The sequence below is a fragment of the Triturus cristatus genome, chromosome 10 (genome assembly GCF_964204655.1).
Source record: "Triturus cristatus chromosome 10, aTriCri1.1, whole genome shotgun sequence".
Classification (NCBI taxonomy): Eukaryota; Metazoa; Chordata; class Amphibia; order Caudata; family Salamandridae; genus Triturus; species Triturus cristatus.
This window is the reverse complement of record NC_140593.1, coordinates 1,039,715,559-1,039,787,647: the sequence shown is the minus strand read 5'-3', so window position 1 is coordinate 1,039,787,647 and position 72,089 is coordinate 1,039,715,559.

Below are 72,089 nucleotides of genomic sequence, written 5' to 3'. Positions count from 1 at the left end.
GTTTGATATAATTGTTCCAGCAGACTTATGGGCTGAGTGTAAAATAGTTGTAGATTGGCCTGCAAAGGAGTATCCAAGAGATCCGAAAACAGGAGCACCAGATCCAGAGGTTATGAAAAAGTATGATCAGGTTATTGTGTTCCTGAAAAATAAAGTACCACCAAAGGAGACAGACTGGGTTAAGATAGATCGAACACATCAGGAAGCAAAAGAATCAGTTCATGCTTTTTACGAAAGGCTAATACTGGCTTTCAAACAGTTTAGTGGAGATGAACACCTGGGTGATAAGGATTTGAGTCATTTTGTATACAGATTTGTATATGGCCTGAGACCTGAAATCAGTGAAAGGATTCGTGAACATACAGTTGATTGGCAGAGTAAAAAGATTGATGAGATCCTGAGACATGCAAAGTACTTCAGTGATGAGATTGAAGCAAAACAGAGAAAGCTGAAAGAAAAGGCAATGTGGGCACAGGTGAAGGTTGCTGAAAGACAAGAAGCACAGTTGATGGAACAGGCAAATAATCCAGGAATTAGACCCAGATATGCGGGAAAAGGAAAGGGGAATTTAGAAGAGGCCAAAAAGAAATTCCCTTGTCACAACTGTGTACAATTGGGGCATTGGAGATCCGAGTGTACCAATCCACCATTAGTGAGTAATGAGAATAAAAACTTAAATCAACAGGTGCAGAACGATCAGCCAGACTAACTTGATTCCAGTGGTATAGTGAGCACGGGATCCAAGTCTAGGCCTACCCTTTCCCCTTAGGGGAACAAAAGCAAAAAGAACAAATGATGGACGAAATGCTGAACAAATCAAACATTCACTCCCAGTCACAGATCTGGGTTGAATCCATCTTTTTTTGCATGCCACGCCACCCCAGTTTGGACCCGGCCACATGCAAATCAGTCTTGACCCTGCTCCCCATGGGAACAGTCCAGACCAAACTGCCAGGCCAGGTCCTCTGTGGACCAGAAACAAGCATCCTGGGACTGGTTTTGTGGTTTCAGCCCTCATCAGCCACGCTAGCCTAAATCTGGTGGCTCCCATGGAGTTTTCTGGTAAGCTTGTTGGGCAGACTCAAATATAGTGAATTCTAGTAACCCACTCTGAAGATTATATGAACTGGGATTTTTAAGTTAAGGGTAGGAAAAACAAGGATTTTATGAAGAGTTTTTAGCAAGCTCAAACAGGCAGAAGCTTCTGCAAGAATTCAATGTTTAAAAAAAGTTGTACATTACAGTTAGCACCAACGTTTCCGAGCACTTCTGCTGAAGAAGGTGGTGGGGCTGGGTTCAGTCGGCCACCCATGGTCAGTCTAAGATTGTCGGTTGTTTCCCAATATCAGCAGTTCCATCTTATCTGAATTGATGTGTAAATGATTCTCATTCATCTAGGAGGCTACAAATATTAGTAGTGCGGTTTTGGACATTGTTGGAGCACTTCTTCATTTCCTGCTGGGCAGGACGCGGACATTGTTGGAGGGACTTCTAGTCCCAGAATCCTGTGCCAGCAGTGAGGGGGCAGTGGAGGAGGTGGGCCTCTTACGATGCAGTGTGCTATAAAGCACTTCTTCATTTCCTGCTGTGCGGATTAGGAGTGCACTATAAACATACATGAAAACATTTTGGAGGAGGAAAGTGGGAGATTTCTAAAAAATAATTGGGAGAATGTATTTCTCCCATTGACTTCTTTTACGGCCTGCATCTTTATCAGCGTGCATGGAACGTACAAGTGGGCTGCTGCAGGATCGGAAACCAGAAATTCATATATACGCTGTTTACATACCTGTCAGGAGCCCAGAGAAAGCCCTGTGACAGCCAGAGAAAGCATGACAAACATGTTGTACACTTGCTTGCAGGAGCAGATTACTGGCAGTGCATAATCCGAGTCGCACAAGTCTGGTCCCTGCCATCTGAAGACCGCTGAGGAATTAGGTTTTTGGATGCAGGAATAGGGAGGTGGGAGACTAGCCTTGACATTGGTAGTCTCCCACCTGAATTGGGAGGGTTGGCTTGTATGTGTTGGCATGTTGTGGTGTTCTGTAACCAGGTGATGATGCGAAATTCTGTAACTGTCGCATCATCTTTGGAATGATATGTGGTGATTCTGATGGGGCGATTGTGTAAGGTGGAGCTGTCCATGGCTGCCGGTCTGATTTGGGCCTTTGATGCTGTTATCTTAATAAAGGGACATTTCTATCATCCTTCCTTGTGTGAAACACCCTTTATTGGACTTTTACAATTGGCAATGAGTGACATGCTTCAGGGTCTCCAGAGACATTCTCAGGCCTCAACACAACCAGCGCAACAGCACTCCCGATGGATACTTGCAGAAACAAAAGATGAAAGCCCGAAGTATCCTTACTTTTATTAGTGGCCTTAAAGGAGTTTGTCGGAAACAGCCAGTGGCTCCGGAGAGCTCGAGACAAGTAGGTGTGGCAGGCAGTGTGCACGAGCATAAGCACGAAGTAGGAACGTCACAAGCCTCGCTTGAGTCTGGCTGTAGCGTCACAAGCCTCGCTGTGGACCCACATTGGTATGTATTGTAGTGAGCCACCCGGCCACTGCAATACACTGTTGCACATGCAACTTCCTGGGCCGGGCTCGGACCAGGGAGTATAAATAAACGGTGACGTCAGCCCACGTGGCTGACGGCACGAACTAAGTAACATTGCAGACCTATCCTTATTTCCTCTGCCGTAAAGTTAGGCCTCCCCCTTGCCCGCGTTCCTAGCCGTTGGCTGTAGCCCCCCGCCGCAACCCCGGGGACCTGCCCCCCTGACCCGTGAGGTGCCCCATTACACTGGCGACAAGAGGTGTGAGGAGCCCATGCACGCACACACGCCCCCCGATCGCGACGCAGGCAGGTGTCGGTGGCAGGCTTGATGGCGCGAGGCTCGGTGTGGCGATTGCTGCTACCGTTTTGCGGTAACTGATTCCCGGAGATGGTGGAAGCCTGGAGAACATGGCAAGGTGGCCGCGTGCATGTGTAGCGGGCGGCAGAGGCATCTGGGGACATGTCTGCTGCTCCACGGCGGTGCAGCCCAGACGGGGAGTGTGTGTGGTCCGATCGTCAGCGCGCAGGAGCGGCTGACAGAAGACTGCCCCGGAGCGCTCTGCGAGCGCGTGGCTGCTCCGGTGAGAGTGGCGGTCCCAGTGGGGGGCCAGGAAAACACCTGAGGCCTCATTTTACAAAGAAGGCGGCCGGTCTGGGGGGCGGTGTGCCATTTCTGCATACATCAAAGGGGTGCACGGCCCAAACAGCAGACACAGGCAATTGTGATAGCAGTGGGGCAGGAGCAAAAGCAGAGGGCCCAGAAAGAAGCAGATTGCGAGTGCAGAAGCAGAGGACAGCAGGGCGCGGTCAGGCGGGCCAGGCATCCGGTGCTGATGTGAGGCAGGGGCACCATGACCATGCCACAAGCGGCGGCTGCGGCCCAAGATGCGGGAGCAGCAGGGGTGAGAATAGGGCGCAAGGCTGTGAAGGCCCTCCCGGAATTTAGCCAGCTGGCAGACCCGGCGACAGCAGCGCCGCGGTGGCGGATATGGATAGACCAACTAGAAAACTACTTTGTGGCCACCAGGGAAACGGACAATACCGTGAAGCGCTCCACCATGCTCTTGATGGGGGAGATGAGCTGTACGACCTCTTCCAGGACCTCCCAGACACAGGGGACGGCAATGACTACGAGAAGGCCGTCAGGGCCCTCAACCGGCATTTTGATCCACAGGTCAATCTGGACTTTGAACATTTCAAACTTCGGCAGGCCAAACAGAGGGAAGACGAGCCAGTAGACATGTTCTTTGCAAGGCTGAGGAAGTTGACGAGCTCCTGCATGGGGATTGACCGGCAGTTCGAGACTAGAGCACAACTCATAGTGGGGTGTAAATCTCTAGAACTGCGGAAACTGATATTAAGACAGCCGGGAATATCTCTAGACGACATCTTGGTCCTTGGAAGATCCCACGAGCTGGCTGATGTAAGGGCTGGTGAGATGGCTTCGGCATTGGCCACGAAGTCCATGAACCCTCAACTGCTATATCCCAAACCGATCAAGGAGGAAAGAGCGGATGCTATCTGGAAAACATTCAATAGAGGAACGAGCTCCACGTCAGGCACTGAGTAGCGCCAGAATAAGCAAGGATGCAGGAACTGTGGACTAGCAAATCACTACCAATGGGGATGTCCGGCCCAGGGGCGACATTGTCTCAAGTGCAACAAGTATGGACATTTCGCGAAAATGTGCCAGAGCGCGGCGAGAGCGGGAACGAGTCGACCAAAAGGCCAGAGGTTCCAACGCAGCGCTAAAGCAGTCCAGGAGGTGGAGGAGCTGGACAGCAGGTGCCAGAAGTTAGCGGTGGCTGATGACGACGACGACAACAACATATTTGTAGTGTCAAACATTCGAGGGGTCAACGCCACAAGAAGGCCGCCTCCACTATGTCAGATATGGATAGTAGACAACTGCATTCAAACGCTCATTGACACAGGGGAGTCAGTGACTATCCTAGATGCGGCACAGTATGATTGACTACGACCCAAGCCCCGGTTAGTGCCCACCACGGCCAAAATACTCACATATGGGGGACACACACCAATTTTGCTCTAAGGAGTAATTGATGTGGAGGTAAAGCATCGGGACAGATCAACGCCTACGAGGTTCTATGTTACCTGTGACTGGGCTGGGTCATTACTGAGTTGTCACACCGCCGAGGATCTAGGGCTCGTAATGTTTGCAAGGCACATACATCAGTCGCAGGCAGAGGTGGTGCTAGCGGAGTTCCCCGAGCTATTACGAGAACTGGGATGTTTGAAAGGCGTAGAGGTCCAGCTGCACATCAAGCCGGTAGCCCTCCGACATTGTCGTTTGCCGTTTCATCTTTGTCCACTGGTGGAGGCCGAACTGGAACGCCTAGCGAAGGATGGAGTAATTGAAAAAGTATCGGGGCCAACACCGTGGGTGTCACCGTGGGTCATAGCACTGAAGCCCAAACAACCTGGTGCAATCAGACTATGTGTAGACATGAGGTTACCGAACAAGGCGATCCGCAGAGAAAGGCACATTACGCCCACCATCGATGAGATTGTGTCGGACATCAACGAGGAGGCAATGGTTTTCCAAGGTAAACCTGAACTCGGGCTATCACCAGCCGGTGTTGGCAGAGAAGAGTCGCTATATAACAACCTTCTCGACGCATGTGGGGCTCCGTCGCTTCAAACGCCTGAGCTTTGGAGTCTCTTCAGCGGCAGAAGTTTTCCAGGAGGCGGTGAGAGAGGCGCTGTCAGGACTGGTGGGCGTAATAAATATCAGCGACAACATTCTCATTTCCTCCAAGTCGCTAGAAGAGCACCATGTGCGTCTGAGAGCTACCCTCAAGAGACTGGTCGAGCAGGGCCTGACGCTTCACAGAGCTAAGTACGACTTCTATGCCAATGAGGTCGAGTTTTTCGGATACCGATTCTCCGCGAGGGGCCTACAGGTGGATCCAACAAAGGTGGAAGCTATCAGAGCAGCGGCCATTCCTTAAACTCAATCAGAGGTTCGAAGCTTCTTGGGGATGAATAATTACTGTGGCCTTTTTATTCTGCATCTTGCCACGCGGTCAGAACTGCTCCAGGGGTTGACGAAGAAAGATGTACCGTGGCAGTGGACTGATGAAGAAGCCCGAGCGTTTAACGATATCAAAAGTGCACTGCTACAGGGAGCCATGGTGGTGTACTTCCAACCAGGGACATCCACAGAGTTAGTTGTGGATGCTAGCCCCGTGGGGTTGGGAGCAGTGTTGCTCCAGAAGAACGCACAGGGTGAGTGAGTGCCCATCGCCTATGCCAGTAGAGCACTCACGGCTGTGGAGACAAGATACTCGCAAATCGAGCGGGAGGCGTTGGCAATTCGATGGGCATGCCAGCAATTTGATATCTACCTGTGTGGGCACACATTTACGGTGGTGACTGATCACAAACCGTTGGTCCCCCTGTTCAAAGGTACGGCCTGCAATGGACCTCCTCGAATAGAACTCTGGGCTGTTCATATCCAACATTACCGGTTTGAGATAGTATATCGCCCAGGAGTCAACAATCCGGCGAATTACTTGTCAAGGCACCCTCTGGCGCTACATTCTGGGAACAAAGGGGAGGTGGACGAAGGAACCAAATCGTATGTGCGACAACTTGTGGATGTGTAACGCCCTGAACGTCTCAGGATCGTTTAACAGACACGACAATGAGGACGCAACCACTTGTGAAGGGTTAGTTCTTTTAATGAAGGCAAATAAAATACAAAGAACAAAGAAAAGTTATAGTCACTGGAATCCTCCAGGCTAAGTACGTTACCAGCCCACAGCACGGATGGTCCTAACCGTCCTCTGCATATACGCCGATCCCGGCGTATGCCAACAGAGGGCAGAAATGAAATGGCCGACAATGCCAATCGGTAGGCTGTGAGGGGCACGAAGAGTGTTGGGGAGAATCGAGGAGTCAGGGAAACACCCAGCCGGGGTCTCTACCTGAAGGGAGCAGCCGCTCAACCTCTTCCTCAGACTGCACCGGGACGCGGAGTCACCTCCTGGTGATGCGTCACCGATACCCCAATCACAAGCAAGAAGACTGAACCGAGAGCAGCCGCTCGATCGATCCTGTGGACTTCCGAGTCTGTAACGCGGCAAACACCGCCTGGTGTGCGTTACAGCTGGCAGTCCCTGTGTCTCTGGTCGGGCTGGGAGTTACGACTCCAACCAGCAAAAGCGCCACTGCGCTTGGACTCAGCCGAGTCAAAAAGCGAAGCTCAATGGTTGACCGGTAGAGCTTCCGGGTCCTTCACAGGTGACGATGGGGCAAGACACGGCCCAGGGAGTAACGACTCGACCTACCTCTGTTCTTGCCTTACTGGAGCACCACTCCGGAACACTGCTCTTCACGAAGCAGGTACGTCGGTGTAAACACAATATCCGACAGCCTTGTACCTCCCGGTTCCTCCCTTTATAGGGCGTGTTTTCCTTGAGTTATGTAACAGCTCTCCTGTTTACATAAGGGCGTGTTTCCCTTGAGTTATGTAACAGCTCTCCTGTTTACATAAGGGCGTGTTTCCCTTGAGTTATGTAACAGCTCTCCTGTTTACATAACCTCTCAACCGCTAAGCATCCTGGGAGATGTAGTCTGTTTTCGCTGGGTACCGTTTTCCTCCCCTCGTATGACAGGAATTCTTGACAGTACATCCTCCCTCTCAGCGTCTCCCCACGGGTCCAGCGCTGGCAGGAAAACGCCGATGGAACAAGGAGACCAAGCGCGGAGCATGAACCCCTTCAGCCGGTTCCCATGAATGCTCCTCCGGGCCATAGCCTTTCCACGCAACCAGGTACCACAGCTTCCCCCTGCGCCATTTGGACGCCCGTATGCCCGACACTTCATACTCCACCTCCGACTCCACGCATACCGGCCTAGGTGTCCCAGACGGCTTGGAGGGTGCTGGTTTGAGCAATGATACATGAAAGACAGGGTGTATCCGCAATGACTGGGGCAAGCACACCTTCACGTTCACGGGACCCATACACTTGGTAATTCGATAGGGGCCCATGTACTTGGGATGGAACACACTGTTCTTTCGAAACCTCATGTTTCTTGTGGATATCCAGACGTAGTCTCCAGTGCGGTACAGTGGCCCGGCCTTCTCTTCCTATCTGCCGCAGCCTTGTATCTTCTCTTGGCCTCTATTAGGACAGCCCTTGAGCGCATCAACGTGTCTTTTATGTGTGCCACCCTGTCCGCTGTGGCGGGAATCCTGTCCTCTCTGAACGGATGTAGAAATGGCAAGAACCTGGGATGTTGGCCATAGTTGCTATAGAACGGAGATGACTGTGTGGAGCTGTGAGTGGCGTTGTTATAGGCTATCTCTGCAACCCATAGCAAGTCGACCCATTCTTCCCTGCCCTGGTCCACAAAACATCGCAGATACTGTTTGAGCGTTTGGTTCAGTCGCTCGGTTTGGCCGTCCGTTTGAGGGTGGTAGCTGGTGGACAGGGCGGTCTTAACATGCAGCGCAGTGCACCAAGTCTTCCAGAATTGCGCAGTAAACTGCGACCCCCGGTCCGACACGATCACCCCAGGTAATCCATGCAGTCGTACCACATTCTTTAGGAGTAGTGACGCCAATTCCCCGGCCGTAGGGACTCTCTTGCAGGGGATGAAGTGCCCCATTTTCGTCAAGTAATCCACCACCACCAGTATTGCCGTCATCCCCTGGTCTACCGGTAGGCCCACCACGAAGTCCAGTGATATGCTATCCCATGGTCTATCCGGGGTCGGAAGTGGATGTAAGAGCCCTTGGGTTCGGCCATGGTCGGCCTTCATGGTAGCACACGTAGGACACTCCTGTCCCCACCTCCTGACATCCACTCTCATGGTTGGCCACCAGAAATGCCGTCCCATGCTAGCCACCGTTTTTTCAAAGCCCAAATGACCTGCGCATGGAGAGTCATGGCACCAGATGAATGCTTGTTTCCTTAGCCTAGGCGTGGGTATCAATAGGCACCTGCCCTTCAGGGGTATCCCGTCCTTCAGCTGCCATTCTCTGTGACTGAGGAGCCACCTCCGCCATGCGAATGACCTGATCCCTCTCTTTATTCCCCTCAGGAAAGTATCCGGTTGGATAACCCCCAATACCATCCTCGGGGAAATGATGGAACGCTCGGTTGCAGGCAATGGTTCCTTAACTGCAGATTGACGGGACAGGGCGTCCGCCTTCCGGTTTTCCGTCCCCGGCCGATATGTGATGCGGAAGTTGAACCCCGCAAAGAAGATCATCCACCGCAGCTGCCTGGGAGAAAGGTGTCTAGTGGCCGTCATGAACTGTAGGTTCCGATGGTCCGTGTACACCGATACCACATGTCTTGCCCCCATCAACCAATGCCTCCATTCGGTGAAGGCGTCCTTGATTGCGAGAAGCTCCTTCTCCGCAATATGGTAGTTGCGTTCGGCGTCGTTGAGTTTGCGGGACATGTACGCAACGGGATGAAGCACCCCTGTGTCGTGGTTGCGTTGGGACAAGATAGCCCCCAGCGCCACATCCGACGCGTCCGCTTCCACCACGTAGGGGAGATCCGGATCGGGGTGAGCCAACACCGGCGCCTTACCAAAGGCGCTTTTCAGGGCCTCAAAGGCTTTGTTCGCTTCAGGGGACCAGACAAACTCCTTGGACTTCCTCAGTAGCTGTGTGATTGGGGCCACCAATCCTGAAAATCCATCTATAAACCGCCTGTAAAAGTTGGCGAAGCCAATGAAACTTTGGACGTCCTTCACGCTTTGGGGCACCGGCCATTCTTTCACCGCCTTGATCTTTCGTTCTGCCATCTCCTGTCCCTCTGGACTCAGCATCACTCCGAGGAATTCCACGGATGTGACGTGGAAGTCACACTTGCTGAGTTTACAAAACAGCATGTTTTCCCTCAGCTTTTGGAGCACAGCTTTGACGTGGTGTACGTGCTCCTCCACACTGGACGAATAGATGAGGATGTCGTCGATATATACGACCACGTAGATATCCAACTCCTCTCTGAATACCTCATTCAAAAAGTACTGAAAGGCTGCCGGGGCGTTGCACAGACCGAACGGCATGACGAGGTACTCAAAAAGGCCGAACCTGGTCTTAAAGGCGGTCTTCCACTCGTCTCCGTCCCTCATGCGCACCAGATGGTATGCCCCTTTCAAATCCAACTTGGTGTAGATACGAGCTTTCTTGACCTGTTCCAGAAGTACACTGATGAGAGGCAAGGGGTACCGATTTTTTATGGTTATCGCATTCAATGCCCTAAAGTCCACACAGGCTCTCAGCTCCCCATTAGCCTTCGGGATGAAGAAGAGTGGCGAGGCGGCCGGAGACTTGGACGGGCGGATGAATCCTAGCTTGAGGAGTTTATCCAGGTACCCCCGGAGATGCACGTTTTCAGGCTCCGTCAGGGCATACAGCCTGCCGCTGGGAACGCTGGCCCCTGGCACCAGGTCGATCTGGCAGTCAAACTGTCTATGTGGTGGTAGCACTTCCGCCTTCACCTCATCAAATACATCCTCAAAACTGTGATAAGCCTGGGGGAGAGCCACATCTTTTTCTGCCGCTGTAGCCACCGTCTGACTCCCGCTCTCATCTGCGTCAAGGGATTCCGTTCTTATTCCACAATGCAGGATGCAATACGGTGACGTCATTTCGATGCGATGTGTTGGCCAATCCACAAAGGGGTTGTGTTTCTGTAGCCACGGCAATCCCAATATGACGCCATATTGGGGCGCTCGGATGATGTTAAAATCGATTTGTTCCAAATGGTTCCTCCCATATCTCATCGGAAGGACCCCCGTGTGCTGTCCGATGGGCCCCGTCACCAATCGCCTTCCGTCTACCGCATAGACGTCTTCGGGTACTGCTTTGGGAAGAAGCACTAGCCCTAGCCTGCATGCCTCGTTGTGGTCCATAAACATGCCAGTGGCCCCTGAATCCACCATGGCCACAACGGGTATCCACTGGTCATGCACTCCCACGTGCACCGTGATAAACAGGTGTCGTTGTCCCTTAGTGACCGAGTTGGAAAGTGAAGGGATGGATGAGTGACTCCGAGATGCCCCTTCTCTGGTCTTGGAGTCCTCTAGTTTTCCGCCGGTATGTCCACCACGGCTGTTACCGACCGGTTGGCCCGATAACGTGACGTCTTCGGTTTGGCAGGGCATTCACGTACGTAGTGGCCTTTTTTGCCACAATATAGGCACAATCCTTGTTTACGGCGTGACTCTTTCTCCGTGGCTGTGAGGCTCGCTCGTATTGCGCTGATGTCCATGGGTTCTCCCATGGATGCGGTGGAAGTTTCAGGACTTCCCACCGTCACATAGGATGGAAGGGATTTTCCTTTTCTCCCATGATCCCCCTTTCTTTCACTTAGCCTATGTTCCAGCCGTAATACCAGGTTGATAAGGCCCTCACATGTCTTGGGTTGAGGGTCAATATGAGCCACGGCGTCCTTGAGCTCATCGCACAGCCCTTGATGGAAGAGCGCCGTCTGTTTAGCAACAGGCCACTTGGTTTCCGCAACCAGCCTTCGGAACGCGTTGAGATACTGCACCAGGTCGTTGGATCCCTGTCTCAACTCAAGCATTTCACGGTCCGCCGTGTACGAGTCAGCCCTTCTGTCGAATACCTTCAGGAATTCCTCGCGAAAAGCACCCCAATCACATAAGAGGGGGTCGTCCCTGCTCACCAGAGGTACGGCCCATTGTGCCGCGTTTCCAGCCAAATAGGATATAAGGAAAGCCACACGAGCCTGACTCGTGGGGAACGCCTTTGGTTTGCACGATAAATGTAGCGCCACTTGTGTGAGGAATACCTGCACTGTGTTAGGATCCCCACTGTACCTCTCTGGTGTTGCCAAGGGGATGGCTACCGGCATTTCCACTACTACCGCAGGGGTCTGGTTCGTGAGGGAGGTGCTGGGCGTGAGCGGGTCCAATTGGATAGCATCCAGTCTGGCTTTTGCATCGGCTGTTTCTTGCCTAGAGGCAGCCACTTCAACTTGCATGGCCGCTAAAGCAGCCAGCACATCATCAAGTGTTGCCATGTCTGTTATCGACCGGGAGACAGTTAGTGTTATTAAGGTCGGATATTTTGTAACGCCCTGAACGTCTCAGGATCGTTTAACAGACACGACAATGAGGACGCAACCACTTGTGAAGGGTTAGTTCTTTTAATGAAGGCAAATAAAATACAAAGAACAAAGAAAAGTTATAGTCACTGGAATCCTCCAGGCTAAGTACGTTACCAGCCCACAGCACGGATGGTCCTAACCGTCCTCTGCATATACGCCGATCCCGGCGTATGCCAACAGAGGGCAGAAATGAAATGGCCGACAATGCCAATCGGTAGGCTGTGAGGGGCACGAAGAGTGTTGGGGAGAATCGAGGAGTCAGGGAAACACCCAGCCGGGGTCTCTACCTGAAGGGAGCAGCCGCTCAACCTCTTCCTCAGACTGCACCGGGACGCGGAGTCACCTCCTGGTGATGCGTCACCGATACCCCAATCACAAGCAAGAAGACTGAACCGAGAGCAGCCGCTCGATCGATCCTGTGGACTTCCGAGTCTGTAACGCGGCAAACACCGCCTGGTGTGCGTTACAGCTGGCAGTCCCTGTGTCTCTGGTCGGGCTGGGAGTTACGACTCCAACCAGCAAAAGCGCCACTGCGCTTGGACTCAGCCGAGTCAAAAAGCGAAGCTCAATGGTTGACCGGTAGAGCTTCCGGGTCCTTCACAGGTGACGATGGGGCAAGACACGGCCCAGGGAGTAACGACTCGACCTACCTCTGTTCTTGCCTTACTGGAGCACCACTCCGGAACACTGCTCTTCACGAAGCAGGTACGTCGGTGTAAACACAATATCCGACAGCCTTGTACCTCCCGGTTCCTCCCTTTATAGGGCGTGTTTTCCTTGAGTTATGTAACAGCTCTCCTGTTTACATAAGGGCGTGTTTCCCTTGAGTTATGTAACAGCTCTCCTGTTTACATAAGGGCGTGTTTCCCTTGAGTTATGTAACAGCTCTCCTGTTTACATAACCTCTCAACCGCTAAGCATCCTGGGAGATGTAGTCTGTTTTCGCTGGGTACCGTTTTCCTCCCCTCGTATGACAGGAATTCTTGACAGGATGCTGCTTGCCCTCAGGCGCTGTCCATGGAGGAAATCCAAGAAGCTACCCTACATGACTGATGTTTACAAGATGTAAGGCGGACCTTCCAGAACCATCAGTGGAAGTGGTTTCTACAGGGGTCTGGCAGGCTAACTGAGGGTGAAAGAGCATGCCGTGAGAGCCTGTGGAGATGCCTAGAGGAGTTAAGCGAAGCAGAACATGGAGTGATCCATAGGGGTACCAGGTTGGTGATACCGGTGAAACTTTGGAAAAGAACTGTGGACCTGGCCCACCAGGGCCTTCAAGGAGTCGAGAAAACAAAGACCCGACTTCGAGCCAAAGTATGGTTTCCGGGAGTTGACCGCATGGTGGAGGAGAAGGTGAGGGGATGCCATGCGTGTCTAATCACCGGAGCCGACCCACCAGTGACTCCAATCATCACAGAAGGGCCCAGCCAGTCGCCGTGGACTCGAGTAAGCCTAGACTTTGGCAGTTTCCCGGACAGAAGGCATACTGTGGTAATGGTGGACAGTCATTCCAAATATCCGGTGGTGGAGGTAGTAACATCGACGGCATTTGACTGCGTTCAGCCAGTGTTGGAAAAGGTGTTTGCGCTCCTGGGAACGCTGGAAGAGATACACACGGACAATGGACTACCCTTTCAGGGACAAGATTTCAAAGTATATCTAAATCAGCATGGTGTCAAGCATCGCCGAGTAACACCACAATGGCCGCAGGCTAATGGGGATGTAGAGAGATTTATGAGGACTCTAAATAAAGCATTGAGAATTGGTGTGGATCAAACAGAGAACCTGGAGAGCTGCCTGCATCGCTTCCTAAGAGCATACCGACAAACCCCACACTGTACTACCAGGTGTGCCCCCAGTGACTTACTCATGAAGCGAGCCGTGCGGGACGGCATCTCCACGAATGATCAATGGGCCCCCGCGGTACTGGACATTGAAAGCACCCAAGCGCGGCGACAACGCAACAATGACCGGGCCAGCCAGAAAAGGGGGGCCCGACCGTCAGCAATATGAGAGGGTGATCATGTCGTGGTGAAGAATCGGCATCCTGGATCCAAGTTTCGCACGCCATATGAGCGCGAGCGGTGATAAGTGATACATGTAAAAGGGTCTATGATCACTGCTCGGAAGGGTGCACAACAGATATCCTGAAACGCATCCTGGTTCAAGTAAGCCATGGAGCCCGAGGAGGTGGAACTGGAATGTGAGCCGGTGGGAGGTAGTGAAGGCGGATGCCCAGTGCCGGAAGCGGGTGCCGGTGGTGAAAGCATGCCAGTAGATGCACAAGAAGAAGACTCTGGTGAACCAGTGAGGGAGACTTCGGGACAAACCGAACCAAGGGAGGAGGTGGCAGGCAGTCAATAAGGTAGTCAGTGGTATGGACTGAGAGGTAATCCCAAACCGGCTAAGAGATTTCCTGTTTTGAAGAACCCGCTGGGAGCGAAGAACTGCTGAATGGACATTTCAAGTAACAAACTGTTATCCAAGTTTAATATCCTTTTGATGTTGTTGGTATCCTCACATTTCCGTGGGGTAGATGGGTTGTAGTGAGCCACCCGGCCACGGCAATACACTGTTGCACCTGCAACTCCCTGGGCGGGGCTGGGACCAGGGAGTATAAAAAACAGCAACGTCAGCGCACGTGGCTGACGGCGCAAACTAAGTAACGTTACAGACCTATCCTTATTTCCTCTGCCGTAAAGTTAGACCTCCCCTTGCCCACGTCCCTAGCCGTCGGCTGTAGCCCCCAGCCAGAACCCCAGGGACCTGCCACCCTGACCCATGAGGTGCCCCACTATATGTATGACATCTACTTCCTGTTGCCAAGCAACACTAACTGAAGCCATGTGAACGTTGACGTGTACGCCCTTTTGCCACGCAATGCCTCACTACGAGCCCACCTGCGCCTCAGAACTCATTAGGTCACTACACCAGTGGGGCGTAGATCTCAAGGAGTGCTCCAGCTCCAGTGGGCGAACAGTGCATTTCTTCACGGATAGTAGAAGAAAAAAAAAAGATAAACGAGGTAAAACGTGACCTGGCAGCCCTCTCTCACAACAGCGGCACTTCCTGGAACAGCTTAGTACATTTGTTTGCATCACATCAAAATAAAAAAAAGAAGGGGTCAGGTATTTATAGCCTTTTATCTTCAACAACACCCTTTGGTGGAGTGTCAGGATTAAATAGTGGGTTGTGAAATTAACTGTGCTTACTACTACATGTGCAGCTGATTGTGTGCGAGGATTAAATAGTGGGCTGTGAAAATAACTGTGCTTACTACGCTTAGTACTACCTGTGCAACCTCTGTAACATGATTGTACCTTTTGTGCATTGTGAGCATTTGTACTGAGTAAATCCGTCAGAGGTATATTCTGCACTGCACCTCGGGCATCAAGTCGGTGGCTCTGAGAGTACATCTGAACTAGGTGAACCTTTCAAAGGGATGCTCAACATCTTTGGTATCGAGTCAGACACCGACGTTGTTTAGTTCGGCCTCAGTACATAATTTAGTTTTATTCTCCTTTTTTCTTTTTCTTTTTCTTGGTTATTTGTTCTTTCTTCCATGTGTTATGCAGAATGTCACTGCACCCCAATTTCTTTTAGGATCATCTGGTGATCCTACAATACCGTGGCTGAAATGGAAAAAGGTGTTCAGCCACTATGCAAAGGTATGTGGCACTTCACTCAGCACCGAATGCAAAATGTGTTGCTGATGCACTGTCCGGAGTCTGAAGGTCAGGAAGTGTTTGACCATCTTCCTGACCTATCTGACAGTGACTCAGGAAACCTGAACAAGTATGAGGTCTGTTTAAAAAATTGGACCTGCATTATGTTCCCAGATTGAGCACTGTTCGCAGAAGCTATCAATTCAGGAAGAGAATGCAACAGCAAGGAGAGACAATTGAGCTATATGTAACATAACTGAGCAGGTAAGCCTTTACCTGTGGCTTTGGCGGTTCTAGCGAAGAGCGATTACAAGGCCAGTTCATTTTGGGATGTTCACTAGAAAAGTCTAAGAAAAACATGTGGCAGAAGGACAATCCCTCCCTACAAGAAGGGCTCACAATAGCAAAAATGCTTGAGCATTCCAAGGCCTGTGTGGAGGTTATTCACAGTGGCATCGTTCTTACTGATGAGGTGGAAAGAGTAGCAGTTGCGGGTGAGTAGTGCGCTATACAAGTATCAATTTACAGTTAAACTAGTGCAAGATAAGGCTACCCTAAGCAAAGTAACACAAGACATGGCGGTTGCCAAGCCTACAAAAACATTTTCGGGTAAATGCTTCTGGTGTGGGAATGTGGGTCATATGGCAAATTACAAAGAGCATCCTAGTTAGAAAGTTGTGTGCAAGAACTGTGGGAGGATAAGTCAACAAACAATACTAAGAAGGTGAGGGAGTTTGAGAATTGAGATGAAGATGAAGATGATAGATTAGTTGGGGATGTCACTACTACAGACAAAAGAGGGTTCATCTGAAGGCCCCTTTGAAACAATCCAGGTTAATGGTGAATCAGTCAGGATTCTATTTGATTCTGGAGCTAAGATAACGTTGAATCCAAAGACATTCTATGAACACATTTTAAAATTAAAGTGAAGCTGATGAAGCCAGATGTAAAATCTAAAGGGTATGGTGGGGAGTTGATCAAACTGTCAGGTTATGTCTGGGGAACGATTGAGTTTAAGGATTGCACCTGGGAAAATATATGTCTATATCAAAGGAGATTCCCACAGTTGATTCCACCAGCATGAGTTGTTTGTTTATCTGCACCCAAATAAGAATGCCCCTGTCACAATGAAAGAAATTCCTACTGTAGGGAGTGTCTCAGGAGGATGTGATTTGTGGTTGAAATGCTTTCCTGAAGTGTTGAGGAAGAGTCAGGGGTGTCTTAAAGACTACATGCATATGATCAGGATCAAACAAAATGCCCACCCCAAGGTAGCCAAGTGAGGAGTGTCCCATTGTTGGTGAGAGAAAGCATGAGGAAAGAGCTGGACAAGTTGATTGATAGTGGGATTATCCAGGAGGTGGCAGCCTCAGAGTGGCTTGCACCTGTTGTGATGGCACGCAAGGCCAATGGGAAGGCCAGGCTTTATGTGGACCTATGGGAACTTAACAAGTCTGTGGTGGTGGACCATTATCCACTTCCCAATATCAATATTAATGGTGCTAAGCATTTTTCCTCACTCGATTTAACATCAGCATACCACCAGATAAAGTTGCACCCCTCTTCTCCAGAACTCACCACCTTTACAACACTTTTTGGCACCTTCACATTTCTCAGGATGCCATTTAGTTTGATTTTCACTGCCTCTGTTTTATGAGAGAGGGCTATGGAAAAGGTATTGAAGAATGTTGAGGGGGTGAAGGTTTATCAGGATAACGTATTAGTATTTGGGACTATTGTTGGTGAACACAATGAAAGGTTACGTGAAGTCTTGGTGAGATTGCAGGGATGTGGGTTAACTTTACAGTCTGAAAAATGCAGATTTACCATATCTGAAATTGAGTATTTGGGACATGTGATCACGGGATCTGGTATTCAACTCAAAATTGAGTTGGTAAACGACATCAAAAATGTACCTTCTCCTCAGAGTAAGGAGGAGTACTGAGGTGTAGAAATAAGATTCTTATCAGTCTCACCGGTGCAGGGACACCATTCTGTCTACGGGTTCAATAAATGAGGATCTACACTGGAGTGGGAATAAACACACATTTATTATATCTCATGAGATGGCTCCATCATACAGACACTACAAGTGCCTGAGAGGGAATCAATTAGAACAGCTTGTGGTCTGCCTTTTATACAGTCTGGGTACCATAGGAGTTCATTAGAAAACCCCTTAGTCATGGTTACATCACACTTTACATAACCCTCTTGTGGCATTTTTACTTAACTCTTATACAACTCCCTTACACAATGCCTACATGCTGTACTGTACAATCCTGATAAACCCCTACCCATGTCACTTTCATAGATAAGCAAGGGAGGTTACAGGCGTTGGTGGGCTAACAGTTTAGACATCTGTGCACATAGGCCCTTCGGCAGGGCAGCTTACTCTGACGCGCAAACGTTATTAGTATGACCAGCTTTCAGTGAACACGCAATTTCTAACTTAGAAAGTCCCCGTAGAAACACAAAATGGGGCTGGCAGGCAAAAATGGCTGAAAGCAGAGGCTAAGTTACCAAAATACAATTTTTACCTTTTAACAGTCCCTCATTTTAGCCTCTGCTAAATACATTTTGCCCAATCAAGAGTATATTTCAGATATATATATATAAAAAACTTTTTCAAATACCGAATACATGAAGAGTAAAAAATCCAAATCAACATTATACTGCAACAATCGAAGGTGCTCTATTTGCATCGTTCAAGCTTTCTGTATCTATTTTCATATATTCATCTATTTGTTGCTGGAACATAAGCTGCTTATTAGCATCATGAATATTCACTTTCTTAGGGATACAGGACATGCATAAAGAAGTACAAAGGGGGCATATAATAGGCATACATTGAATACAAAGACAACATCCTAGAATAGCGCCTACTATACAAGCTGCTATTAAAAGTAATTTCCATCCCCATGACATAACAATGCTCTAGAACCAACCAGACCAGGTCCTTGTTCCAGTGTCTTGGTGTATCTCAGCCGCTCTCTTATGTAATTTAGAAATGGCCTGATAAACGGTAGGGGCGTTGTCCGGTATATAAACACAACAACTGGCACCAATAATTCGGCATGCACCACCACGATCTGCAAGAATTACATCTAGAACCATGCGGTTCTGCAAAACGACGAATCTTGCCGCCTGGAGTTCCTCAGTGATGTTACCTAGAGCTGTCGTAGTCTGATTAACTACTGCTTCAACTACTCTAGTGAGTCTTCGTATGTTCCTACTGCTGAGAGGTGGTCCAAAAAAGAAAAACATACCCACGTTTACGTCAACATATTCTTGCAATGAGGTATCAGTCTGATCCACTGCTTTAATATCTATCATTCTTTTGGTCCGAGCTAATAAAGGATTGAGGGATGATAGTCCAGTCTTATGATAAGAAGCTGGAGCAAAATAAACAGAGGGGAGGAGGAAAGATACATAACATATCCCTGATCATCCTGGAGGTAGATAGAAATAACCCTTACTCCCACAAATAAAATATGTATTATGGGATGCTAGAAAACCACTAAGGGTCGGACCTGTTATAGTCAATACAGTGTTACAATCACTATTACCTACAAAAATGGGACCAAAACTTTTTACACATAGGGGAGCTCGTGTGTCTGTTACTGTTATAATGGGGAATCCTTTCTCTGATTTAGTCCGTGTCCTTGCAAAGACATATCTCGTGCCAGAGGTACCTCTAGCATATTCCTCCATTTCCCATTCCGTTCGCTTTGCTTGTGGATCACCATGATTGTTTGGATAACATACTTTATTCAATTTTTTATTAAGACCCCCTACATCAGCACCAGAAACACCCCTAATTTGTGAAGCCCACAAAAGTGCAAACCAAGCACAACAAGAACCGTTGTGGGAGAATGGGAGCAGAATAAGAGGAGTTCCCCCTACACCCTGGTGTGCTGGTAACAATCCATAAACCCATCAATTAAAAATATTAGTAATACTGTGGGTGTAATGTAACATTCGAATATATGAATTATTCTTGTAAGAGAGTCTATGCCTTTCATCTAATGTTGACAGTGTAAAATGGTAATGTTCAGACGGTGTGGGAGTTGGAGATACAAACATGTGCACAGGATATTTTACATGTAAAAACCAAGCTATAACACAAATTCCTATAACACTAATTAAACTTGCTGCTAAATAAATAGGCATCCGTTTTCGTTTCTTCTTTCTTGACGTGAGGTGTTGAATATCTTGATGTTCTTCCTTCATATTTAACGACCAAAAACCATTGTCTCTTAAAAACGTTGCACAAAATGTTCTTTTTCAAAAGGGTCTATAATTTGTGTCCAATGCATATATCAGTCAATGGGAAATTTCCAAAGAAAAAGCAAATATTTAAATCAAACAACACTTGTTCACCTCAACAAAGTCCAAAATAAAAAATCAAAAATCGTTGAAGTCTTGTAGTTCAATGATAGCAATGAAAAAGGAAATCAACATAACAAGTACTCAAGAAAAATCGTCCACTAGTTCGTCCCCTATGGCTCAAGGATTCTTAGATATACTGTGTAGTATCCTGCATGTTATAATGTAAGGTGTTTTATCAGCCCTGCTCTGCCAGTGCCTGTGCTCTGACTCATTAGAATGTTGGAGTCTGATGATGCCTCGGAATGTTGGGACAGAGAGAGACTGAGCGACAGTTGGTCATGGGCTGAGCAGCTGACAGGCAGCTCCTGGTGGGGCTCTGATCTACAACATAACTACATGATGTCCTGTACCTTACTACATGCTATCTTCTTGGAATAAAGTATCTTCAAATACTACCTTCCTGAGTGGACCTTCATCACTACATTTTATGGCGACGAGTTGGCGAAGAACCTACGTGGAACAAGCAAATTTAAGGTACCTGGCGAACACAGGTGGACCTGGAGATGGCGCAATCTACAGAAACTACGGTGGCTACTACCACAATGTACAAAAGCGGAGGTATCCACAGGAAAGGAAAACATCCAACAAGAAACAATTATGTTCTACAATCAACATGAATGACAATTACATGCAGGAAACAATCATCAAAAAGAAAAGAAAAGAAGACATCAACACAAGTAAGATGAAGCACTACGCTGTTCAGCCCCACCAGTGTCCTCACCACCGGACAGCCCTAGCCCAGGCGTGCTGTGCTCATCTACATTACGTACTTTGGACTCTGGTAACTTCTACTGCCTGACCTTTCAACCACATCAACACTACAGGTAGACAATTCATTTCAGTCACGCTTGTGCATTTCCAGGCACACACTCTACAACCGTGTGTAATTACAATTACAATTTGGCACTAAATAGAATCTGGTTACGGCCTGCGCTTTGTGATCCTGAGCACCTTCTGCCTATGCTGTTTGACCTTGTGAACACCTACTCTGCGTCTTGGGGACCTTGAATCTTTCTACACTGTCTGTCATCTAGACCACCACTATTGTGCTAAACAACATGGATGGGAACAATATCTATTTCCCTCTAACTTCTACAGCAAGTTACACAGCGCCGATTTATGGTTTCTACATCAGAGTGTTTTGTTGCGGACTATAATATGTCATTACAGTGCCTCGGTGTCTGGGAGACGCACAGCTGTGGTAAATGTGTGTTTGGATTTCTTGCCACTATTTCGTCATTGCCACTAGGTGTTTCTACATCTCCTTAGCGCGTTTTCCTCACACTTGTGATCTCATCAGAATTAACCCCGGCTGGCCTTTTGGCCGCTTCACCCGATTTACAGCCGTTTGAAATTGCGCAGTGGTGAGTGCCTAGACATTGTATGCTCTTTTCACAACGCCACTATTGTGATTTTTATTTTCCCTACATGCGGCATCTTGCTTGACCGTTGAAACCGTTATTTTACAGTTTAGTTTCCGCGCGCAGCTCACCTCATGTTTGCTGCCACGCGGACCTTCTCTGGAAACTGTGTGACGTCACAACCAGTATTCACGGCTATTCCTGTTTTGTGACAATTTGGGTGCACAAGTGCGCCGTGAGCCTTCCGGCATGGCGTGCCGTGCGTGCCGCTATATTCTTGCTTATGATCCTACGGGCTCCTCTAGTTGTCACTGCCAATCCAAAGGGGTGCTGGCTCCACTACTGCCAGTATCGATAGTAAAGTCGCATTGGGCAAATCTTCACATCTCGTACTCCAGCTTTATCTGACGATTTCTTCAAATGCTCCTTTTCCGGTTTCAAACGGAGCATTCAATGTTATTTGGCTCCCACGATTTGCCATGCCAGCTTTGAGCCAACGGTTTTCTCCAGATGAGAGCAACAGGGAACATTCAAAAAGAGTCTGTGCATGTCTGTTGACCTCGGCGTGGCCCATTTCAATACATACCCTCCGTTTCTTGATTGCTGTACAAGGTATGGGTTCTACTAGGAGCACAGTGGACAGTTATTTTCCGAACTGCAGGGTCATGCAGAACAAAATTTTGACTGCCAGTTTCTATCATTCTTCTTCTGTTTGTTGCAGTAAATTGTGTTCTCGCCCGTATTTACTGTGAAGCTAACATACATTTTGCGTTCAAGGATTTTGGGCACTCACCTTTGAGGCTCATTGTACATTCTTATTGTGTACTATTTTTACACTTTTCAGTACCCTACACAGGGAGGGCAATGGGTCTATGCCCCATTTGCCTACATACTTTTGCCTACATAGGTAACTTACGTTTTTTACCCTTACACAGGGCACCGTGTTATGGGTTACAGTCCCATCTTACATTTACATAGTACACTTACAAAGGGCACAATTTTATGGGTCTGTTACCCACTTACATTTACTCAGTCTCCCTACATAGGGCGTCTTATGGGTCACAGTCCCATCTTACATTTACGTAGTACCCTTACACAAGGCACAATTTTATGGGTCTGTTACCCACTTACATTTACTCAGTCTCCCTACATAGGGCGTCTTATGGGTCACAGTCCCATCTTACATTTACGTAGTACCCTTACACAAGGCACAATTTTATGGGTCTTTTACCCATTTACATTTACACAGTCTCCCTTCATAGGGCGTCATATGGGTTACAGTCCCATTTACAGTGCTCCTCACATTCCTGCACAGGAGTAGAGAGCGGTCATGGGTTTTAGTCCCAGTGACGGTAATTGTCTTTTTACATTCTGTAATTTTGATGTTTTGTATAACGCAAAATTTACATTCACATTGTATTGTTATGGTTTATTGGAAATGGGGGGAAGTAATAGTTATACTGTATGTATCTACTTTGCCTCTTCTCCGTTTTCTTGTTCGTCCAGTTTTCCTTGTGGTGTCATTCTTATTGCCATCCTTGGTTTCTGGATCTATACTCATTGTTGTCGTCTTTTGTCTCCAGCCTTCCCTTGTTCGCACTTTCGTTCTTTTCCTTCCCTGTTTAGGAGGAAATCCGTAACTCCCTCTTCCCTGTGTCTGTGTGGAGGCTGGTGTCCGTTTTCCATCGTGCCTTGTTCTTTCTTCCCTTCCTGCCTGCCTGGCCAGTGGGTGCGTTCGGGGGTTAGTCTTTGGTGCGTCTGTGTCCTTCTCCCCCTGGTTGTTTCCATCTTCTGGTTAATCGTTTTTTTCCTCTCACCTTTTCTATGTCTATGAGTCTGGGTTATCTCTGTCGGGCTTCGCTTAACTCTTCCCTTCCTCTTCTTCTTCCTCCTCGTTTTCTTCCACCTGTCTCTTCGCGCTGCTTTGCTTACTACTTTCCTTGATGTTGTTTCTGTTCCTCTGCTGTTCTTCCTTGTTATCTCTTCTTTAGTTCTCTCTCGCTATTTGTATTCACTTATTGGTTTAATGCTTCTGTTTGAACGAAAGGGGATATGTAGTATCCTGCATGTTATAATGTAAGGTGTTTTATCAGCCCTGCTCTGCCAGTGCCTGTGCTCTGACTCATTAGAATGTTGGAGTCTGATGATGCCTCGGAATGTTGGGACAGAGAGAGACTGAGCGACAGTTGGTCATGGGCTGAGCAGCTGACAGGCAGCTCCTGGTGGGGCTCTGATCTACAACATAACTACATGATGTCCTGTACCTTACTACATGCTATCTTCTTGGAATAAAGTATCTTCAAATACTACCTTCCTGAGTGGACCTTCATCACTACATACTGCCTCTTTCAAAGGATGCAATTCGGGTCCCCTATAAAATCATGTCGGGGAAAAGTCAGGGAACTGAAGCTCTGGGCCAAAACAAACAATTGCAATCTTGCTTTTGACTGGGTTCCTGGGCCAAGAGGTGGAAAGTTCTGACTCTACTTCCAGTCCTGGGCAAAGTAAATTAATAAGCACTTGGATAGTGTCAGGGGTTCTCTGTACCAAAATCCCTCGAATTCTCTCCATTCAAAAACTGCAGGATGGATGATTTTACCACAAATCAATTCGTAGTTAAAAAATGGGGTTTCTTCCACGGATACAGGATATCCACGCCACAAACCACACCAAACCTAGTTCGGCCGCTTCTGCAGAACAGAGTCTCCTGCCAAGTAGGCCCTCTACCCGGACCAGACTTGCTACACCCTCTTTTTCAAAATCTTCGCTCAGTGGATAACACGATGTCTCAAATTGTACCTCTCTCTTCGAGCTGGCGTTTGATCAGTAAAAAGCAATTCTTCAGGTGTAGTAAAATAATGATCCGTCTTTTCTTCGTTGCTGAGAATATTGTGTGCAATTCCTGTGTTCTCAGATTCTGTAATTTGAGTCAAATCGGCTGGCACTTTCTTGCAGTGCGAGCCGTGGACCCAATTCCTTCTGTTCGTAACTCGGACTGCTGTTCGTGTCACAAAGAGGACTTGTTCCGGCCCCTTCCAAGTTCTTCGAGCCCTGAAAATTCTTTGTCAGGACCCAGTTGCCGGGTTGTAACGAATTGCCAGGACCTTCAGAATTGTCAGGAAGTGAGTCCCGCTCCTGTTGATGAATCAAAGAGAGATTGTCTGTAATTTCCTTCATGTAATCTAACAAAATAGGGTACTCAAGTTCTCTCATTTTCTTAGGACGTGAGAGACCCCATACATTCATTGGTCTCCCAAATACCACTTCATACGGTGTAAGGCTGGACTTACTATTTGCCACTGCTTGTGTGGACATAAGGGCTAATGGCAAAGCATCAGGCCATTTAAGCCCTGTTGAGGCCTGCACCTTAGCTAGTTTAAGTTTCAAAGTCTCATTATAGCGTTCCACCAAACCAGCAGATTGTGGGTGAATAGCAGCATAAAATGTCTGACGTATGCCCAGACTTTCAGATATTAATTTTATAACATGTGCAATAAAATGAGGTCCATTATCACTCCATAAAAGTTTACAAATTCCGAATCGGGGGAAATACTCCTTCAAAAGGATCTTAGCTGTAGTGAGTGCAGTATTATCTTTCGTTGGATACACCTCCACCCACTTACTAAAGGCACATACTATAACCAAGGCATACCTAAGGTTATTGCACCTTTCCAGTTCTATAAAATCCATTTGCAGGACTTCGAATGGTGCACTAGGCGGAGAGAACCCTCCTTTTGGGGTAGCCACTCCCTTCCCCGGATTGTGTTGCAAACATACCATACAGTGTTTAACAAGATGTTCAGCTGTTTTACTTATATCTGGATGCTCCCATACTTGCTCTAACTGTGTGGCTATACTTTTTGCACTAACATGTGCTAGGCCATGTGCCATAGTGACAAACTGTAGTACATAGGAACTGGGCAATTTACACCTGTCCCCATCTGGCCCACTTCTCCAACAATTTTCACTATCCAATATTCCTGTCTTTTCCCATTGTTCTTTTTCCTCTTTTGTTGCCATCTGTTAAATCTCCCTGATTTCATGATTGACATCATAGATTTTTTCTGCAGAGGAGTACATTGCATACATTTTCTCTTGTTGGCTATGTGCTGTTTCTTTTGCAGTACTGTCTGCAAAAGCATTGCCTCTTCCCACATCATCTAACACTTTCTGGTGTGCACTACACTTAACAATAGCCACCTGCTTTGGTAGTGTTAATGCAGTTAATAAATTCTGAATTAATTCTCCATGTTGGATCCTTGTTCCATGTGACGTCAGGAACCCCCTTTCCTGGCACAAGCGTCCGAAGTTATATGCAACTTCAAAGGCGTACTGGCTATCTGTCTAGATATTTACAGACAGTCCTTGACTAAGCTCACAAGCTCTCAAGAGTGCAATAAGTTTGGCGGCCTGTGCGGAAGTATATGGGATTCGAGCTGTCTCCACAATTGTATGCAGCATAGTGATAGCGTAAGGTGCAGTCGTAGTGCCATCAGGCAGCTTAAAACAACAGGACCCATCTACATATAATTCACCCTGAGCATCGGACAGAGGAGTATCAGTAAGGTCCACTCGGCCTTTAGTCTGTTCTTCAGTGGTGAAAATACAATTGTGTATATCATTATACTGTTCAGAAGGCAAGGGGAACAAGGTAGCTGGATTTAGGGTCAGACATCGTTTAAAAGTTATGTGTGGTGCCAACAAAGTGAGTTTGTACCCGGTAAGACGAGCACTCGTCAAATGTTGTGTCTTAGTTTGATTCAATAATACATCAACTGAATGGGGAACAAAAACCGTCAGTTTGTGGTCCAGTACAAGTCCTACTGATTGTCTGATGGAAATGGCAGTTGCTGCCACAGCTTTCAGACAAACAGGGAGTGCCCTGACCACAGGGTCCAGAACTGCAGAAAAGTATGCACATGGGCGTTGTTTGTCCCTGTGTGGCAGTGTTAGGACAGACCATGCGCAACTTTTTCGTTCGTGTACATTAAGAGAAAATGGTTTCGTGTAATTAGGTATTCCCAAGACAGGTGCAGAGCATAACGCTGCTCGAAGTTGCTGATACTCAGAGGACCAGGGCATTGGAAATGGGGTATCTTTTGTTGTAAGGGCAAGGAGAGGTTTAATAATGAGTGAAAAATTCGGGATCCAATGACGACAATAGGACGCCATGCCAATCAATGCCCTAACGTCCTTTTGTGTCTGAAGAATAGGTGTGTGTATGATAGCATGAATTCTGTCTTTGGTCAGCGTTCTTCCCTCCTTCGACAAGAGGTGACCTAAATAGGTAACCTCTGGTCGACAAAACTGCAATTTATTTGTCGATATTTTTTGGCCCAATTTCGCAAGGTGAGTCAATAAGAGCAAGGTAGCCTCAATACAAAGTTCATTGGTGTCGGCTGCTATCAGCAGATCATCCACATATTGTAACACTGAAGTCCCTAGGGGTAACTGCAATGTATCAAGTTGACATTTAAGGGCCTGACTATAAATGCTTTGACTTTCTGTATATCCCTGAGGAGCATGACAGATTTGGAATGATTGCCATTTAATTGAGAAACCAAACAAATACATACTAGAGGGTGCAATGGGAATGGAAAATAATGCATTTTTAAGATCTATTACTGAAAAAACAGAAGCTGTGGCTGGAATCATTGTCAATAAAGTAGTAATATCTGGAACTACGGGAAACTGTGGCACAACTATTTTATTGATTTCACGCAAATCAATTACAAAGCGATTAACTTTTTCTTTATCTTCAGAAATGAAACGCTTCAAAACAGGCAAAATAGGGCTGTTACAAACATTGCTATCAGTCTCTTTCACTACTCCTTTTACAATAAGATCTTCTATAATCTGAACTAAGGCGCTTTCGCCTTCCTGGGATATTTTATATTGAGGTATGCGGGGCAAGACAGCATTCTGTTTAAACTGAATATGCACCGGTTCAATAGACAATAAGACCTACATCAGTATCACCCTCCGCCCACACAGAAGGCGGGACAGTGGATAATGAATGTGAGACTTCATCAATAACATACTGCCTATTACATATCGGCTTACCAAACGTAACATATACACCATCCGGTGAACAATAGATGCGTGCATGGAAATGTTTGAGTAAGTCGAGACCTAGCATATTATCAGGACAATTTGGTGCAAGAAGGAACGGTGACTGGACAGTAAACGGTCCAATAGTAAGATCCAGTGGTTTTGACATGGGACTAAGGATAGGCTTTCCAGCAAAGCCTATGGACAGGTTATTATGGCCAGACGAGGGAGTCCCAGGGATCAGTTTTTTAGAAAGCGCACTTTGTTTAGCCCCGGTATCCACCAGAAATTTCTGCGAGGTCCCCAATAGTTTTGCAGTAACCTATGGGCCTGTCTGATCTATCGGTATGGAAACCGATCCCTCTCCTCATCCTATGCTGTCCTAGTTAAAGTGTATACCCGTGGCATCGGATGCACTGAAATCATCTGCATAATAGGCTTTCATCGGGGCAGGATGGTCAAAATAATTCTGTCTATTACTAGGACCGGGGCGCTGTTGAGGACCCCTTTGCACTCCTCTTCCCGTACCTCTACCTAGTTCGTGAAGCAATGGGCATTCAGATCGCTAATGCCCATCCTGTTTACAATATGCACATTGATTTCGACCCAACGGACCAAATGCCTGAGAGTCTTGAATAGTCCTCCTTGGGAGGTCAGCTCTAAATACTCCACAACCTCTACCTCTCTGTGGCCCATAAACCTGGTTCAACAACATTTTAGTTTTCAATTCCTTATTTTCACCCTCTTTTTTCTCCTTCTCTTGATTTACTTGATTCTCATAATACTGGGCCATATCCAAAATCTTTGGCAGGGCAGAGGAAGCCCACGTACTTTCAGCTACCTTTAATTTCTGTGAAATTTCAGGTAACAAGTTAGCTACAAATTTGTCTACAAATAAATGTTGACCTGTATCAGAGGTTATTTGTTGACCTGTATCAGAAGTCGTATCTTGACCACTATAATCATGAAATGTCGTTTCAAACCTTGTAAAAAAGTCAGGGACCGACTCGTCTTTCTGTTGTTTGCAGGCTACCAATTTCGCCCATGAGATTTTCTTTGGTGGCACTATCTCTTTCAAATAAGTAATGATGTGACCCGGTAAATCCAATATAAGCTGTGGTGGTTTCTGCCCTGCTTTCCTATCAATATCTGCCTCTTGTAATTGGGCTCAAGTACCACCAAAGGTCGCATGGTCCTGTTTGTGGACCATACGCCAAAGGTCAGGGGGCAATATCAATCCGAAAAACATATCAATATCAACTAAAGTCATAACACAAGAAGTTACGGCAGCTTTCAATTCATCATAAAATGCACTCTGGTTTTTCCTAGGGTCAGGCAAAGAAGTTTTAAGGGCCAATACGTCTGATCCCTTCCAAGGGGAATAAATCCATTGGAACTGGAACCCAGCTGTGTTAACACCCTGACCGTCACCTACGGCTGCTTGAAACACGGGGTCGCTTCTCACATAGGGAAAACTTTAGTCGAGGCCGACATGAGTCTCTTAAGTTTTCGTTTCTGAGTAAATATATCTTCTACCACTACTTTTAGGGGAGCAGCGGTCAGCGCTCCTTCATTTGTCCTTTTACATATCCTAATTAATTCTCGAGGAGCTTCCTCATTGATATTAGTCCTCCAGTCCTCTATTAGTGCATTAGCCATTTCCCCTACAACATACTGCTTAGTCATTTGTGGATATTGTGTCAAAGTCGTAAAAACCTCATCCAATCTTATATCGTCATTCCGGACCCATTCACAAGCCTTAACCAATAATACCACTTTGTCCTCTTCCGTAAGGATAGACCTATGACGTCGTTTAGGAGTTGGGGGTGCGCGAACTACAGTCTTTCTATCAAGAACAGGGGTAGCAGCAGAGGCAACAGGCAATGGAGGATACATTTGATGAACTACTGGAGGTAACTGGGGAGGCGCCATCGGGACTGCATTATTTCCAACGGGATTCGGCGCATAAGGAGGCGGGCTGGTCTACAAAGCATCTCTTCTAATTCTGAATCCTCCTCTTCTAAACCCTTAAGTCCTGCTTCTTCCTTAGTCACATATGCTTTCTGCAATTGAAGTTTAAATCATATCTCATCACTTTCTACACTTTCTTCTTGTATTTTTAATTGGAGCTCTTTAATCTTCTGCACAATAGTCTGCTCTTCAGCCTTCTTCCTATCATTTTCTTCTTTAATTTGTTTCTGTTTAATATATTGTTTCCATAATCCTAAAGCATTAAACATACTCTGCCTACTTTTCTTTTTAAAAAGTTGTTCCTCTAGATATTGCAATTTATTTGAATCAAAGGTGCCATGAAGTGGCCACTGTAAACTAGCATCGGCCTTTGTATATATGTTCCATAATGCACTAAACAGTATTTAATGTACATTTCATAATTCGGAGTGCCTTCTAAAGGCGCTGGCTGTCTTTCCTCTAAAACATATTTCCTGCTGCAGCAGCAACATAATGCACGAAGTGTGCTCAAAACAGGCATGTTTACCAAATACTTCTTAACAATAGCTTTAAGAGACTCTTATACCAAAACCAAAAGATGAGAAAAAATTCTCACATTACCTGTCAAAGGCATTTGCAAATGACTTTTTCAAACAAAAACCCAAAAAAGACAACCACTTCGATCCTACCTGATCGCAGTACTCCGACTCCCACCTGCCGATCCTCAGATCAATAGATCACCTCCAAAATGCCAACCGAAAAGCCCCAGTTGAGAAACACAGCCGCCACAAAGGTCAGGTCGATAAGCTGAAAATCCCCTTGGCCGCGAGAGCAAGTCTCAATCTGCGGGGCGTGTAAGAAAGTGGCTCTGTATATACTGTCCCCAAATAGGTACAGTGTGTACAGAGTCCACAGTCTCCAGAGGTTTGGCAGAGGCTAAAGTTAGATATAACCTTACTCTCTAAAGTGGTAGCTTGGTCGAGCAGTAAGGCAGTATCAGAGGACAGTGTAAAGCATTTGTTGTACACACTCAGTCAGCAAATGGTCTCACACACTCAAGAACTGAACTCTAGGCCAATGGTTTGTATATAAAAATATATAGTTGTTTTATTTTAGAGCCAACAATAGGTATCACAATATACTTTCTCAGGATGAGATGCTTTAGTTAAATACTTTCAATAGGCAATAGACTTTTGAATACAGTAGTTACAGTTGTTGCAATGGGCTACACAATTATAACATTGAGCTCAATGGGAATTTATTAATAAATGCAATTAATTACTTTTTGGATTACTTTTCTAACCACAGGACTGGATCCTAGATTCAGTCCTGGGACATTTCCTGGAAACAGGTGAGTAAATGTGTTTTGGTTAAATTTATGATTTTTAAGGAATATTATTGTATTTCAAAAGTTGACACAGAAACTTTTTCACATAGAATCACCAATGTTATCCTATGGGTGGAAATTCACTTAGCAGGTAAATAGGGTTATCGTTACTTTTTCTTACTCGGTGCTGGATCCTGGATTCAGCACTGGTGCATCTCCTGTGAACAGTTGAAAGAAATTGTTTTTGTTACACAGGCGAAAAACCAGGCAATGTTATCCTATGGAGGAAAATCAAGTTATCAGTAAGTACAGTTGTGATTACTTTTCAGGGTCAGTGCTGGGCACCAAGATCCAACACTGGGATCTCTCCTGATAACCGGTGAGTAATTTCGTTTCCGTTCGGCTGATTTTTAGTGAATATTTTAAAGTTTCAAAACCCGACACAGAAGAATTTCCAAGTGAAACCAGTCAATGTTACCCTATAGAGAAAAAGTGAGTTATCGGCTTTTGGGTAAGTACTCGACGGGCAGAGTTAAGGTTCTGGGCATAGACTCAGGGGTCTCCCAGGGTCAGGTAGGTACAGTTGTTACACCCTCAGTGGCACAGGGGCAGCCGGGTGCAGAGAGAGTTAGACCCAATGTTATCCTAGGGGGCCTTTGGTTGGTGGCTGCTGGCAAGCAGGCCACCCAGCTGTGGGAGCTGGGCTCCTGGTCACTTGCTCAGGGCAAGTGGGGAAGTAGATTAGGATAGATGTTGCACTCCCAGGGGCACTCAGGCGCCTGGGTGCAGGGTGCTTTTGAGCCGTCGGGCGCTCAATGGATTTCAATGGTGAAGCTCTAAGACGAACAAAGGCTGCAAGCTCGGGGACGAAGATTCCTCAGGTGCGACCCCCACTTCGAGAGGTAAGTTGGGAAGCTGTAGGATAGGTAGGCACCCAGGAGTTGGGCACAGGGGGCCACAGGGCGCCGGGCGCAGGGGTGCCTTTTGGCATCGGGAGAAATCTTACCCTCTGCTGGTCGCGGTTGGAGGGGTCCCTGGTTCTGAGGCTGGAGGCGTCGTCAGGAGCGTTGAGGAGGGTTCTTGGGTCCTGGATTCTGGGTCACAGTCACCGGGGTGACGTCCTCATGGTCTTTGTCCACTCTGGCACAGGCCAGGCTTGGCGGGTGCAGAGTGTTCAGGGTTCGCGTTTCTTGGCTGGTGCCAGGGGTTGTTGCTTGTTGCTGAACAGGACCACTGCTTGTGGGAGTCTCAGTCTTTTTAGAGTCACAAGGCAGTCAGGTCTTCCGGGGTTTTTGAGGTTGCTGACCACTGGAGATGCTGGGGTTTAGCAGGAGCAGGTTCGAGGGTCGACAGGCCTGTAGGGCTGGGGCCAAATCAGCTGGTGTCTTCCTCTTGTTAGCAGCTACATGGCAGGTCTTCTTGTTTCTTGTTCTTCTTGCTTGTTTCAGAATTGGGATCTGAGGTAGGAAGGTTCAGGGTGCCCCTAAATACTATTTAGGGGCGTTACAGGTAGGTAAAGTGCAGGGACCAATGGGTCCCTTCCCTGGGGTGGGTACACCCCCATCCTGCCACTCTCCTGATTGGGCAAGGCTCCCCATCTTCAAGATGGCGAGAGCCCGGAGATGTGCTTCACCTCGCCTCCCCCACCTGAGGGGTGGGGTTGGCAGAGTCTGGCACACCCCCTCTCCTCCCTTGGGGTTTCCCGCCAGTCTTCCCGCCAGAGTGGGGGTCAGAACTGGTGGGGGCAAGTTGCTGAGTACAGCAAGGTGCCTGGAGAAGCTCACAAAGGTGGCATGCCTTTGAAGCTTCCCCTGCCCATCCTGGGGGAGGAGACCTATCACCTCGCCCAGGATGTGCATTGTTGCAGGCCCAGGAGAGCGGATGGCTCTCTACCCAGGGGTCCAGCAACATGTCTGCTGTGTGGCAGCCTAGGCAGCCTCTCAGACAGGACGTGGAGTGTAGGTTAGGCTCAGGGGGCAACTCTAAGTTGCCCTCTGTCGTGCATCTTACATTAAATCCCACACTGGCATCAGTGTGGCTTTAATGTGCTGAGAAGTTTGATACCAAACTTCTCAGTCTTCAGTGTTGCCATCATGGTGCTGTGGAGTTCATGTTGACAACCTCCCAGCACCATATACTCTTAATGGCAGCACTGCACTTACAGTGCCCAGGAATGGACCTGGGTACTGTAGGGGCACAGGGCTCATGCACCTGTACCCACATCATTGGCATAGGGCACCCAGCTGGAGGGGTGACTGAGGTATGCCAGGGCAGTGTGTGTTGTGAGCATGGCACACAGGGATGTGTACCATGTCGACTCTCTGTTTTATTATGCACCAAGACACTCAGCCTGCAAGGGCAGTGTGCGTGTGTCAGGGTACAGGGCCTCCAAGGGTGGCACAATAAGTGCTGCAGCCCTTAGGGGCCTTCTCTGGTCACAGGGCCCTGGGTACCTAGGGTACCATTTACCAAGGGCTGACATGTGGCCAGAGATGCCAATTGGGTTTAGGCTTCATGCAGTTTTAGGAAAGGAACACAGGCCCTGGGTACCTGATTGGCAGGAGCCCAGGGCACACTCAGTCAAAGTACATCAGCAATTCAGCAAAAAGTGGGGCATACCATGCAAGAAAGATGGCACTTTCTCACAGGGCGCCCCTTCAGTGTTTCTGTCCTGTCGAAATAACCTCCTTCTGGTCCAGCTGTGTCCCTCATAGGGGGCCCCACATTGGGCACTAATTGTAGAAATGAGATTCTTATCAGTCTCACTGGTGCAGGGACACCCTTCTGTCTACGGGTTCAATAAATGAGGATCGACACTGGAGTGGGAATAAACACAAATTTATTATATCTCATGAGATGGCTCCATCATATAGACACTACATGTGCCTGAGAGGGAACCAACTAGAACAGCTTGTGGTCTGCCTTTTATACAGTCTGGGTACCATAGGAGTTCATTAGAAAACCCCTTAGTCATGGTAACATCACACTTTACATAACCCTCTTGTGGCATTTTTACATAACTCTTACACCACCCCCTTACACACGCCTACATACTGTACTGTACAATCCTGATAAACCCCTACCCACGTCACTTTCATAGATAAGCAAGGGAGGTTACAGGCGTTGGTGGGCTAACAGTTTAGACATCTGTGCACATAGGCCCTTCGGCAGGACAGGGCAGCTTTCTCTGACACGCGAACATTATCAGTATGACCAGCTTTCAGTGAACACGCAATTTCTAACTTAGAAAGTACCCGTAGAAACACAAAATGGGGCTGGAAGGCAAAAATGGCTGAAAGCAGAGGCTAAGTTAACAGAATAAAATGTTTACCTTTTAACACAGGCTGACAGAATTTCATAACAAGTTTGTTCCCATTTTGCTGAAAGAACAGCGTGTATGAGGGCTTTACTCAGAAAAGCCAAGGATTTTGTCCGGTGCAAATCATTTGATGAAGATTTTGCAGACGTATAAAACAGTTTGGATGATGCATCTGACTTGGGTAGTTTTGACACCAAAGATAAAACTGTGATCTTGACAGATGCTGGCTCGAAAGGCATGGAGCGATTCAAAAACATAGATTGGGAGGCCAGAGTAGAGTGATATTGTTTGTCTCATAGGGTTTGAGAGGAGCTGAGCTCAATTATTCCATTGTAGAAAAAGAGGTCTTAGGAGTATATTGGGCAGTGAGAAAGCTCAGGAAATTTCTCTGGGGGCACAGGTTCGAAATCAAAACAGGTCACAAGCCTCTTAGAGAAGTTTTTTCAAAGAAAGGAATTGATCTGGTCTCTCATCACATTCACAAATAGGTGGGGGCATTTCAGGAATTTGAAGTGTCCTATGTTCATGGCGCATGTCATTTGCAAGCATGCTGTTTCTTGAGGTTGAGTCATGGACATGAGAGGATAGTTCAGAGAGAGATTACTATTTTGGAGGAGAAGATTTTGATGAAGAAGTGAAAGTGTGTTTAATAACAGGCGAGGTAATCCAGGAAGCTGAATGGAGAAAGAGCTGTAGGAAGATGTGGTGTTGCAGAAGTTTGTAGGGATGGTTTTAGGTGTTGGTGTGGCAAAAACTGGTTTGACAAAGAACTTTTGGGTTACTGGCAAGTGAGGAGTGAGTTGATTGTGGTGAATGAGTTATTGTTGAGGGACAGTAAGTTGGTACCACACCACTCAGTGTAAGGAAAATATTGAAAGATCATGCCCATGCCAGCCATATGGGCATATCCAAATCCAAGGAGAGGGTTAGAGAAACTTACTAATGGATGGCCATGGATTTGATGATAGAGAGGGAGGTGAGAAATTGTGTAGAGTGTGTGCGAAGTGATAAAGTGCTGAAGTGCAGGACGCAACCCATGGTATTGAGAGAAGTGGCCTCTGAGCCATGGTTGGATATAGCGGTGGACATTCTTAGTCTTGTCATGATGAAATCATGTGACAGGTATGTTATAGTGTGCATCGATATGTTCTTGCATTGGTCTGGGATCAAACTTGTAAATTCTGTGGAGTCTAGGAAGATCATAATTTTTTTAGAAGAATTGTTTGAGAGGGAACGTTTTCCTTCCTCCATACTCACTGACGGGGTGCAACAGCTCTTTACGGTGGTTGAGACATTTTTGAGAAATTGAGGCATAAAGCATAAGAAGGCAGCGCTGTACCACCCCAAATCTAATGGTGTTGTTGACTGCTTTATCAAAGTATTTAAGGAATACTTGCAATAATCTCTTGTGTGTGAGGTGGAGTGGGAAAATGAGATGAGAAGAAAAGTGCGAGAATACCTCCTGACACCGCACTCCACCACAGCTGTCTCCCCATTTCAGTTGTTTAAGGGAAGGATTCCCAGTTGTGAGAAAGTTCCTAAATGGGTAAAAAAGAGAAGAAAGGAAGTGTATGATCAGGTGGAAATGTTGAAGAATGGAGAGAGAGAGCGAATGTAAGAGGTGAGAGGGAAGGAACTTTATAATATGCAGAAAGGTGTTAAGGAGACTCCTGTGCAAGTAGGGGATTGGATAAAAAATCAAGTCCCCAAGGAAGGAGGGTAAAGCTTCCACATTTAATCAGCCATTTAAGGTGATAAAACTACTTAAAAGCACAGTAAAAACAAGTGATCACAAGATCTGGAATCTCAACAGGGTGGCCAAATACTGTCCTATGGAAACTGAGGATACTAGCTCCTCAGTGGAGGAGTTATTAGAAAATCCAAGCGTGAGACCACAGCGGATTAGGAGGAAGCCTGTGAATCTACAAGATTATGTTTAGATGTGTAATTACTTTAATCTTTCTACCCTAAATTAACCCTCTGTAACCACTGTATCGTCCCTGTAATGTAATGAGGGATATGTTCTTATCTGGAAGGCTGTGCCAAGCTGACCTGCTTGGATGCAAAGAACTTGTAGATAGTTTCTCATTTGTGATGTAGTTTTAAGTTGTGATTTTGGAAGGTATTTGGGGTTGTATTGGGTGAGGAAGGTGCTGTGCTGTTCTGTAGCCGGGTGATGATGCAGTGTTGTGTAACCATCACATCATCCTTGGTGTGTTATGTGGTGATTCTGATCGGGGCGAATGTGCGAGGCGGAGCTGTCCGTGGATGTCAGTTTGCTTGGGGCATCTGATGCTGGTATGTTAATAAAGGGACTTTGGATTATGCTTCCTTGTGTGGAAAACAACCTTTATTGGACTTTTACACATGTATGGATTGACATTCAATGACTAACTGCATGACACTTAGATGAGAACAACCAACAATGAAGTGCATGGAAAGCCATTAGTATCAGAAATGACATTCTTTTGAGCAACAAGAAGCTCTTAAAAGAACTCGAAACTGCATCATTCAAGTTATATTTCAGATTATTTTATGAATTTACCTGAATATGAAAGACAAACAAGAAAGAGTTCATAGCTGCCAAGTTTTCAGTTTTCTTATGTGTGGCATTTACAGGTTTTTGGTGTGCCTATATGTGTGACACTTTGATGCCTTATGTGTGACACTTTGAGTGACATTTTATTACTGAAAGTGATAAAGTGTAGAATAAAGGATTATGTCCATGAAAAAGGATAAATCTCAGAAATGACTTCCTTTTGTGTAATTTAATGATCTGGACTATACTTCAAGGCAGCCATGTTCTTTATGCAATGTCGAAATCTACTTTCCTTTTCTAACATGATCATCATGGAAACAATATTATTAGACATACTAGAGGGGAGGGTTCAGCAGCCCTTGACAGTGATGCATAGGTCAAGGTACTGCCTTCATATTGAAAGGAGAAAGACCTTTCCTCCCAGCAGTGACTCACACCTGTTGATGCAGAGCTATTGCAGAAAGATGGGCAGTCAGTGGCATGGGAAGGGGGGCGGGTAGAGCGGCCTGCCCCGGGCGGCATGAGTTCAGGAATTGCCTGCATCCCATCTGCTCTTCCATGCGGCTGCCGCAGGGTGGCAAATGCAGGGACCGCCAAGGGCGGCGAACAGGGCCGGCTCTAGGGCGGTGCGACTGGTGCCACCTCACCGGGTGCTGTTGACTGCTGGAAGTTTTGATTCCTCATTAGGTAGTACAGAGGGTTAATATGTCTGCTGCAAAGAATGTATACCATGCAAATCACAAAGTGAATATAACATAAATAGATCAGTGGGTTACTGCTTTCGTCAGACACTTCCTTTTGTTACTTTGCAGTTTACAAGTTAAACTCCTAATGTAAAACACATCCAATTGGCCGCACACTGCTCGTCTTACCAGCAAGTTGCCCCAAGGAATTATGGTCCATGTAGTGGCGACGGCGAGTACGCCTGTGCCACAGTGTTGAAAGAAAGTAAGTGTAGCATTAGCCATCCCTGGACACGTGTTTCGAGGTAGTTGCCTCTCGTCAGCAGGGAGTAGGTGAGTGAAATGGGGTGCCGCGTAGACTGCCAAAGACGTATTAACAGGTAACGTACCACTCATGGCGCGCAGGTGCTGGTCCAGGGCCCGTCGGTCCAATAGCTCAAGGGAGCCTCAGTACAACACATCCAATTGGCCGCACACTGCTCGTCTTACCAGCAAGTTGCCCCAAGGAACTATGGTCCATGTAGTGGCGACGGCGAGTACGCCTGTGCCACAGTGTTGAAAGAAAGTAAGTGTAGCATTAGCCATCCCTGGACACGAGTTTTGAGGTAGTTGCCTCTCGTCAGCAGGGAGTAGGTGAGTGTAATGGGGTGCCGCGTAGACTGCCAAAGACGTATTAACAGGTAACGTACCACTCATGGCGCGCAGGTGCTGGTCCAGGGCCCGTCGGCCCAATAGCTCAAGGGAGCCTCAGTACAACACATCCAATTGGCCGCACACTGCTCGTCTTACCAGCAAGTTGCCCCAAGGAACTATGGTCCATGTAGTGGCGACGGCGAGTACGCCTGTGCCACAGTGTTGAAAGAAAGTAAGTGTAGCATTAGCCATCCCTGGACACGTGTTTCGAGGTAGTTGCCTCTCGTCAGCAGGGAGTAGGTGAGTGTAATGGGGTGCCGCGTAGACTGCCAAAGACGTATTAACAGGTAACTTACCACTCATGGCGCGCAGGTGCTGGTCCAGGGCCCGTCGGCCCAATAGCTCAAGGGAGCCTCAGTACAACACATCCAATTGGCCGCACACTGCTCGTCTTACCAGCAAGTTGCCCCAAGGAACTATGGTCCATGTAGTGGCGACGGCGAGTACGCCTGTGCCACAGTGTTGAAAGAAAGTAAGTGTAGCATTAGCTATCCCTGGACACGTGTTTCGAGGTAGTTGCCTCTCGTCAGCAGGGAGTAGGTGACTGTAATGGGGTGCCGCGTAGACTGCCAAAGACGTATTAACAGGTAACGTACCACTCATGGCGCGCAGGTGCTGGTCCAGGGCCCGTCGGCCCAATAGCTCAAGGGAGCCTCAGTACAACACATCCAATTGGCCGCACACTGCTCGTCTTACCAGCAAGTTGCCCCAAGGAACTATGGTCCATGTAGTGGCGACGGCGAGTACGCCTGTGCCACAGTGTTGAAAGAAAGTAAGTGTAGCATTAGCCATCCCTGGACACGTGTTTCGAGGTAGTTGCCTCTCGTCAGCACTGAGTAGGTGAGTGTAATGGGGTGAAGCGTAGACTGCCAAAGACCTATTAACAGGTAACGTACCACTCATGGCGCGCAGGTGCTGGTCCAGGGCCCGTCGGCCCAAAAACTCAAGGGAGCCTCAGTATAACACATCCAATTGGCCGCACACTGCTCGTCTTACCAGCAAGTTGCCCCAAGAAAATATGGTCCATGTAGTGGCGACGGCGAGTACGCCTGTGCCAGAGTGTTGAAAGAAAGTAAGTGTAGCATTAGCCATCCCTGTACACGTGTTTCGAGGTAGTTGCCTCTCGTCAGCAGGGAGTAGGTGAGTGTAATGGGGTGCCGCGTAGACTGCCAAAGACGTATTAACAGGTAACGTACCACTCATGGCGCGCAGGTGCTGGTCCAGGGCCCGTCGGCCCAATAGCTCAAGGGAGCCTCAGTACAACACATCCAATTGGCCGCACACTGCTCGTCTTACCAGCAAGTTGCCCCAAGGAACTATGGTCCATGTAGTGGCGACGGCGAGTACGCCTGTGCCACAGTGTCGAAAGAAAGTAAGTGAAGCATTAGCCATCCCTGGACAAGTGTTTCGAGGTAGTTGCCTCTCGTCAGCAGGGAGTAGGTGAGTGTAATGGGGTGCCGCGTAGACTGCCAAAGACGTATTAACAGGTAACGTACCACTCATGGCGCGCAGGTGCTGGTCCAGGGCCCGTCGGCCCAATAGCTCAAGGGAGCCTCAGTACAACACATCCAATTGGCCGCACACTGCTCGTCTTACCAGCAAGTTGCCCCAAGGAACTATGGTCCATGTAGTGGCGACGGCGAGTACGCCTGTGCTACAGTGTTGAAAGAAAGTAAGTGTAGCATTAGCCATCCCTGGACACGTGTTTCGAGGTAGTTGCCTCTCGTCAGCAGGGAGTAGGTGAGTGTAATGGGGTGCCGCTTAGACTGCCAAAGACGTATTAACAGGTAACGTACCACTCATGGCGCGCAGGTGCTGGTCCAGGGCCCGTCGGCCCAATAGCTCAAGGGAGCCTCAGTACAACACATCCAATTGGCCGCACACTGCTCGTCTTACCAGCAAGTTGCCCCAAGGAACTATGGTCCATCTAGTGGCGACGGCGAGTACGCCTGTGCCACAGTGTTGAAAGAAAGTAAGTGTAGCATTAGCCATCCCTGGACACGTGTTTCGAGGTAGTTGCCTCTCGTCAGCAGGGAGTAGGTGAGTGTAATGGGGTGCCGCGTAGACTGCCAAAGACGTATTAACAGGTAACGTACCACTCATGGCGCGCAGGTGCTGGTCCAGGGCCCGTCGGCCCAATAGCTCAAGGGAGCCTCAGTACAACACATCCAATTGGCCGCACACTGCTCGTCTTACCAGCAAGTTGCCCCAAGGAACTATTGTCCATGTAGTGGCGACGGCGAGTACGCCTGTGCCACAGTGTTGAAAGAAAGTAAGTGTAGCATTAGCCATCCCTGGACACGTGTTTCGAGGTAGTTGCCTCTCGTCAGCAGGGAGTAGGTGAGTGTAATGGGGTGCCGCGTAGACTGCCAAAGACGTATTAACAGGTAACGTACCACTCATGGCGCGCAGGTGCTGGTCCAGGGCCCGTCGGCCCAATAGCTCAAGGGAGCCTCAGTACAACACATCCAATTGGCCGCACACTGCTCGTCTTACCAGCAAGTTGCCCCAAGGAACTATGGACCATGTAGTGGCGACGGCGAGTACGCCTGTGCCACAGTGTTGAAAGAAAGTAAGTGTAGCATTAGCCATCCCTGGACACGTGTTTCGAGGTAGTTGCCTCTCATCAGCAGGGAGTAGGTGAGTGTAATGGGGTGCCGCGTAGACTGCCAAAGACGTATTAACAGGTAACGTACCATTTATGGCGCGCAGGTGCTGGTCCAGGGCCCTTCGGCCCAATAGCTCAAGGGAGCCTCAGGACAACACATCCAATTTGCCGCACACTGCTCGTCTTACCAGCAAGTTGCCCCAAGGAACTATGGTCCATGTAGTGGCGACGGCGAGTACGCCTGTGCCACAGTGTTGAAAGAAAGTAAGTGTAGCATTAGCCATCCCTGGACACGTGTTTCGAGGTAGTTGCCTCTCGTCAGCAGGGAGTAGGTGAGTGTAATGGGGTGCCGCGTAGACTGCCAAAGACGTATTAACAGGTAACGTACCACTCATGGTGCGCAGGTGCTGGTCCAGGACCGTCGGCCCAATAGCTCAAGGGAGCCTCAGTACAACACATCCAATTGGCCGCACACTGCTCGTCTTACCAGCAAGTTGCCCCAAGGAACTATGGTCCATGTAGTGGCGACGGCGAGTACACCTGTGCCACAGTGTTGAAAGAAAGTAAGTGTAGCATTAGCCATCCCTGGACACGTGTTTCGAGGTAGTTGCCTCTCGTCAGCAGGGAGTAGGTGAGTGTAATGGGGTGCCGCGTAGACTGCCAAAGACGTATTAACAGGTAACGTACCACTCATGGCGCGCAGGTGCTGGTCCAGGGCCCGTCGGCCCAATAGCTCAAGGGAGCCTCAGTACAACACATCCAATTGGCCGCACACTGCTCGTCTTACCAGCAAGTTGCCCCAAGGAACTATGGTCCATGTAGTGGCGACGGCGAGTACGCCTGTGCCACAGTGTTGAAAGAAAGTAAGTGTAGCATTAGCTATCCCTGGACACGTGTTTCGAGGTAGTTGCCTCTCGTCAGCAGGGAGAAGGTGAGTGTAATGGGGTGCCGCGTAGACTGCCAAAGACGTATTAACAGGTAACGTACCCCTCAAGGCGCGCAGTTGCTGGTCCAGGGCCCGTCGTCCCAATAGCTCAAGGGAGCCTGAGTACAACACATCCAATGGGCTGCACACTGCTCGTCTTACCAGCAAGTTGCCCCAAGGAACTATGGTCCATGTAGTGGCGACGGCGAGTACGCCTGTGCCACAGTGTTGAAAGAAAGTAAGTGTAGCATTAGCTATCCCTGGACACGTGTTTCGAGGTAGTTGCCTCTCGTCAGCAGGGAGAAGGTGAGTGTAATGGGGTGCCGCGTAGACTGCCAAAGACGTATTAACAGGTAACGTACCCCTCATGGCGCGCAGTTGCTGGTCCAGGGCCCGTCGTCCCAATAGCTCAAGGGAGCCTGAGTACAACACATCCAATGGGCTGCACACTGCTCGTCTTACCAGCAAGTTGCCCCAAGGAACTATGGTCCATGTAGTGGCGACGGCGAGTACGCCTGTGCCACAGTGTTGAAAGAAAGTAAGTGTAGCATTAGCCATCCCTGGACACGTGTTTCGAGGTAGTTGCCTCTCGTCAGCAGGGAGTAGGTGAGTGTAATGGGGTGAAGCGTAGACTGCCAAAGACGTATTAACAGGTAACGTACCACTCATGGCGCGCAGGTGCTGGTCCAGGGCCCGTCGGCCCAATAGCTCAAGGGAGCCTCAGTACAACACATCCAATTGGCCGCACACTGCTCGTCTTACCAGCAAGTTGCCCCAAGGAACTATGGTCCATGTAGTGGCGACGGCGAGTACGCCTGTGCCACAGTGTTGAAAGAAAGTAAGTGTAGCATTAGCCATCCCTGGACACGTGTTTCGGGGTAGTTGCCTCTCGTCAGCAGGGAGTAGGTGAGTGTAATGGTGTGCCGCGTAGACTGCCAAAGACGTATTAACAGGTAACGTACCACTCATGGCGCGCAGATGCTGGTCCAGGGCCCGTCGGCCCAAAAACTCAAGGGAGCCTCAGTATAACACATCCAATTGGCCGCACACTGCTCATCTTACCAGCAAGTTGCCCCAAGAAAATATGGTCCATGTAGTGGCGACGGCGAGTACGCCTGTGCCACAGTGTTGAAAGAAAGTAAGTGTAGCATTAGCCATCCCTGTACACGTGTTTTGAGGTAGTTGCCTCTCGTCAGCAGGGAGTAGGTGAGTGTAATGGGGTGCCGCGTAGACTGCCAAAGACGTATTAACAGGTAACGTACCACTCATGGCGCCCAGGTGCTGGTCCAGGGCCCGTCGGCCCAATAGCTCAAGGGAGCCTCAGTACAACACATCCAATTGGCCGCACACTGCTCGTCTTACCAGCAAGTTGCCCCAAGGAACTATGGTCCATGTAGTGGCGACGGCGAGTACGCCTGTGCCACAGTGTCGAAAGAAAGTAAGTGAAGCATTAGCCATCCCTGGACAAGTGTTTCGAGGTAGTTGCCTCTCGTCAGCAGGGAGTAGGTGAGTGTAATGGGGTGCCGCGTAGACTGCCAAAGACGTATTAACAGGTAACGTACCACTCATGGCGCGCAGGTGCTGGTCCAGGGCCCGTCGGCCCAATAGCTCAAGGGAGCCTCAGTACAACACATCCAATTGGCCGCACACTGCTCGTCTTACCAGCAAGTTGCCCCAAGGAACTATGGTCCATGTAGTGGCGACGGCGAGTACGCCTGTGCTACAGTGTTGAAAGAAAGTAAGTGTAGCATTAGCCATCCCTGGACACGTGTTTCGAGGTAGTTGCCTCTCGTCAGCAGGGAGTAGGTGAGTGTAAGGGGGTGCCGCTTAGACTGCCAAAGACGTATTAACAGGTAACGTACCACTCATGGCGCGCAGGTGCTGGTCCAGGGCCCGTCGGCCCAATAGCTCAAGGGAGCCTCAGTACAACACATCCAATTGGCCGCACACTGCTCGTCTTACCAGCAAGTTGCCCCAAGGAACTATGGTCCATCTAGTGGCGACGGCGAGTACGCCTGTGCCACAGTGTTGAAAGAAAGTAAGTGTAGCATTAGCCATCTCTGGACACGTGTTTCGAGGTAGTTGCCTCTCATCAGCAGGGAGTAGGTGAGTGTAATGGGGTGCCGCGTAGACTGCCAAAGACGTATTAACAGGTAACGTACCACTCATGGCGCGCAGGTGCTGGTCCAGGGCCCGTCGGCCCAATAGCTCAAGGGAGCCTCAGTACAACACATCCAATTGGCCGCACACTGCTCGTCTTACCAGCAAGTTGCCCCAAGGAACTATTGTCCATGTAGTGGCGACGGCGAGTACGCCTGTGCCACAGTGTTGAAAGAAAGTAAGTGTAGCATTAGCCATCCCTGGACACGTGTTTCGAGGTAGTTGCCTCTCGTCAGCAGGGAGTAGGTGAGTGTAATGGGGTGCCGCGTAGACTGCCAAAGACGTATTAACAGGTAACGTACCACTCATGGCGCGCAGGTGCTGGTCCAGGGCCCGTCGGCCCAATAGCTCAAGGGAGCCTCAGTACAACACATCCAATTGGCCGCACACTGCTCGTCTTACCAGCAAGTTGCCCCAAGGAACTATGGACCATGTAGTGGCGACGGCGAGTACGCCTGTGCCACAGTGTTGAAAGAAAGTAAGTGTAGCATTAGCCATCCCTGGACACGTGTTTCGAGGTAGTTGCCTCTCGTCAGCAGGGAGTAGGTGAGTGTAATGGGGTGCCGCGTAGACTGCCAAAGACGTATTAACAGGTAACGTACCACTCATGGCGCGCAGGTGCTGGTCCAGGGCCCGTCGGCCCAATAGCTCAAGGGAGCCTCAGTACAACACATCCAATTGGCCGCACACTGCTCGTCTTACCAGCAAGTTGCCCCAAGGAACTATGGTCCATGTAGTGGCGACGGCGAGTACGCCTGTGCCACAGTGTCGAAAGAAAGTAAGTGAAGCATTAGCCATCCCTGGACAAGTGTTTCGAGGTAGTTGCCTCTCGTCAGCAGGGAGTAGGTGAGTGTAATGGGGTGCCGCGTAGACTGCCAAAGACGTATTAACAGGTAACGTACCACTCATGGCGCGCAGGTGCTGGTCCAGGGCCCGTCGGCCCAATAGCTCAAGGGAGCCTCAGTACAACACATCCAATTGGCCGCACACTGCTCGTCTTACCAGCAAGTTGCCCCAAGGAACTATGGTCCATGTAGTGGCGACGGCGAGTACGCCTGTGCTACAGTGTTGAAAGAAAGTAAGTGTAGCATTAGCCATCCCTGGACACGTGTTTCGAGGTAGTTGCCTCTCGTCAGCAGGGAGTAGGTGAGTGTAATGGGGTGCCGCTTAGACTGCCAAAGACGTATTAACAGGTAACGTACCACTCATGGCGCGCAGGTGCTGGTCCAGGGCCCGTCGGCCCAATAGCTCAAGGGAGCCTCAGTACAACACATCCAATTGGCCGCACACTGCTCGTCTTACCAGCAAGTTGCCCCAAGGAACTATGGTCCATCTAGTGGCGACGGCGAGTACGCCTGTGCCACAGTGTTGAAAGAAAGTAAGTGTAGCATTAGCCATCCCTGGACACGTGTTTCGAGGTAGTTGCCTCTCGTCAGCAGGGAGTAGGTGAGTGTAATGGGGTGCCGCGTAGACTGCCAAAGACGTATTAACAGGTAACGTACCACTCATGGCGCGCAGGTGCTGGTCCAGGGCCCGTCGGCCCAATAGCTCAAGGGAGCCTCAGTACAACACATCCAATTGGCCGCACACTGCTCGTCTTACCAGCAAGTTGCCCCAAGGAACTATTGTCCATGTAGTGGCGACGGCGAGTACGCCTGTGCCACAGTGTTGAAAGAAAGTAAGTGTAGCATTAGCCATCCCTGGACACGTGTTTCGAGGTAGTTGCCTCTCGTCAGCAGGGAGTAGGTGAGTGTAATGGGGTGCCGCGTAGACTGCCAAAGACGTATTAACAGGTAACGTACCACTCATGGCGCGCAGGTGCTGGTCCAGGGCCCGTCGGCCCAATAGCTCAAGGGAGCCTCAGTACAACACATCCAATTGGCCGCACACTGCTCGTCTTACCAGCAAGTTGCCCCAAGGAACTATGGACCATGTAGTGGCGACGGCGAGTACGCCTGTGCCACAGTGTTGAAAGAAAGTAAGTGTAGCATTAGCCATCCCTGGACACGTGTTTCGAGGTAGTTGCCTCTCATCAGCAGGGAGTAGGTGAGTGTAATGGGGTGCCGCGTAGACTGCCAAAGACGTATTAACAGGTAACGTACCATTTATGGCGCGCAGGTGCTGGTCCAGGGCCCTTCGGCCCAATAGCTCAAGGGAGCCTCAGGACAACACATCCAATTTGCCGCACACTGCTCGTCTTACCAGCAAGTTGCCCCAAGGAACTATGGTCCATGTAGTGGCGACGGCGAGTACGCCTGTGCCACAGTGTTGAAAGAAAGTAAGTGTAGCATTAGCCATCCCTGGACACGTGTTTCGAGGTAGTTGCCTCTCGTCAGCAGGGAGTAGGTGAGTGTAATGGGGTGCCGCGTAGACTGCCAAAGACGTATTAACAGGTAACGTACCACTCATGGTGCGCAGGTGCTGGTCCAGGACCGTCGGCCCAATAGCTCAAGGGAGCCTCAGTACAACACATCCAATTGGCCGCACACTGCTCGTCTTACCAGCAAGTTGCCCCAAGGAACTATGGTCCATGTAGTGGCGACGGCGAGTACACCTGTGCCACAGTGTTGAAAGAAAGTAAGTGTAGCATTAGCCATCCCTGGACACGTGTTTCGAGGTAGTTGCCTCTCGTCAGCAGGGAGTAGGTGAGTGTAATGGGGTGCCGCGTAGACTGCCAAAGACGTATTAACAGGTAACGTACCACTCATGGCGCGCAGGTGCTGGTCCAGGGCCCGTCGGCCCAATAGCTCAAGGGAGCCTCAGTACAACACATCCAATTGGCCGCACACTGCTCGTCTTACCAGCAAGTTGCCCCAAGGAACTATGGTCCATGTAGTGGCGACGGCGAGTACGCCTGTGCCACAGTGTTGAAAGAAAGTAAGTGTAGCATTAGCTATCCCTGGACACGTGTTTCGAGGTAGTTGCCTCTCGTCAGCAGGGAGAAGGTGAGTGTAATGGGGTGCCGCGTAGACTGCCAAAGACGTATTAACAGGTAACGTACCCCTCAAGGCGCGCAGTTGCTGGTCCAGGGCCCGTCGTCCCAATAGCTCAAGGGAGCCTGAGTACAACACATCCAATGGGCTGCACACTGCTCGTCTTACCAGCAAGTTGCCCCAAGGAACTATGGTCCATGTAGTGGCGACGGCGAGTACGCCTGTGCCACAGTGTTGAAAGAAAGTAAGTGTAGCATTAGCTATCCCTGGACACGTGTTTCGAGGTAGTTGCCTCTCGTCAGCAGGGAGAAGGTGAGTGTAATGGGGTGCCGCGTAGACTGCCAAAGACGTATTAACAGGTAACGTACCCCTCATGGCGCGCAGTTGCTGGTCCAGGGCCCGTCGTCCCAATAGCTCAAGGGAGCCTGAGTACAACACATCCAATGGGCTGCACACTGCTCGTCTTACCAGCAAGTTGCCCCAAGGAACTATGGTCCATGTAGTGGCGACGGCGAGTACGCCTGTGCCACAGTGTTGAAAGAAAGTAAGTGTAGCATTAGCCATCCCTGGACACGTGTTTCGAGGTAGTTGCCTCTCGTCAGCAGGGAGTAGGTGAGTGTAATGGGGTGAAGCGTAGACTGCCAAAGACGTATTAACAGGTAACGTACCACTCATGGCGCGCAGGTGCTGGTCCAGGGCCCGTCGGCCCAATAGCTCAAGGGAGCCTCAGTACAACACATCCAATTGGCCGCACACTGCTCGTCTTACCAGCAAGTTGCCCCAAGGAACTATGGTCCATGTAGTGGCGACGGCGAGTACGCCTGTGCCACAGTGTTGAAAGAAAGTAAGTGTAGCATTAGCCATCCCTGGACACGTGTTTCGGGGTAGTTGCCTCTCGTCAGCAGGGAGTAGGTGAGTGTAATGGTGTGCCGCGTAGACTGCCAAAGACGTATTAACAGGTAACGTACCACTCATGGCGCGCAGATGCTGGTCCAGGGCCCGTCGGCCCAAAAACTCAAGGGAGCCTCAGTATAACACATCCAATTGGCCGCACACTGCTCATCTTACCAGCAAGTTGCCCCAAGAAAATATGGTCCATGTAGTGGCGACGGCGAGTACGCCTGTGCCACAGTGTTGAAAGAAAGTAAGTGTAGCATTAGCCATCCCTGTACACGTGTTTTGAGGTAGTTGCCTCTCGTCAGCAGGGAGTAGGTGAGTGTAATGGGGTGCCGCGTAGACTGCCAAAGACGTATTAACAGGTAACGTACCACTCATGGCGCCCAGGTGCTGGTCCAGGGCCCGTCGGCCCAATAGCTCAAGGGAGCCTCAGTACAACACATCCAATTGGCCGCACACTGCTCGTCTTACCAGCAAGTTGCCCCAAGGAACTATGGTCCATGTAGTGGCGACGGCGAGTACGCCTGTGCCACAGTGTCGAAAGAAAGTAAGTGAAGCATTAGCCATCCCTGGACAAGTGTTTCGAGGTAGTTGCCTCTCGTCAGCAGGGAGTAGGTGAGTGTAATGGGGTGCCGCGTAGACTGCCAAAGACGTATTAACAGGTAACGTACCACTCATGGCGCGCAGGTGCTGGTCCAGGGCCCGTCGGCCCAATAGCTCAAGGGAGCCTCAGTACAACACATCCAATTGGCCGCACACTGCTCGTCTTACCAGCAAGTTGCCCCAAGGAACTATGGTCCATGTAGTGGCGACGGCGAGTACGCCTGTGCTACAGTGTTGAAAGAAAGTAAGTGTAGCATTAGCCATCCCTGGACACGTGTTTCGAGGTAGTTGCCTCTCGTCAGCAGGGAGTAGGTGAGTGTAAGGGGGTGCCGCTTAGACTGCCAAAGACGTATTAACAGGTAACGTACCACTCATGGCGCGCAGGTGCTGGTCCAGGGCCCGTCGGCCCAATAGCTCAAGGGAGCCTCAGTACAACACATCCAATTGGCCGCACACTGCTCGTCTTACCAGCAAGTTGCCCCAAGGAACTATGGTCCATCTAGTGGCGACGGCGAGTACGCCTGTGCCACAGTGTTGAAAGAAAGTAAGTGTAGCATTAGCCATCTCTGGACACGTGTTTCGAGGTAGTTGCCTCTCATCAGCAGGGAGTAGGTGAGTGTAATGGGGTGCCGCGTAGACTGCCAAAGACGTATTAACAGGTAACGTACCACTCATGGCGCGCAGGTGCTGGTCCAGGGCCCGTCGGCCCAATAGCTCAAGGGAGCCTCAGTACAACACATCCAATTGGCCGCACACTGCTCGTCTTACCAGCAAGTTGCCCCAAGGAACTATTGTCCATGTAGTGGCGACGGCGAGTACGCCTGTGCCACAGTGTTGAAAGAAAGTAAGTGTAGCATTAGCCATCCCTGGACACGTGTTTCGAGGTAGTTGCCTCTCGTCAGCAGGGAGTAGGTGAGTGTAATGGGGTGCCGCGTAGACTGCCAAAGACGTATTAACAGGTAACGTACCACTCATGGCGCGCAGGTGCTGGTCCAGGGCCCGTCGGCCCAATAGCTCAAGGGAGCCTCAGTACAACACATCCAATTGGCCGCACACTGCTCGTCTTACCAGCAAGTTGCCCCAAGGAACTATGGACCATGTAGTGGCGACGGCGAGTACGCCTGTGCCACAGTGTTGAAAGAAAGTAAGTGTAGCATTAGCCATCCCTGGACACGTGTTTCGAGGTAGTTGCCTCTCGTCAGCAGGGAGTAGGTGAGTGTAATGGGGTGCCGCGTAGACTGCCAAAGACGTATTAACAGGTAACGTACCACTCATGGCGCGCAGGTGCTGGTCCAGGGCCCTTCGGCCCAATAGCTCAAGGGAGCCTCAGGACAACACATCCAATTGGCCGCACACTGCTCGTCTTACCAGCAAGTTGCCCCAAGGAACTATGGTCCATGTAGTGGCGACGGCGAGTACGCCTGTGCCACAGTGTTGAAAGAAAGTAAGTGTAGCATTAGCCATCCCTGGACACGTGTTTCGAAGTAGTTGCCTCTCGTCAGCAGGGAGTAGGTGAGTGTAATGGGGTGCCGCGTAGACTGCCAAAGACGTATTAACAGGTAACGTACCACTCATGGTGCGCAGGTGCTGGTCCAGGGCCCGTCGGCCCAATAGCTCAAGGGAGCCTCAGTACAACACATCCAATTGGCCGCACACTGCTCGTCTTACCAGCAAGTTGCCCCAAGGAACTATGGTCCATGTAGTGGCGACGGCGAGTACACCTGTGCCACAGTGTTGAAAGAAAGTAGGTGTAGCATTAGCCATCCCTGGACACGTGTTTCGAGGTAGTTGCCTCTCGTCAGCAGGGAGTAGGTGAGTGTAATGGTGTGCCGCGTAGACTGCCAAAGACGTATTAACAGGTAACGTACCACTCATGGCGCGCAGGTGCTGGTCCAGGGCCCGTCGGCCCAATAGCTCAAGGGAGCCTCAGTACAACACATCCAATTGGCCGCACACTGCTCGTCTTACCAGCAAGTTGCCCCAAGGAACTATGGTCCATGTAGTGGCGACGGCGAGTACGCCTGTGCCACAGTGTTGAAAGAAAGTAAGTGTAGCATTAGCTATCCCTGGACACGTGTTTCGAGGTAGTTGCCTCTCGTCAGCAGGGAGAAGGTGAGTGTAATGGGGTGCCGCGTAGACTGCCAAAGACGTATTAACAGGTAACGTACCCCTCAAGGCGCGCAGTTGCTGGTCCAGGGCCCGTCGTCCCAATAGCTCAAGGGAGCCTGAGTACAACACATCCAATGGGCTGCACACTGCTCGTCTTACCAGCAAGTTGCCCCAAGGAACTATGGTCCATGTAGTGGCGACGGCGAGTACGCCTGTGCCACAGTGTTGAAAGAAAGTAAGTGTAGCATTAGCTATCCCTGGACACGTGTTTCGAGGTAGTTGCCTCTCGTCAGCAGGGAGAAGGTGAGTGTAATGGGGTGCCGCGTAGACTGCCAAAGACGTATTAACAGGTAACGTACCCCTCATGGCGCGCAGTTGCTGGTCCAGGGCCCGTCGTCCCAATAGCTCAAGGGAGCCTGAGTACAACACATCCAATGGGCTGCACACTGCTCGTCTTACCAGCAAGTTGCCCCAAGGAACTATGGTCCATGTAGTGGCGACGGCGAGTACGCCTGTGCCACAGTGTTGAAAGAAAGTAAGTGTAGCATTAGCCATCCCTGGACACGTGTTTCGAGGTAGTTGCCTCTCGTCAGCAGGGAGTAGGTGAGTGTAATGGGGTGAAGCGTAGACTGCCAAAGACGTATTAACAGGTAACGTACCACTCATGGTGCGCAGGTGCTGGTCCAGGGCCCGTCGGCCCAAGAGCTCAAGGGAGCCTCAGTACAACACATCCAATTGGCCGCACACTGCTCGTCTTACCAGCAAGTTGCCCCAAGGAACTATGGTCCATGTAGTGGCGACGGCGAGTACGCCTGTGCCACAGTGTTGAAAGAAAGTAAGTGTAGCATTAGCCATCCCTGGACACGTGTTTCGGGGTAGTTGCCTCTCGTCAGCAGGGAGTAGGTGAGTGTAATGGTGTGCCGCGTAGACTGCCAAAGACGTATTAACAGGTAACGTACCACTCATGGCGCGCAGATGCTGGTCCAGGGCCCGTCGGCCCAAAAACTCAAGGGAGCCTCAGTATAACACATCCAATTGGCCGCACACTGCTCATCTTACCAGCAAGTTGCCCCAAGAAAATATGGTCCATGTAGTGGCGACGGCCAGTACGCCTGTGCCACAGTGTTGAAAGAAAGTAAGTGTAGCATTAGCCATCCCTGTACACGTGTTTTGAGGTAGTTGCCTCTCGTCAGCAGGGAGTAGGTGAGTGTAATGGGGTGCCGCGTAGACTGCCAAAGACGTATTAACAGGTAAAGTACCACTCATGGCGCCCAGGTGCTGGTCCAGGGCCCGTCGGCCCAATAGCTCAAGGGAGCCTCAGTACAACACATCCAATTGGCCGCACACTGCTCGTCTTACCAGCAAGTTGCCCCAAGGAACTATGGTCCATGTAGTGGCGACGGCGAGTACGCCTGTGCCACAGTGTCGAAAGAAAGTAAGTGTAGCATTAGCCATCCCTGGACAAGTGTTTCGAGGTAGTTGCCTCTCGTCAGCAGGGAGTAGGTGAGTGTAATGGGGTGCCGCGTAGACTGCCAAAGACGTATTAACAGGTAACGTACCACTCATGGCGCGCAGGTGCTGGTCCAGGGCCCGTCGGCCCAATAGCTCAAGGGAGACTCAGTACAACACATCCAATTGGCCGCACACTGCTCGTCTTACCAGCAAGTTGCCCCAAGGAACTATGGTCCATGTAGTGGCGACGGCGAGTACGCCTGTGCCACAGTGTTGAAAGAAAGTAAGTGTAGCATTAGCCATCCCTGGACACGTGTTTCGAGGTAGTTGCCTCTCGTCAGCAGGGAGTAGGTGAGTGTAATGGGGTGCCGCTTAGACTGCCAAAGACGTATTAACAGGTAACGTACCACTCATGGCGCGCAGGTGCTGGTCCAGGGCCCGTCGGCCCAATAGCTCAAGGGAGCCTCAGTACAACACATCCAATTGGCCGCACACTGCTCGTCTTACCAGCAAGTTGCCCCAAGGAACTATGGTCCATCTAGTGGCGACGGCGAGTACGCCTGTGCCACAGTGTTGAAAGAAAGTAAGTGTAGCATTAGCCATCCCTGGACACGTGTTTCGAGGTAGTTGCCTCTCGTCAGCAGGGAGTAGGTGAGTGTAATGGGGTGCCGCGTAGACTGCCAAAGACGTATTAACAGGTAACGTACCACTCATGGCGCGCAGGTGCTGGTCCAGGGCCCGTCGGCCCAATAGCTCAAGGGAGCCTCAGTACAACACATCCAATTGGCCGCACACTGCTCGTCTTACCAGCAAGTTGCCCCAAGGAACTATTGTCCATGTAGTGGCGACGGCGAGTACGCCTGTGCCACAGTGTTGAAAGAAAGTAAGTGTAGCATTAGCCATCCCTGGACACGTGTTTCGAGGTAGTTGCCTCTCGTCAGCAGGGAGTAGGTGAGTGTAATGGGGTGCCGCGTAGACTGCCAAAGACGTATTAACAGGTAACGTACCACTCATGGCGCGCAGGTGCTGGTCCAGGGCCCTTCGGCCCAATAGCTCAAGGGAGCCTCAGGACAACACATCCAATTGGCCGCACACTGCTCGTCTTACCAGCAAGTTGCCCCAAGGAACTATGGTCCATGTAGTGGCGACGGCGAGTACGCCTGTGCCACAGTGTTGAAAGAAAGTAAGTGTAGCATTAGCCATCCCTGGACACGTGTTTCGAGGTAGTTGCCTCTCGTCAGCAGGGAGTAGGTGAGTGTAATGGGGTGCCGCGTAGACTGCCAAAGACGTATTAACAGGTAACGTACCACTCATGGTGCGCAGGTGCTGGTCCAGGGCCCGTCGGCCCAATAGCTCAAGGGAGCCTCAGTACAACACATCCAATTGGCCGCACACTGCTCGTCTTACCAGCAAGTTGCCCCAAGGAACTATGGTCCATGTAGTGGCGACGGCGAGTACACCTGTGCCACAGTGTTGAAAGAAAGTAAGTGTAGCATTAGCCATCCCTGGACACGTGTTTCGAGGTAGTTGCCTCTCGTCAGCAGGGAGTAGGTGAGTGTAATGGGGTGCCGCGTAGACTGCCAAAGACGTATTAACAGGTAACGTACCACTCATGGCGCGCAGGTGCTGGTCCAGGGCCCGTCGGCCCAATAGCTCAAGGGAGCCTCAGTACAACACATCCAATTGGCCGCACTCTGCTCGTCTTACCATCAAGTTGCCCCAAGGAACTATGGTCCATGTAGTGGCGACGGCGAGTACGCCTGTGCCACAGTGTTGAAAGAAAGTAAGTGTAGCATTAGCTATCCCTGGACACGTGTTTCGAGGTAGTTGCCTCTCGTCAGCAGGGAGTAGGTGAGTGTAATGGGGTGCCGCGTAGACTGCCAAAGACGTATTAACAGGTAACGTACCACTCATGGCGCGCAGTTGCTGGTCCAGGGCCCGTCGGCCCAATAGCTCAAGGAAGCCTGAGTACAACACATCCAATTGGCCGCACACTGCTCGTCTTACCAGCAAGTTGCCCCAAGGAACTATGGTCCATGTAGTGGCGACGGCTAGTACGCCTGTGCCACAGTGTTGAAAGAAAGTAAGTGTAGCATTAGCCATCCCTGGACACGTGTTTCGAGGTAGTTGCCTCTCGTCAGCAGGGAGTAGGTGAGTGTAATGGGGTGAAGCGTAGACTGCCAAAGACGTATTAACAGGTAACGTACCACTCATGGCGCGCAGGTGCTGGTCCAGGGCCCGTCGGCCCAATAGCTCAAGGGAGCCTCAGTACAACACATCCAATTGGCCGCACACTGCTCGTCTTACCAGCAAGTTGCCCCAAGGAACTATGGTCCATGTAGTGGCGACGGCGAGTACGCCTGTGCCACAGTGTTGAGAGAAAGTAAGTGTAGCATTAGCCATCCCTGGACACGTGTTTCGAGGTAGTTGCCTCTCGTCAGCAGGGAGTAGGTGAGTGTAATGGGGTGCCGCGTAGACTGCCAAAGACGTATTAACAGGTAACGTACCACTCATGGCGCGCAGGTGCTGGTCCAGAGCCCGTCGGCCCAATAGCTCAAGGGAGCCTCAGTACAACACATCCAATTGGCCGCACACTGCTCGTCTTACCAGCAAGTTGCCCCAAGGAACTATGGTCCATGTAGTGGCGACGGCGAGTATGCCTGTGCCACAGTGTTGAAAGAAAGTAAGTGTAGCATTAGCCATCCCTGGACACGTGTTTCGAGGTAGTTGCCTCTCGTCAGCAGGGAGTAGGTGAGTGTAATGGGGTGCCGCGTAGACTGCCAAAGACGTATTAACAGGTAACGTACCACTCATGGCGCGCAGGTGCTGGTCCAGGGCCCGTCGGCCCAATAGCTCAAGGGAGCCTCAGTACAACACATCCAATTGGCCGCACACTGCTCGTCTTACCAGCAAGTTGCCCCAAGGAACTATGGTCCATGTAGTGGCGACGGCGAGTACGCCTGTGCCACAGTGTTGAAAGAAAGTAAGTGTAGCATTAGCCATCCCTGGACACGTGTTTCGAGGTAGTTGCCTCTCGTCAGCAGGGAGTAGGTGAGTGTAATGGGGTGCCGCGTAGACTGCCAAAGACGTATTAACAGGTAACGTACCGCTCATGGCGCGCAGGTGCTGGTCCAGGGCCCGTCGGCCCAATAGATCAAGGGAGCCTCAGTACAACACATCCAATTGGCCGCACACTGCTCGTCTTACCAGCAAGTTGCCCCAAGGAACTATGGTCCATGTAGTGGCGACGGCGAGTACGCCTGTGCCACAGTGTTGAAAGAAAGTAAGTGTAGCATTAGCCATCCCTGGACACGTGTTTCGAGGTAGTTGCCTCTCGTCAGCAGGGAGTAGGTGAGTGTAATGGGGTGCCGCTTAGACTGCCAAAGACGTATTAACAGGTAACGTACCACTCATGGCGCGCAGGTGCTGGTCCAGGGCCCGTCGGCCCAATAGCTCAAGGGAGCCTCAGTACAACACATCCAATTGGCCGCACACTGCTCGTCTTACCAGCAAGTTGCCCCAAGGAACTATGGTCCATCTAGTGGCGACGGCGAGAACGCCTGTGCCACAGTGTTGAAAGAAAGTAAGTGTAGCATTAGCCATCCCTGGACACGTGTTTCGAGGTAGTTGCCTCTCGTCAGCAGGGAGTAGGTGAGTGTAATGGGGTGCCGCGTAGACTGCCAAAGACGTATTAACAGGTAACGTACCACTCATGGCGCGCAGGTGCTGGTCCAGGGCCCGTCGGCCCAATAGCTCAAGGGAGCCTCAGTACAACACATCCAATTGGCCTCACACTGCTCGTCTTACCAGCAAGTTGCCCCAAGGAACTATTGTCCATGTAGTGGCGACGGCGAGTACGCCTGTGCCACAGTGTTGAAAGAAAGTAAGTGTAGCATTAGCCATCCCTGGACACGTGTTTCGAGGTAGTTGCCTCTCGTCAGCAGGGAGTAGGTGAGTGTAATGGGGTGCCGCGTAGACTGCCAAAGACGTATTAACAGGTAACGTACCACTCATGGCGCGCAGGTGCTGGTCCAGGGCCCGTCGGCCCAATAGCTCAAGGGAGCCTCAGTACAACACATCCAATTGGCCGCACACTGCTCGTCTTACCAGCAAGTTGCCCCAAGGAACTATGGTCCATGTAGTGGCGACGGCGAGTACGCCTGTGCCACAGTGTTGAAAGAAAGTAAGTGTAGATTTGCCATCCCTGGACACGTGTTTCGAGGTAGTTGCCTCTCGTCAGCAGGGAGTAGGTGAGTGTAATGGGGTGCCGCGTAGACTGCCAAAGACGTATTAACAGGTAACGTACCACTCATGGCGCGCAGGTGCTGGTCCAGGGCCCTTCGGCCCAATAGCTCAAGGGAGCCTCAGGACAACACATCCAATTGGCCGCACACTGCTCGTCTTACCAGCAAGTTGCCCCAAGGAACTATGGTCCATGTAGTGGCGACGGCGAGTACGCCTGTGCCACAGTGTTGAAAGAAAGTAAGTGTAGCATTAGCCATCCCTGGACACGTGTTTCGAGGTAGTTGCCTCTCCTCAGCAGGGAGTAGGTGAGTGTAATGGGGTGCCGCGTAGACTGCCAAAGACGTATTAACAGGTAACGTACCACTCATGGTGCGCAGGTGCTGGTCCAGGGCCCGTCGGCCCAATAGCTCAAGGGAGCCTCAGTACAACACATCCAATTGGCCGCACACTGCTCGTCTTACCAGCAAGTTGCCCCAAGGAACTATGGTCCATGTAGTGGCGACGGCGAGTACACCTGTGCCACAGTGTTGAAAGAAAGTAAGTGTAGCATTAGCCATCCCTGGACACGTGTTTCGAGGTAGTTGCCTCTCGTCAGCAGGGAGTAGGTGAGTGTAATGGGGTGCCGCGTAGACTGCCAAAGACGTATTAACAGGTAACGTACCACTCATGGCGCGCAGGTGCTGGTCCAGGGCCCGTCGGCCCAATAGCTCAAGGGAGCCTCAGTACAACACATCCAATTGGCCGCACTCTGCTCGTCTTACCATCAAGTTGCCCCAAGGAACTATGGTCCATGTAGTGGCGACGGCGAGTACGCCTGTGCCACAGTGTTGAAAGAAAGTAAGTGAAGCATTAGCTATCCCTGGACACGTGTTTCGAGGTAGTTGCCTCTCGTCAGCAGGGAGTAGGTGAGTGTAATGGGGTGCCGCGTAGACTGCCAAAGACGTATTAACAGGTAACGTACCACTCATGGCGCGCAGTTGCTGTTCCAGGGCCCGTCGGCCCAATAGCTCAAGGGAGCCTGAGTACAACACATCCAATTGGCCGCACACTGCTCGTCTTACCAGCAAGTTGCCCCAAGGAACTATGGTCCATGTAGTGGCGACGGCTAGTACGCCTGTGCCACAGTGTTGAAAGAAAGTAAGTGTAGCATTAGCCATCCCTGGACACGTGTTTCGAGGTTGTTGCCTCTCGTCAGCAGGGAGTAGGTGAGTGTAATGGGGTGAAGCGTAGACTGCCAAAGACGTATTAACAGGTAACGTACCACTCATGGCGCGCAGGTGCTGGTCCAGGGCCCGTCGGCCCAATAGCTCAAGGGAGCCTCAGTACAACACATCCAATTGGCCGCACACTGCTCGTCTTACCAGCAAGTTGCCCCAAGGAACTATGGTCCATGTAGTGGCGACGGCGAGTACGCCTGTGCCACAGTGTTGAAAGAAAGTAAGTGTAGCATTAGCCATCCCTGGACACGTGTTTCGAGGTAGTTGCCTCTCGTCAGCAGGGAGTAGGTGAGTGTAATGGGGTGCCGCGTAGACTGCCAAAGACGTATTAACAGGTAACGTACCACTCATGGCGCGCAGGTGCTGGTCCAGGGCCCGTCGGCCCAATAGCTCAAGGGAGCCTCAGTACAACACATCCAATTGGCCGCACACTGCTCGTCTTACCAGCAAGTTGCCCCAAGGAACTATGGTCCATGTAGTGGCGACGGCGAGTACGCCTGTGCCACAGTGTTGAAAGAAAGTAAGTGTAGCATTAGCCATCCCTGGACACGTGTTTCGAGGTAGTTGCCTCTCGTCAGCAGGGAGTAGGTGAGTGTAATGGTGTGCCGCGTAGACTGCCAAAGACGTATTAACAGGTAACGTACCACTCATGGCGCGCAGGTGCTGGTCCAGGGCCCGTCGGCCCAATAGCTCAAGGGAGCCTCAGTACAACACATCCAATTGGCCGCACACTGCTCGTCTTACCAGCAGGTTGCCCCAAGGAACTATGGTCCATGTAGTGGCGACGGCGAGTACTCCTGTGCCACAGTGTTGAAAGAAAGTAAGTGTAGCATTAGCCATCCCTGGACACGTGTTTCGAGGTAGTTGCCTCTCGTCAGCAGGGAGTAGGTGAGTGTAATGGGGTGAAGCGTAGACTGCCAAAGACGTATTAACAGGTAACGTACCACTCATGGCGCGCAGGTGCTGGTCCAGAGCCCGTCGGCCCAATAGCTCAAGGGAGCCTCAGTACAACACATCCAATTGGCCGCACACTGCTCGTCTTACCAGCAAGTTGCCCCAAGGAACTATGGTCCATGTAGTGGCGACGGCGAGTATGCCTGTGCCACAGTGTTGAAAGAAAGTAAGTGTAGCATTAGCCATCCCTGGACACGTGTTTCGAGGTAGTTGCCTCTCGTCAGCAGGGAGTAGGTGAGTGTAATGGGGTGCCGCGTAGACTGCCAAAGACGTATTAACAGGTAACGTACCACTCATGGCGCGCAGGTGCTGGTCCAGGGCCCGTCGGCCCAATAGCTCAAGGGAGCCTCAGTACAACACATCCAATTGGCCGCACACTGCTCGTCTTACCAGCAAGTTGCCCCAAGGAACTATGGTCCATGTAGTGGCGACGGCGAGTACGCCTGTGCCACAGTGTTGAAAGAAAGTAAGTGTAGCATTAGCCATCCCTGGACACGTGTTTCGAGGTAGTTGCCTCTCGTCAGCAGGGAGTAGGTGAGTGTAATGGGGTGCCGCGTAGACTGCCAAAGACGTATTAACAGGTAACGTACCGCTCATGGCGCGCAGGTGCTGGTCCAGGGCCCGTCGGCCCAATAGATCAAGGGAGCCTCAGTACAACACATCCAATTGGCCGCACACTGCTCGTCTTATCAGCAAGTTGCCCCAAGGAACTATGGTCCATGTAGTGGCGACGGCGAGTACGCCTGTGCCACAGTGTTGAAAGAAAGTAAGTGTAGCATTAGCCATCCCTGGACACGTGTTTCGAGGTAGTTGCCTCTCATCAGCAGGGAGTAGGTGAGTGTAATGGGGTGCCGCGTAGACTGCCAAAGACGTATTAACAGGTAACGTACCACTCATGGCGCGCAGGTGCTGGCCCAGGGCCCGTCGGCCCAATAGCTCAAGGGAGCCTCAGTACAACACATCCAATTGGCCGCACACTGCTCGTCTTACCAGCAAGTTGCCCCAAGGAACTATGGTCCATGTAGTGGCGACGGCGAGTACGCCTGTGCCACAGTGTTGAAAGAAAGTAAGTGTAGCATTAGCCATCCCTGGACACGTGTTTCGAGGTAGTTGCCTCTCGTCAGCAGGGAGTAGGTGAGTGTAATGGGGTGCCGCGTAGACTGCCAAAGACGTATTAACAGGTAACGTACCACTCAAGGCGCGCAAGTGCTGGTCCAGGGCCCGTCGGCCCAATAGCTCAAGGGAGCCTCAGTACAACACATCCAATTGGCCGCACACTGCTCGTCTTACCAGCAAGTTGCCCCAAGGAACTATGGTCCATGTAGTGGCGACGGTGAGTACGCCTGTGCCACAGTGTTGAAAGAAAGTAAGTGTAGCATTAGCCATCCCTGGACACGTGTTTCGAGGTAGTTGCCTCTAGTCAGCAGGGAGTAGGTGAGTGTAATGGGGTGCCGCGTAGACTGCCAAAGACGTATTAACAGGTAACGTACCACTCATGGCGCGCAGGTGCTGGTCTAGGGCCCGTCGGCCCAATAGCTCAAGGGAGCCTCAGTACAACACATCCAATTGGCCGCACACTGCTCGTCTTACCAGCAAGTTGCCCCAAGGAACTATGGTCCATGTAGTGGCGACGGCGAGTACGCCTGTGCCACAGTGTTGAAAGAAAGTAAGTGTAGCATTAGCCATCCCTGGACACGTGTTTCGAGGTAGTTGCCTCTCGTCTGCAGCGAGTAGGTGAGTGTAATGGGGTGCCGCGTAGACTGCCAAAGACGTATTAACAGGTAACGTACCACTCATGGCGCGCAGGTGCTGGTCCAGGGCCCGTCGGCCCAATAGCTCAAGGGAGCCTCAGTACAACACATCCAATTGGCCGCACACTGCTCGTCTTACCAGCAAGTTGCCCCAAGGAACTATGGTCCATGTAGTGGCGACGGCGAGTACGCCTGTGCCACAGTGTTTAAAGAAAGTAAGTGTAGCATTAGCCATCCCTGGACACGTGTTTCGAGGTAGTTGCCTCTCGTCAGCAGGGAGTAGGTGAGTGTAATGGGGTGCCGCGTAGACTGCCAAAGACGTATTAACAGGTAACGTACCCCTCATGGCACGCAGGTGCTGGTCCAGGGGCCGTCGGCCCAATAGCTCAAGGGAGCGTCAGTACAACACATCCAATTGGCCGCACACTGCTCGTCTTACCAGCAAGTTGCCCCAAGGAACTATGTAAAACAGTGAGCTACTAACTGTCATCAAAGAACTGCAATGCAGACTTCAAGTACAGATTACAGCTTATTTATTTTTTCCCCAGACTTTCCATATCCTAATGTTTCACAAAAGGTTCATTTGGGTAGAAATAATTTCTGATTATTAAAGAGAACCCCCAACCATGGTATTACATTTCAAATTCTGAGTTTGTGCTTCTCCAGACTAAGCCCCCCTAAACTATGCTCCCTACCAGTATGGATGACATATAAATCCTACCCCTTGTAGTCCTCCGTTTTATGTAACAATTCCTATACATTGCTTTACACATATATGATTGATTGTCTCTGTAATATGTGTGCAAAGTAAAGTGCTCTGACACCCTCCACTTTTATGAGTGACACTATAAAAGTAATTAAATGCATCTGAGAGAGAGTGGTTATGAAGTCAGTTAAGGGTTGATAGTGCGGGAATTCATTGCGGAGGTGGTCATTGGGGAGGGCAAAAATAATTGTCGCACTGGGCGCCACCAGTGCTAAAGCCGTCCCTGGCGGCAAAGTCTCTAGCAACGCCACTGTGGACAGTGTCCTGCGTACTGCTGAATTTTCAGGATTGGGCCCTGATCTCATCAGACAAGGACCTATTCCCAGCACCACCACCCTTCCCCGAGGTCAGTACCGAATCACCTTTCACAGCTCTACATAGGCATAAAACCTGCCTTCTTACTAGGAGTAGAGAAAAGATTGAGGAACATACCCATCCTGGAAGGTGTTTACATAAGCAACATATAAATGTATTTAAATACCTCATGGAACACTTGCTAGTCATCCATCGGCAGGGAAGTCCTGATACCCAGTGGATTGGGTCAGAGCCCCCAGCACCTAGTGGAGACAGTATCAAACACATATGGCAACCACTAGACCACTGTGGTGTGTAATTTATTGCAGCTGCGTGGCCTACATCATGTGTGACACTCAAACAATTTTGTATTTTTAGATCATTGTTTTTCCCTTTTTTATACCAGCGCCAAATACATAAAGTAATAATAATCCTTTGAACCTTCAAAGATCCCCACCTCATTCTGTCTGTGAACACTAACGCCCACACATGCACACATGCACCATCTGTAGCCCAGTACTCATACCTTATGCATTCAGCTTCAAAAGTATATCCGTAAGTAACAATAAAGAGGTGTTCATTTTAAATTTTTTACAATTTGAGAAATCTATGAATGCATTTTCAAATTACAAGTACACCAGAGACATTAATCCCTGCTCATCCTAAACAGGGACCTTCACGTTCACTTTTAACAAACCTGGACGTCAGATATTTTGTCATGGTTAAAGATAGATAAAAGATGAGAAAATTCAAGTATGCTGGATTAAAACTTTACCTATTCTGAGATCCTGGTCTTGGACCCATTTCTCTGAGATTTAGATGAAAATATCAAAATCAGCCCCCATGACTGTGGACAGGTCAACAAAACAACTCAAAAGGTAACTAAAATTAGAGAATTTAATTAAAAAAAAAAATAACTTTAGGAAAAGTCAATTTTGGACATGAGACAGCTTTGGGAACTACAAGGAATGTGCTGACCATGTGCTGTTTACAAGGAAGAAAAGTAAGGATTGAGGATGAAATACATTACAGAAGGCAGTAACGAATGCTGGCAAAAAGGGGAGTTCTTGAGTAAGAAAAGGAAGAATGAGAAATGGATAAAAGAAGAAGGGAATAAGAAATGAACGTGAAAAGAGCAAATGAAGTGACAGGAAAAAGGAAAGTTAAAAATATGTGATGAATAGAATGAAGAAAAGAAAGGAGGAAGAAAAGAAGAAGGAATGAGTGAGTGAGGATCAGTGAAGAAGAAATTAAGGGATGGTGGAAGGGACAGGAAAAGAAGAAACTAAGGAAATGGAGAAAGAAGGAAGAAAAGTATCAAAGGAAGAAGAATGGGGAATGAATGAGGACTAAAGGAAGCAAGGATGGAAAAAAGAAAGGAGGCATGAAGGGAGGTAGTGAGTAAGGAAGAAAAAAAGGAAAGACATTAAACATGTTCCCAACTCACTGACATTCATTTTCACAACCTCACTAAGATGAAAGGCTGAGTGGCTGCGCTAATATTCAAATCTATGATCATAAGATCAAACGCATATTCCTGAAGAGGATATATTGACCCACTGAACAACTAGATCTGGCAAAGCATTTCTTGAAATGAAAGGAAAACATAAAGTGAAAAGCAGGTATTTGAATTATTTATTTCTATCATAACTAAATCTGTGGAATATTGCTGAACGCTGTGGGCAACTGCATGGAGGATGGAGCAGTGTATGAAATCTGGAGGAGGTAACTTTGTTGTTTATGTTGTTCTGACAACCTTGTTACTAAAGTAAAGAGGAAGGCAAAGGTAGAGGCAAGGTTTATCATCCTGACAGTTACATAGTTGGCCAAAAATTGAGTATATCGAAAAAAGGCTGCCCTTAGGGAATTGGATAGGATACAGCAAGAATTCGTTATAATCCCTTGTCTAGAAAAAATCCAATCCAATCAGATTTCCCTTTTCTGCGGAACACCTTCCAAGGACATCCAATCAGGTTACAGATTGGTGCTCCCGCCATTGGAAGGACACCAGCCTATGAAAATTACATCCGGGTGTATTTCACAAGCTCCAATCCCTCTGGGGCCACTTCTCGATAGACATCTTTTTCTCTCGGCTGGACACCCAGTTGCAGAGGTATTACAGCTGGCGCCTGGATCCGGATGCCTTGGCAACTGATGCGTTCCTGCACGACTGGAGTACGGAGCAGGGCTACGCCCTTCCCCCCTTTGCAATGATAATAAGGGTGTCATCCCTGATGAGAAGACAGCTAGCGGATCTGGTGATGATCACCCCGATATGGAGGTCACAAGCTTGGTTTCCAGTTTTGATAGAACTTTCTTGGGATTTTCCAATCCGTCTACCCCAGTTTTGGGATCTCCTCAAAGATACACAAGGGAATTCCCTCTCGGGAGGCCTTCAACTGATGGCCTGGCAGGTTACAGACAACATTGGAAGATGCCAGGCCTTTCGGAAGACGCTGCCTCATTACTCGCAAGATCCTGGGCAGAGAGCAATAACAAGAGGTACCGGTCTGCTTGGTCTAGATGTGGGAGTTGGTGTCTTCGACAACAGGTTGATCCGATGGGAGCGGATGTTGTCTATGTCCTTAACTTCTTAGCTTCTCTGGCCAAAGAAGGCTTGGCCTATAGGTCAGTTAACACCTTCTGATCTGCTACACAGCGGGCCATATGCCAGCTGATGGCACCCTATTGTGGAACACCCGCTAGTGTGCAAACTATTGAGAGGTATCAGGCTATCCAGGCCACCAGAACCTCGGTATTCTATCCTTTGGGATGTCAACAAAGTCTTAAACCTGTTCCGATAATGGCCATCGAATAAATATCTTTCTAGAAAACAGATGTCGGCGAAATTGGCAACCCTTTTATGTCTAATATCCTGCCGCAGAGTTTCTGATGTATGAGCCTTAACCCTTACGGGTCGAGTATTCATTCCGTAGGGAGTTACTTTTCACATCTCCAGAAGGATAACATGTAATTCAAGGTCAGTGTCTTATCCCGCTTTCCCGGACAGCCCAAAGTTGTGTGTGGTGAGAGCACTGAAAGCCTATGAAGTGTCGACAGTCGACATACGTCCTCAGGGCCTCAAAAAATTGTTTATAGCTCTTACTAAACCACATGGGGTGGTCTCCTCCCCTACGATTGCGAGATGGGTTCGATGGGCTATGCAGGCAGCAGGGATAGACACTTCTCTTTTCAGAGCTCAATGGCATCAAAAGCTTTTTCTTTGGGGGCGCGGGTGGAGGATATCATTAATGCCGCAGATGGTACTCAGACTCTACCTTCAATAGGTTTTACTTCAAACCAGTGTCATCTCTGGCGTCTCTGGTGGTGGATAAGCTTTAAACTAGCCTAATCCGAAGCCTCCGGTCCTGACATAGAATAAACAATTTCCTAGCTATCGTAAAGGAAAGTTTCAATTCTATTAAGGACGTGGTGGCGAGGATTAGCCAACCCCAATGAGAAACCCTCCCAGAACATCGTCGTAAGTGTGAGTAACTCGTTTTCGATTCTCTCTGGTAATTGCTAGAGCATTAGTGTTTTTTTTAAATTCTATGCTTGTTGTGGAATCATTGTTATTGAAATATGTTCAAGTTGTTCCATATTGTAGAATCTCAACCCCATTTCCTTATTTGACCTAGGAATAATTCAAAGACTTGCAGGCTGCAGTTGAATGAAGAAAGAGGAGGGTAGAGCATCCTCAGGGGAAGGTCACTGGCCATCCTGGCCCAGGATTGGACAATATGTTGGAGTTTTTTCTATCTCTTTTTTCCCATGGGCTCTTGGGAAATGTAGATTGGTTGTGGTTTGTTAATGGCTGCTGGAGTGATAAATTAAAGAAAGAACAGCCTAATCCTCGCCTTTTCATCCTTAATAGAATTGAAACTTTCCTTTACGATAGCTAGGAAATTTTTCATTACCAATCAATCCAGTATATAAGCCAACCAAGACTAATTCAAAAGGTACAACAATATAGCAGATAAGCTGAAATATCTCAGTAGGAGGAGTCGCAATAAAATGAGATACAGAATTGTGATAGCTACAACTGTAAAGAAACATATCGAAGCAAAGCACAGGTGTTCCATAAAGAAACTTCCATTCTCTCTTGGTTTAAGTGACGTGCTGGGATAGTGATCACAGTTTGCACCACACAATGCCACTGTACTTGCACAACTACTAACCATTACATTGCTACAAGTGTGACAATTCAGACTGTTTGAGGATGTCAAAACTTTAGGAATGCCTTGGTGGCAGGTATTATTTGTTATTAATGTATGTTGAATTAACAAACAACAGTTTTTCTGCTCATCTTTAAATTGCACAAACAGCGCCACAAAGTGCAGATTCTGGCAATTAAGTGCAGATTCTGGCAATGAAGTGCCGGTTTCGAGCACCGGAAACCACTGGCTCAAATTAGCACTGCTATTATGTCATCAACAACACTTGATACAAGAGCCAATCATAATGTACCCTAGGGTATAACAGCCCATGTTAACTTCCTTTTGTCCTCTTTCTTTGTGCAAATGGTGGTCTCTCTCATCTCTTCTTCCCGCTGTAATGACCATCATTGTTTATCTTCTGTAACAAGAAAGGAATAAAAGTCATGAATGTTCTACTTGATTAAGGCCCCTTAAATAACCAGTAAATACCATGATGGGGGTAAGATTGTACCATTCATGAATGTAAGTGTATACATAAGGCACAATATACCATTAATTAAGATACTTATACCCCACGTCCTCTAACTTCTTTGGACATCAGGATGCATACTTTATGGAAGATAGAGGAAGGGGATAATCTGCGCCTCCATGTCCTAAATAGAATTGAAATTTTCTTTCATGCTGGCTAGGAAATGTTTCATTCTATGTCAAGACTGGAGGCTTGATTATGCTTGTTTAATCCTACTTACCACAAATATGGTCAGCTGATCTGTTGGTTTTAAATGTGGAATATGTTGACCAATCCACAATTCTTAAGACATCTTGCAATTTAGCCCCCAAAATGAAGCCCTGGATGCAGTGCATAACGGAACTTGATGGGGCCCCCCTGAAAAGTACACAGAGGGCCCCCCTCACAGTCCGGACCCAGTCAGGAGTTCTCAGATGCCACCTGTACACAGTGCCGGAGGGGGCCCTCTGGAGCGCGGGCCCCCCGCACTGTGGGGGCTAGTGTTATGCCCCTGCTTAGATGCCATAGCCCCCATGATGGAGTTTCTTGAGAAAATGGGAATATCAACCCTGGCCTCCTGCATCAAACATCCAACCCATTTGGCCATTATTCTGTTACGCACAGCATCCAAGGCCTTTATTTTGGGGGCTAGATTGCAAGATGTCTTAAGAATTGTGGATTGGTCAACATATTCCACATTGAAAAGATTTTATTTCAAACCAACAGATCAGCTTGTCATATTTGTTGCATTCCCCATCTCTGGAACAAGTGAGTAAATTCTCAAAGATTTCGTCTCTAATTGCTGGAATCCCTTAGAAATTGTAAGTTGCAATCTGCAATGGTGCTGGAACTTCCTAGTAAATGCATTGCTGACACCAAGATTCTTTTCTGTAAATAGAAGTGCCAAAAATCCTTGGCGATCGAAGCCAAGGTCTTGAATCTCATACCTTCCAGTTTGTTGACGTAGGGCACTGCGGACATATTGTCCATCTTCAACAGAATTCAGCTTTCCATCTTGCTCTTCACTAGATTGAGCATGGGAAAGAATCCCACTAAAAACCTTACGCAGTTTATATGGAGCTTCAATTTCTCTTTAGACCATCTCCCTCCGTTAGATGTGGTTTCCCATCTGGTTCCCCAGCCCCAACAGCTGGCATCCCATTCAATGGCAGTCTAGAGAAGAGAGTCGTAAAATTGCATAGCCATTCCACGCTTCCTAGTGCTCCATCTCTGTTTTGGCCTCCGCTGTCAGTGCAACTTCTGCCTCGTAGGTTATGCTGCTCTGTAAATGTTTGATCAAGGGTGTTGTATGGCCCTCTAGTGTAGGGGTCCTGGGAAGATGACTCTCCAAAAAGATCCACCTTTGCATACGGGTCAGCATCAGTGGTGGCCAGTACTCCTAACTTAGGGTCCAAGTGATGCTTCAGAAAGTGTCAACGCTCCGCCCACAGGGCACAGTTAGCATTGCACAAAAGGCATATAGCCCTGTGAGCTCATCCTGATAGACAACCTGGTCTATGGGTGTGCCCGTGCACTTGGCGTTCTCCGCCAGCTTCTTGATCTTTGTAATGGGTCCTGTAACATCTAAGAGCTCATCCTGACACGATCTCCAAGATCTGTCAATACCCATCTTGGGGTCCTTAATTAGACGGCCCATAAAGGTCACCATTGTGGTGTTTGGTTCAGACGTGGCTGCAACCTTGACCTCAGGCACTCTGTCCAGAGGTTGTTGTGGACTTCCCTATCTAATGGCTTTCATAGTCGCTGTTTCAAAAGAAATGCCTTCTTCTCCGAGGCCTTCCAATCCGAGGAGCGGGAATGCCAATTCATTGGGATTTAAAAGGTCTGAGGCATCATCCCAGTCTTTTTGGGCTTTAGCCACCTTGCTTTTTGGTTTCTTATTTTCTACCGCAGAGGGATGTCACTCAATATCTCTTTCATCCCTCATCAGAGGAGGGAGAATCCACAGCCAGGTGGTCTGACCAAGGGTCTCGTATCAGGCTCATATCTATCTGAAAAATGCCAATAGGGCCTGCCTCTTTTTGTAATAGGTCCACTTTGGAGTTTTGTATGAGGTTGTGCAGTTTACTAAAGGATGCCGCCAAATCTTTGGACTGTGAGAAGCTCTGCTCCCAAATGGGGCCCCACTTACACCTGCACAGTGCATCTGTGGCAGACTTCCAGAAAAACCCTTGGGTTCTTGGCGTCAGAGTTCTGCCACTTTTGCAGTGTCATAGACATTCCTATTCCAACTGACTTGGAAATTGGTATACTAAAAATGAAAGCCAAGTCTAGGTCTACCTCTTACTCCTCTGACACCTCCTCCTGCCTCCCATTCACAGGGTCTCCAGTCGCTGTAGGCACTGGTAATGTCACCCTAAAGAATTATAAACTATAGGAAGGTCCTACCTGACTGACTACGCCCTAAAGAAATGCTACCTAACTATCCCTGTGAGAGAAAACACAGAAAGCACAACCTTAAAAAGCTTGTTGGTCTGGAAGAGCATGCTGGTCATATCAGAAAATGGTTAATGTTGCACCTCCAGACATATTTGAATAACAGATGAGTGAATCAGCAGGTCAAAACGCCTCAGGGAAGGCTCCCCACAGTAGAGAGGAGGCCCATCAAGAGCAGGACGCTTCTGCTAGCCTCCTCACCCAGATGAGGGAGCAGGGCAACTGCTGCCCCTCCCACCCAAGGCCAAAATGTCTGGCAGGAGAGGGGAGAGACAGGCTTAGGTAGAGCTGTGTGAAGGAAGCAGCGCTCTCTGAGGCAACGCTGACCGATTACCTAATGCGGTCAGTGCCCAATGAAATACAGATTATAAAACTTTAATAATGACTAAGTGGCCGATTCTGATGCTGGTCGGAGGCCTTCCGACTGACTTGATAGGTGTGGTCCGACCGACTGATTACGATGTCAGTGGTCGGAACGTATCAGGTCATTCCAACTTGGTTCCGACCGGCTCTCAGAGTCTTCCTGTCAGTCAGAACTGCACCCCAATCCCCTATGGACAGTGTTTCCGCCGTCAGGATTACGATGTCTGTCTCTCACAGCCTTTCCATGCCGGCTTTCCTAGCAGGGCCCCCTAGCCTACGCGGTCTAAAGATCGGTGGTCGAGGAGGTACCTAGGGTACCCCCCTGAAAAACCCTGCACTGTGTGGCAGGCACTATGTGGTGCCTGCCACAGGGTGCAGAGTTTTACACCCCCACCCTCCCCCATTTCTCTATAGGAGCCTATATTACGGCCGGTTTATGGCCGTGACACAAGCTCCCCCAGAGAACAGTGGGAATCTGACCGAACAGTGTTCAGTCACGTCGTAATCAGGTGGTCGGTCCCGAGTCCGAGACGGTGTCTGTCGGAGGCAACTCTGACCGACATCGTAATGAGCCCCTTAATGGAAAAAAGTATTGAAGGAGAACTTACCTGAGGCTGCTGTGAGTAGCATATAAAGAGAACAAAAGGAAGTTAACATGGACTGTTATGACCTGAGGGACATTATGATTGGCTATTATGGTACATGTTGTTAATGACATAATAAGGTTGCTCATGGGAGCTGTAGTTCTATTTATGTATTTATTTTTTGCTGCTGTAGGTTTTAAGTAAAGATAGCTAAGCATAATCAAGCCTCCGGTCCTGACATAGAATAACATGGAAAACCATACATGCCAACAAATGGGCAATGCTGCCACGTTTCCCAGGTCCTTGAACGATGAGCTATTCCAGTCCAGTTTTGTTTTTCTTTAAATTCTTAAAAGTCTTGGCCAGAACCAGGCAAGAGCTGCTGAATTTGGAAATGGAGAATCAGGTTGGAGTCCTAGCGTTGGTTCAACATACTGTGATTTTGCGCAAACCACTTAATTTCTCTGTGGCGATAAAATCAAAATAAATAATTCTGACCTTGTGTAATGAAATTGGTTTGCATGTAAAGTGCTCTTATACCGTTAGGCCAAGATCGTACAATATAAAATGGGAAACATTTAAATAATGGAATAAACAATACTATGAGTCCCAGGATTCAAAGAGAAATGTGTGGACAGGAGCAGGTAGTCACGCATAGACCTGGGAAACTTAGCAGGGTAGGTATCCACAGTCCATGAATGATGAGCTGCTCCCGTTTCTGTTTTTCCCAGTTTTATAATGGAATAAACAAGACTAGAAGTCCCAGAATTCAAAGAAAAAACTGGACTGGAGCAGCTAGTCACTCATCAACCTGGAAAACTTGGCAGGGCTGTATCGGGGTGACTGTACGATGGAGATTTAAAGAAATAAATCAGTAGATTTTGCTTTTCCCTTTACTTTGCATTACGGTCAAGGACATTGTAACTTGGATAAAGCTAAAATAACGTTGCTTTATACTGCTCAACTGGGACTCATTAACTAAAAACAGGAGTGTTTGACATGCATAGGCTCTCAATTCTAGGCACTCTTATTCCAACCACTAGAAGGTTACCCATGGGGCCTTTCTGTGTTCAACTAAGCTTCCTGACATTCTACTATATCTGTATACTGACCCCAGCCTCATGTACAGTAGTTGAAATTTCCCTTTCATTTCAGATTCATGTGGATTTTATGATAGCCAACATACTATTCCTTAATTAAACTACATTTTTCAGAAGCCTTGATGACATATATCAATACTTTATTTACAGCTTCCTAGAAATGTTTTGGATTAAATGCAAATTCCAGATCCATGCAGAATGTTGTCGCAGCCTGTACGTTTTTCTGCCAATGGCTCAATTTCCTACAATTCTGTGCTCACTGCTTCATCACCATCAGGCCAGTGATCAGCAGTTGAATCAGCACACCTGTGGCTGGCAGGTGTTTGTTTGATTCAGAGACCTCAAGTCTCACTCACTGTGAGTGAGACTCACACAACTCTCACTCATAGCAAGCAAATGGTCACACCTGATGGGAACGGCTTAAACCCAACCTCTAAATGCACCTCTGTTGAGAGCTCTATGCACAGTGGCTCCTGAGTGCTGAAAAAGATCCAGGAGCCAACAGTAACTTAGGGGAAGCCATTCTGTAGACTGCTTCATTTGATGGAAGGAGCCACTTTGGCATAGAAGAGTGCTACTCCACAATCTTTGTCAGCCTATGTTCCATCTTCGAGATGTTTTAGTGTTTTTCTATACATTTTACATTCCTTTTCACTGTTTTATCATTTAATCAATGTCCCTTCCTATGTTGTCACTGATATCACATCTGAGGCATGTGATCGCGGGTGATCTTTTAAGCCTCCGATTCCTTCAGTCCAGCGTTGGTCATTGTATCGGTGTTGCTATTTGACTGACCCTTTGCATCCAGAGGTCATGACTTTTGAGCTATTGTTAATCCCTCTTTGCAGAGTTTAAAGGCTCCTGAGCAATGACAAAAACCTAGAAGTGACCTTGTTTCCTTAACTAGCACTGTGTTCGTGCAATCTTGTTTCATTAACATCCACTGTTTCAGTTGTTACACCTTTTTTAGTCCCTGCGTCCTTTCTTCTTTCAACTTTAATTCCAGTTTCCCGTGATCTACCTTCTTCCCTTGTTACTTGCATTCCCAGTTTCTTAGTATGATTAGTTTGCTTACATTTCGGTGTTTGTTTGTTTGTTTTCCCTTCTTTCCTGTTAAGCACAATTTCTCTTTGCCTATTTAGTTCTCCACTCTTGCTGAAACTACCTTGCATGTTCCTGCTTGATCGCCAGAATTCATGGACACAGCTGACAACCTTGGTGGTGTTTCTGAACCACTGTGTGTATAGGCTTTATATAACTCATTTTACCATCACCATAAGTATCAGCTCCACATACCTTGCACTGGCATGTATAGAATACATGTGGGTATTTGCAGTTAGTATGGGTAACAGAAGCTGTGGTTGAGAGCTGAATTAGTTTCAGTCTTATTGTGTGGAGTTCCTGAGTGCTTTACCCTAAGGTTCCATTTCTTATTAACGTTGTTTCATGTATGTCTTGTACATCCTGGGTGTTAGTTATTCCGAATGCTGAGTTGCCTTTTGAGATCCTGTTCCTTATGAGATTTGACTTTCTTGTCTCCTTGTGCACAGCTTCACCTTTGGATCCCTTTTCTGCTCTGACTCCTTGTGTGATCTTGGGCAGCTCTGTTACCAATATTACCAATGTTACACATTTTCCCTCCCTCTGTCTACTCTGCCACCAGTCATTGTTAAAACCTAGATAGAATGAATACTCCATAATTTCAGTATCCCTGTTGAGGTCATTTTGCATTCATTTAGCAATCAGTTTTTGTTTGTGAAATGTTTGAGTGTGTGTGAAATGAAAGGTGTAGACAAGGAAGGCACCAGTGGTTAAGTTAAGTTTGTGCTGAGTAGTCCGCAAACTCTCAAAAATGAAAGGTGTACATTGATTCTCAGATGACTTTTAGAAGGCATATGAAAATCAGCTTCAGAATTGCTAAGTAGAATATTCAACCACATACTACTCTAAGAAAAAGCGGATGCATTACATACCATTTATTTGCTCATTCAAATGATTTCGCTCTGCCTTCAGTCTAACACAGCAATCATCACTGTCCTAACACTAAAGTGACAACATGCAACAAAGCGTCAAAGTAAACAGAGATCAGATTATGCAAAAGAGAGAAAAGACATAGGCCCTGATTCTGGGTTTGTTGAATACAAGTGATTTTATTGCACCAAATAAATAACGATGCCTCGGAGTACATTATGTATCAGATGCAATAAATAGCACCGATCGGTCACGGCCGGTGCAGGTAAGTGCGGTGGGGTGGGGGGTGGGGGGGGGGGGAGGCGGGGCAGAAGTCGACAGACAATGGAATAGGGAAAACAAAATAAATTACTAAAACTGTTGTTTGTCGACTCCA